At 38.1% G+C, this 68323-nt stretch overlaps 6 protein-coding genes and 3 pseudogenes across 12 annotated transcripts; 2 read left to right on the top strand and 7 right to left on the bottom strand.

Annotated features, from left to right (window-relative positions):
* Positions 1-7: 7 nt before the first annotated feature.
* On the bottom strand, positions 8-1163 carry LOC121780121 (annotated as a pseudogene).
* An 11460-nt stretch (positions 1164-12623) lies between these two features.
* On the bottom strand, positions 12624-14597 carry LOC121778304 (annotated as a pseudogene).
* Positions 14598-20024: 5427 nt separating this feature from the next.
* Positions 20025-24654, bottom strand: LOC121780122 (mitogen-activated protein kinase kinase kinase 1-like). Of its 3 annotated transcripts, none has more exons than XM_042177645.1 (9): positions 23309-24654; positions 22859-22943; positions 22670-22732; positions 22075-22232; positions 21563-21635; positions 21390-21449; positions 21101-21205; positions 20589-20808; positions 20025-20427 (listed from the first exon to the last, which is right to left on the bottom strand). In XM_042177645.1, the coding sequence occupies exons 1-8, from the start codon at positions 24391-24393 to the stop codon at positions 20602-20604; spliced, it is 1836 nt and encodes a 611-aa protein (XP_042033579.1). In that variant the 5' UTR covers positions 24394-24654; the 3' UTR covers positions 20025-20427; positions 20589-20601. The 3 variants fall into 3 exon arrangements, with proteins under 3 accessions (XP_042033579.1, XP_042033578.1, XP_042033577.1); XM_042177644.1 differs by having other exon boundaries at positions 20025-20424; XM_042177643.1 differs by having other exon boundaries at positions 20025-20808.
* Positions 24655-36845: 12191 nt separating this feature from the next.
* LOC121779925 lies at positions 36846-41904 on the top strand. Of its 2 annotated transcripts, none has more exons than XM_042177399.1 (6): positions 36846-37169; positions 37306-37790; positions 37918-38639; positions 38731-38820; positions 40368-41150; positions 41367-41904. In XM_042177399.1, exons 2-6 carry the CDS (start codon positions 37703-37705, stop codon positions 41499-41501), a joined length of 1818 nt encoding a protein of 605 aa, XP_042033333.1. In that variant the 5' UTR covers positions 36846-37169; positions 37306-37702; the 3' UTR covers positions 41502-41904. The 2 variants fall into 2 exon arrangements, with proteins under 2 accessions (XP_042033333.1, XP_042033332.1); XM_042177398.1 differs by having other exon boundaries at positions 37276-37790.
* A 788-nt stretch (positions 41905-42692) lies between these two features.
* LOC121778682 lies at positions 42693-51718 on the bottom strand. Of its 4 annotated transcripts, none has more exons than XM_042176072.1 (20): positions 49955-51718; positions 48623-48708; positions 48296-48380; positions 48024-48211; positions 47824-47907; positions 47312-47689; positions 46892-46952; positions 46541-46637; positions 46277-46383; positions 45961-46209; positions 45581-45822; positions 45277-45507; positions 44936-45157; positions 44783-44836; positions 44637-44702; positions 44394-44534; positions 44256-44309; positions 44021-44080; positions 43459-43857; positions 42693-43335 (listed from the first exon to the last, which is right to left on the bottom strand). In XM_042176072.1, exons 1-20 carry the CDS (start codon positions 51291-51293, stop codon positions 43171-43173), a joined length of 4308 nt encoding a protein of 1435 aa, XP_042032006.1. In that variant the 5' UTR covers positions 51294-51718; the 3' UTR covers positions 42693-43170. The 4 variants fall into 4 exon arrangements, with proteins under 4 accessions (XP_042032006.1, XP_042032007.1, XP_042032009.1 ...); XM_042176073.1 differs by having other exon boundaries at positions 42693-43332; XM_042176075.1 differs by having other exon boundaries at positions 43193-43332; positions 43443-43857.
* Positions 51719-54216: 2498 nt separating this feature from the next.
* LOC121778644 (glycine-rich cell wall structural protein 1.8) lies at positions 54217-55647 on the bottom strand. Its single transcript, XM_042176028.1, has 2 exons — positions 54705-55647; positions 54217-54533 (listed from the first exon to the last, which is right to left on the bottom strand). Exons 1-2 carry the CDS (start codon positions 55600-55602, stop codon positions 54409-54411), a joined length of 1023 nt encoding a protein of 340 aa, XP_042031962.1. The 5' UTR covers positions 55603-55647; the 3' UTR covers positions 54217-54408.
* Positions 55648-57109: 1462 nt separating this feature from the next.
* LOC121778819 lies at positions 57110-59743 on the bottom strand (annotated as a pseudogene).
* Positions 59744-60801: 1058 nt separating this feature from the next.
* On the top strand, positions 60802-65428 carry LOC121778639 (histone acetyltransferase of the MYST family 1-like). The gene is made up of 9 exons (XM_042176023.1): positions 60802-61116; positions 61500-61588; positions 61776-61835; positions 62328-62537; positions 62773-62841; positions 63402-63563; positions 64152-64245; positions 64818-64960; positions 65046-65428. Exons 1-9 carry the CDS (start codon positions 60828-60830, stop codon positions 65247-65249), a joined length of 1320 nt encoding a protein of 439 aa, XP_042031957.1. The 5' UTR covers positions 60802-60827; the 3' UTR covers positions 65250-65428.
* Positions 65429-67055: 1627 nt separating this feature from the next.
* On the bottom strand, positions 67056-67664 carry LOC121780119. The gene has a single exon (XM_042177641.1). The coding sequence runs from the start codon at positions 67662-67664 to the stop codon at positions 67056-67058; it is 609 nt and encodes a 202-aa protein (XP_042033575.1).
* Between the last annotated feature and the right edge of the window lie 659 nt (positions 67665-68323).

Below are 68323 nucleotides of genomic sequence, written 5' to 3'. Positions count from 1 at the left end.
TATCTTTTTATGTACTGATGAAATAAAATACGAGATTGAAATATGAACTCGGACCTTCAGTAAAAACATTTGCGAGTTCGGCATCAACATGAGAAGGAAGAACTCTATTATCTTTAAATGATAGTAATTGTCCGTTCTTTCGAGTCCCAATACTCCTCCTCAACCACTTGACCATTCCAACCCCCGATAAATCCGGGATTATCATCCTTAACCGGATCCATGATCCGGCGAGAGACGCTCGCATTCTGCACTTTAGCGAGTATATGTCTCTCGCGGATCCATGGCCATCTCCCTGGACAGGAGTTCCCGTATTTGGAACCTCCTCCGCCAGGGAGATCCTCGGCCCCTTCGAAGCAGACGTTGAGCGCGCCCTTTTTCCGGTTCATGATCCCTGCGCGCTTTAAAACAGCGCGTAGGGGCACGCCACGCCAGACTGAGGTGGAGACGCCGGCCGCGCCCCAGTTGAAGCCGATGGTCTGCTTGACCATGTTCTGCTCCTTGCGGCGGTTCCCGGCGCAGACGAGGCTGACCGGGAGCTCGCGGCTCGGGAACTCTGTGACTGGTGCATGGTTAACCGGACCGGTTTTTTGACCAGTCCGGTTATCTCCACACACCAGTCATCCCAGGACGCCTTTGGGACGGCGCCGTGGTTGCGGACGTAGTGGAGGGGGACCGGCGTGATGAAGCCGTGGTGCATGAGGCGGGGGAGCGGCGCCTCCGCGTTGAAGGGTGCTTTCGGTGAGCCGGACGAGGGACGGGTTGCGCTCGATCCAGTTGTCGGCCGTGTGCTCGTCTCTCGAGTCCAGGACCGACGGCTCGAGCTCAGCGTTGCCCTTCTTTATGAGGAGGGAGTAGCTCTCGTTGTCGTCGTCATCTTCGTCGCTGGAGAGAATTCCGGTTTGGCATTGCCATTGGTGAGATTGCCGGTTTATTTGTGGGTGGAAAACCGGGCCGGTGTTGGGCGGTCGGACGGGTTTGAGGGGCCGGCCGATGCCGGATAGGCCCGGTTCGAGGTGGGGGAATTGCCGGTTTTCGACGGAGGCCGCCATGAAGGACCGGTGGCGGAGTGATTATGGAGAGGGAGAGTGGTTTAAGAAATTTTTCTCTCCACAATTTGGGAAATTTTTGTTGTTTAAGAAATTGAATTTTTCTTTGTTCGAAAAGTTTGGGACTAGTTGAGTGGTTTATATAGAAGGGGAATTGGTTCTATTCAATGAAATATATTGTCCAAACCTTAGGGTAATGGGGCCCATTTATTCCAGCCATAACTTTTTGTCAAGAGTGACATCACTCAAATTTGATATGCTATTCTTGTTAAAATATCATTTTAAGTCTTAGATTTTTTTTTTAGTCTATCTACGTAAATTATAAATAATATTTATTGGTATATAAAATTTGTAAAAATAAATGCACATTTTCATAGTAGTATGTTGATAGATCAATAAATTCATTAATAGTAGCTAAGGTTTTGCATTGTCTCTCAATATAGATTATACAACATGAGATGTTATATTATCTTTTTTATTTTTTTTGTATTTTTATCTCTCTCAATCGCTCCCTAATCCCTTCTCGATAACACAAACCTTTACTCACAGGTTAAGGATGAAATGTCTTACCAACTGAATCTCTCCCTAATCCCTTCTAGATAATGCAAACCTTTACTCACTGGGTAAGGACTTAAGGTTAATGGTGAAAATCTTACCAACTGAATCTCGTTTTATTAAAAATATTTTTATTTTATTTAATCTTGAATTGAATAATGTCCTAAATGTTGAGAGTGGAGAAACCAACTTGCTAATTGGATGATGAATGGATGTTTCATACAGAGATACAGTAATATTTAGGAAATTGGATATTTGAAATATATGGGGTGGGGTGGGGTGGGGTAGGGTGCAAGTTGAAGTGAAGCTATGGATCAGTGGGGAAGACAGCTGCTAAATTGTGACCATAGTTTTTAGTTACAGCCACATAACAACCAACATTTCATGATATAGATGTTGATAGACTGCCAAATAGCAACAATTTGATCAATTTCAAACCTTTAGATAACATTTTAAAATTAATCCCTTTTTTATATTAATATTCCTAAGAGAGCAGTTTTACCTTTACAGAGAGTTGTTGCTACGTGGTTGGAAATGTACAACATTGTGAGCTTATGGTGCAACTTAACTTAGCCACGCAATTTTTAATTTTTGGTGTCTTACTTTCAAATTTTTTGTTTTCATAGGAAAGGGTTATGTGTAATATAAGTATAAATCAATTATTCTTCTTTGCCATTTTAAGAACTAAGACTTTACATAGTATAATTTCTTAATTCAAATTGATTCGCGAAACCATTAATAGAAGAGACTTGCACACAATAATTAACTCTTATTATAGATCTAATTTAATTATTTACGAAACAATAGATTCCACTCACGCATAGAATATCACTACTTTTGTGTCAAAAAAAGTAGCCATTTGTTTCACTAGTCTCTCATTTTTTGCCCTCTAAGCTGTTTATCTTAATCTGGAAATATATTCGTTCGTGACAATTTTTTTATTATGTCGACACGTGTACATGTATTATATTAATTAAATGTTGGAATCAATTTATCTTAAATATTTATGGAAACTTCGTGCCGCCACGAGAAGTCAAAATCCAGCAAAAGAATTGTGGTAAATCCAGCCTCAGATAAGACCTCCTTTGTTAATGTATATGTTTAAATAAATAATATTGCTTTTTCATAAAGATGGTTGCACTTTAATTTCTTGACTGCCAACCCTTGGTTAATAGTACTAATAATTAATTATATTGGAATAAACGTAATTTTGTAAGTGTGTGTTAATGAATTTGTTGAAGAATATTTCAGATCTGTCGCACACAATGACGTAATTAGAATATTTTATTATTTTAAATTTTCTTCATAATGTCATAATTATCATCATTTTATTGTTTGGAGTTTTTTTTCATGTGTTTATAGATAGTATTGCAGGTGTCTCACGGCGGATCTAAGAAATAAAATTCATGAGATCAAACACAATGAAAAAAGGTTGTTGTCAGCGTTAGAAGGAGGAGGAAGTGTGACGGCCCTTGCTAGCAATGAACAATAACAAAGAATGTAAATGAACCTCAACTTAAGGGATTGTGAAGGTAGCGACGGGTTAGTGGTATCTTCGAATGTTGAATTTAACAAAGTTATCCTGCCCTGATGAGCCTACAATAAATTGATCGACCTTAGACCTCAGTTGAATCGATAAGTAGGTGGTGGTCATTAATTATCTTTTTAATTGCATTTTATTTTTTTGGTAGAAAATTATGACGTAATATAAGTTGCAACAATAAGAAACTGAAAATCGAAAACTATTAAAAAAAGTCTTGGATTGATAAACATCATTAATCTACATATATAAGGGTAATATTGTTCCTTGTTTTCTTGCTAAAATAATGTACTAAAGCATGTATTTCTTTTTTTTTCTTTTAGTTATAATTTATGGTTTCTGTTTTAGAACTTGCTGGACCATTATTAATAATATAAGTTTTCTTGGTGAGAGCAAAATTACTTAGAAAAGCACTGACATCAAATATGGAGTATAATACTTGTGTAAGACTATCTTTATAACATGTCAAATATCACAAAATAGGGTAACATCAAGATCAAATCCATATCTAACTCATTATCATAATTTATTAATATTTTGTTTAATCATACTCTTATTAGAGCATCCACAACCGTGCTCTTGCCAGCGGCACGGTTGTGGGCCCGGCCCCACTTTTTCTGCCTGCTCTCTCTGGCAAGAGCACAACACCCACAGCTGTGCTCTATCGCAAGGACGAGCACAATTAATTTAAAATTCAATTAAACAAAAATATTTCAATAATACTAAAATTCATTAAAAAAACCTAAATAATATTACAAATGACAAATAAAATAAAAATGACATAATTAAAATCCTAAAAATTAAAAATTACATAATTAAAATACTAAAATTAAAAAAACCACTAAGCGTTGCCGAATTTCGCCCACATGTGTTTGATTAGGTCTTCTTGTAGTTGATTGTGGATTCGGGTATCGCGCATTGTGTGCCTTGTCTCGATTCTCTGGCCAACCTTCGTATGCTCGCCTCGGCGTGGGGGAGACCTCGCTGTTGAGCTTCCGGCTTCGTCCTCATCGTAGAAGCTAGCCGCCCTCGGCCCTTCGTCGGCTATAATCATGTTGTGTAAGATAATACACGTGAACATGATGTCGGAGATATTATTCACGTACCATAGCCGAGCCGGGGACTTAACAATGTTGAATCGGGCTTGAAGGACCCCGAAAGCTCTTTCGACGTCTTTCCGTGCGGACTCTTGACGCTGCTCAAAAAGAACCCGTCTCGGGTCGTGCAGGTTGTTGAACGTCTTCACGAAAGTCGACCACCGACGATTTGATCTGGTTCGTTGATGAGGAGGAGCGGGGGTATTCGCCGCGACGTATGCTTCGTAAGCGGCAAGATGTTGTTCGTAGTATTCTTGTTCTTCGCGCTCCGCTTCCGCCATAATATGGGTGAAATCCATTTGAGGTTTTGAGTGAGGGATGAATGTGTTGATAGTTTGTATGAGAATTATGAATGACAGATGAATGAGAGATGATTTGATGTGATAAATGGATGATGAATGTGTGTATTTATAGATGATTTTGGGGAAAAAAATAAAAAAATTCAAAAATTCAGAAAAAACGGGAAAAAAGGCCATATTTTTGGATTTGGAAATAATTTTTTTTTATCATTTTATATAATTTAAAATAATTTTATATCATTTTGGGATTGGGCATAGCCGTTGCCCAATCGTAAGCCGCCACGTCGCCTGCTCGCTGGCACGGCGCTGCTCGATGCATCGAGCAGCGCCGTGCCAGCGGCAGCGGTATGCGTCCTCGCCGCTGGCACGGACGGACGTTGGGCCGCCGTCCACCGTTGTAGATGCTCTTAGATTCTTGAACCGTCGCACGTAATATAACTCATTGTTTAGTTCTCGAAATCTATATATTAACACAATTTAGGACTATAATTTAGTTATTTAAGATGTATGATGTCTTTTTACTCTATTTTCTTGTATTAATTTGTTTGCTGTTTTCCTTCTATAGTGATTAATTTAGATTAAAAAATTATTTTATTGATTCATTAATTTCATTATTTTAGTATTATTTGTCAAAATTTAACTTTGAGTATTTCTTTTGTATTAAAAGACACAATATTAAAACTGATCATGAAATCGTCTCACTTACAACTTTCCCATCAAATTATAGTAACCTCTAAAGAAAACCTTAATCTATTGAGCCAAATCTTGCTTTTAACACAGGATTATTTAAATACACCCATGCACATTCATACATAATACATATGTTATCGAGTCATCATGAATTATAACATAAAAGTTACTTTTATGTTTTCATTTTTATAAGGGGAACATCTTGTGTTGTTGAACCAACAAAGAAATGTACTATTTGCTAAAAGTACATAAATAAATAGATATATGTACCAATTTCGAATATACTATATTATGTACATGCTAGTAGAACTAATATAAATGAAATTCAATTATTCAAAACGGAAACAAAAACGTGACTCCTTGGATTATGAATAAAGATTGATGCACGGACTAAATGATTTTTGCATATTTCTTTTAATTAATTCCATCAGAAAAAAATTATTATTTGCTTTAAACAAATAATCGTATTTTAATGGGATAATTGTCAATAACTTTGTAATATTTCGATTTTGCCTGCGTTTTAAAAGTCATATCACAATTATCCATATAATCTTTCGTTAATATGAATTGTTCTGAAGATGGAGTATATAATACAACCAATTTACAACCACATAGTTTTCAAACCAAATGGAGAAAGGCAAATCCAAATTGACTTGTAATATTCCACGTTTAACGGTACAAAAAAATATTTAATTAAGTTTTGTTAGACACGGAAAAAAATTCATAAATCTAAATAGTTGGACCATAATGTCGCATTTCGTCTTTCCAATTTTTATTTCAACAATGACCAATTAATATTTTCATAAAACGATAAAATACTTCATTCAGCCAAAAAAAATACATTCATAGAAAATATACACTTTCCCTTAATAACTAGGGCTCATTTTCTACTCATTTTTTTAATCACAATTCATTTTTAATAATTACTTACACTATATATACGACTAATTCTCTCCTCATAATACAAGATTATATTATAAAAATGATCGTACGTGTATCAAACAATTTTTTTCTTAAAATAGAGTATAAATTTTATAAATAAGTCATATCAAAACCACAACCATCACAATTAGCCTCATTAATTAAACAAGGGATCATCTAATGGTGGCATTATCGTATACAATTAGACTATTTAATTAGCCCTAATCATTGATTATGGAAATAAAAATATAATTGATTATGTGCTAAATGGTGGGTTTGGTTGGGGTGATACTAATAATAAAGGGGGGGAGAACTTAGATTTGTGTAGAAAAGGGGAAGGTGTGAAAATTGAAATTGAATTTAGATAAATAAAAAAAAGGGGCAAGATGAAAAATTAGGGTTGAGAAGTGGCGCATGGGAATCCCAATAGCCAACAAAATTGGGTGTAAAATGATGAGTAACAAAGGCACATGAAACAATAGGGTAACACAAAATAGAAAGGGGCAGAATTCTCAACCGGGGGCGGCTAATTGAAGCCCATGAGGTCAAGAGACATTGGCCTTTTCGTGAATCATGGAGTCACCTTGGTATTTGTTCACCATTCTCTCTCATATCTCTTGGGGAATACGCGGAAACGTGTATACGGTGTATAATTTGTTTGAACCGACGTAAATTTATTAGACTCAATTCTATTCACCCCATTTTCTCTTACTCTTTCTTTGCGAGTATGCGTATGTGTTGTATACGGTGTACTCTATCCGTCCATAAAAAAATAGTTACACTGGTGAACATCATGAATTTTAATAATTGGTAAAGTGTAAGAGAGAAAGAGATAAAGTGAGTTAAGTAGGAGAGAGGAAGAGAAAATATGGATAAAATTGGAGATTAAAAAAATGAGGAATAAGTTAAGAGTAACTTTCCATAGTTTGAGACTAATTTTTGTGGCATTATTTATTTGAATTGATGCATATATATCAGAGATGCCACAATTCAGTTCATTATTTTCTCTTATCTTCTCGAGGGAGTATGGATACAGTGTATAGTTTGTTTGAACTGAACGTGGATGTATTAGACCATCCACAATTCTTGTCACCATTTTCTATAATCTCATTTCTCACACTCAATAAGTACTTATATGCATCGTATACGGTGTATAATTTGTTTGAACTGAAATATATGCGTTAGATCATTCCACAACTCTTTAGCCATAAGAAAATTGATCGACATACTATTCACATCATATCCTCCTGATAAGCCCTCATGATTCTTGATCAATAAGAAGTTGAGCACTTTAATTGTTCATCTACTTTATTTATTTCTTATTTTCTATTCTATTTTTATTTATAATTTCAATTAAATTAATTTATGAATAAATAAATAAAAACACTTGAATTTAATGCAAACCATGAAAATTAAATAATTGGGCATCAGCCTAAATTTGGTGGTATTAACCGACAAGCTTGCTTGGTAAAGCTTATTATATCAGTGATTGTGCATTGCATAAGTGGTTTCGTAACTAAGTTGATCAAGAATTATACCGAACACAGTGGGAGAATATCCAAAAAAAGAAAAAAAATTAAAATTAAAAATAATGATAGAAGAAAAAATGAATGAAAATGTGAAGAACGAAGTGAGGAATTAATTTTCATATAGAAAATAATTCATATTTTTAGATTATTAAAAAATTAAATCAATCTCACTAAAAATATTTGGGGTTTGCTTTAGTTTCCAATTTTTTCATCGATTAATGTTGTACGTGAGATTATCTACAATTTTCAGCTTACTACTTCTCTCATTTAAGTAACTAAAAAAGGTAGAACTAATAGACTATTCTAGAAACTACTGGCAGAATATTAAATATTTGAATAAAATTATTCAACAACAAAAATTACTTGCAGAAAAAATACTACTACTGTATTTATGTGGGCGTGCGGGTAGTGGAATAAAAATACCAAATACTACGATATACTATAAGAAATTTATTTTTATTTATTTAAAGTGTTAATAATTAAATAGTTGGACCTTGGTTCATATAAAACCAAACTATGTCCTTCCCCCCAATCCTAGACAAGGACAAAACTTTGTCTAGTTGTGAAAGTGAATTTCATCCATAGATACAAAAATATAACACCGTGTGTGTGTGTTCATTTCCAAATCAATCTCTTTTTTCACTTGAAATCTTGCTTTAGTTTTGGTATAATCACATATCTCTTTATGAGGTGTGATCAATTGCTAACTTTATAAGTGCTAACCCTGCTAAATCACCAACACAATATATTAAAAATGTGAACACGATGACATTAAAATATCAACACATAGTTTTGCTGACATTTTAATATACTGTGTTGACATTATGTATTTACATTTTTAATACACTGCGTTGATGATTTAGTAGAGTTAGCCATTTAAAAAGTTAAGCAATTTATATGTATATACATGCATAATTATGAAGATAGACATTATCTAAATCGATGTTTATAAATCTAAATACATATTGCAGTTTAATAAAGTAGAAAGGCAACAAAGGCTTGTAAGAAATTTGCATGAAAGATATTTTGACATGACAACACAAAAACATAATAAACTCATTATTTGTGTATATTGTGTGACAGGTAGGGTCTCATGTATATTTACACAATATAGCATGTAAAGCGTTATGCACGCATAAGATTAAAATATGTGTGTGCGCACACTGTGGAAATGCATGAGCACGCCGTTAAAGTGCCCTAAACATGTCTCTCTTATGATCATTGGCCTTCCTTTCTTACCCCCAACGTGTGAGATATAATTTTTTTTAATCTCGTAGTAAAAATAAATCAAATTTTGATTTGTTGTTATTTTAGACTTCATATACATATATGCAATTCATTTTTTTCCTAGGAATGTGTTGGTATAAGAAAGGGATAAAATTTCCTATATTATTTCATATCTCGTTTGCTTTTACATAAAAAAAGGTTCCAAGTAGACCGTATAAAAATTGGGACAGCATATTTTTTATCTATATAGGTACTACTATATCTTATAAGTATTTAGTTAAGAGAGAGTGTTAGAATTTTATATCATGTAATCCTTCAAAAAAATTTAAAAAAATGTGGCAATCAAATTAAATAGAAAATAGTACACCAAACGAGATTATAAAAAATGTCCAAGAATCTTTTATACTCCAAATAGTATAGTTTAATTATTTGAAAACCTACATCTAAAATATTTTCGTAATCTCTTGCTAGATGCTCTTCCCAAACATACTCCGACTTCAGTGTTTGACATAGCTTAATGATATAGTATATACCTAAATCTTAATTAGTACGTGGATTTAGTTCGCGAAGAAGCGGTAAGACGTTTCTCTTTAACCAATATGTCGGGAATTGAGTTATAACTCGAAAAAATAGGAATATTTCTCTATTTATGTTTATGTGTGTGGAATACGTGTGAGTTATAACTCAAAAAATTAAAAAGAGGAATTAATCAACAAATCTTTACTATACATCATCCATATTTATTAGTGAAATCACCTAACCAATTTTATAAAATGGTGTATATTCCAACAACATTATGTAAGCCCAAATTGTGGAATCAATTCTTAATACACCTATAACAAGAAAAAAAGTCGGCAATAATTTATGAACGAAGGAAAAGGAATATAGCATTATATATCTTTATGACGTCTTAATTATATATAGTGGTCATTGTTATTAAGTCAATATAATCTACACATAATTTCATGAAAGTTAAGTGGCTCTTGCTTACAAAAAAGTCTTTATCTTCGCATCTTTTCGCACTCCACATAAAGTTTGGACCCCAACTCATATATAATATCAATAGAATTTTCTTAATTACTACCGAAATCTAAAACATCGAAAATAAGATATTATCAAATAAAGAAAAATCTAAAAAGGTTCATGCATTAAATTCACACCGTTTATGCATGTTCCCAATCGTATATAATTTTTGTATAATGTATTTCTGTTTGAAATTTATTCATATTCCTTTATTTTCTCATTGGAGTGTTAAAAAATCTTTGGCCCCTTGGATCGATATTTCATTTATTAGATAGCTCTATTTATGAAAAGAAAGACTTGAATCAAGATGGTTCAAGTAATTAGGGCTGTTGATAATATTTGAGTGGGCATGAGGCATGGATCGTGTCTTGTAGCCTTGAAGGGGAGCACTCAGATTGTGGATTGAGTCGCTTGTGCGGACTATAGAACGGTCAAAGCCGCATGGAATTGACAAATCCACGAGTGCCATGTGGCACCACCAATTTGTTTGAAAATATTGAATTTTGATAAAAAAAATTCTATTATAACTGTTTTTGTGATTTAGTTCTGTTTTGGTACGTAGATTCTGTTGGCAATTGAAACTAAAAATAAAATATAACCATCACAAATCAGTGTGAAAGAACTGAAAGCTCGTAATGAGTGTTTGGGTCTAGCTTTTATGTGACACGTGAATGGTATAGTTTGATCCAAATTTGTAGCAAGGCTCGTGAGTGCCCTTGATTTCCATAAGAAAGCGAAAGACAAGTTATAGAGAAAAGGGGTGGAAGTGATGATGAAAACATCAATATTCCATCAATGATTCAAAAAGGGATTTTATTCCACCAATGAAATGTAAGGTTTTTGTTTGGGATGAAAAACCTAGGAATCAATTCACATGGAAAAGGCCCTTTTTCACACCTCACCAAATCAACAAAGATTATGCGACATTGATCTTGTAGGATTGATCAATGAATCTAGATGTAATACTATGTTTTTCAAATTGAAAAATTAAATTCAAAGTATCCACCCAAAAAGGTTGCGTTGGATCAAATCAATGGTGTGTAAGTGATTCCATAGGAATCTAATTGGCCAGATTCCCAAATAAAAAAGAAAGAAAGAAAAAAAAGATTCTCATAGTTATAAATTACTCCTACTAAATAGCTAGCTAGATCTGTCCAATTAATTGCTCTTTCAAATTTTTTTTTAAATTGATAGACTTAATAAACTAACATTATGAAGCTCCCACCAACTAGGGTAGAGAGAGACTAGTAACCCTCCAATGATCTGCATAAAGAATGGTGTAGAAATACAATAATTTTTATATTGAAGAATCTTGATTTAAAATAATGCTATAGAGACATGAAATTTCCTGAAAGGGGTTACGTTGTATGATTTCGAGTTTTTGCATCACAGGATAACTGTCATAGTTAGTAGAAATTAAAGATTAAAAATGGGGGAAAAAATTTATGTACATTGAATGTTTGTATACAGCTCATAAATTATAAACAGGACAGTGAAGATGATTGTAATTAATCAATAATATGTTAAATTATCAATAGTACTATTGAATGATATGTGCATATTTTATGATTTGAGCAAACAACCAAAGGATAGATCTAGTGGATCTTGACTGATAAAAAGTTTTACTGAAACAGTTTGACCTAGGAATAATTTCTTGTTCGATATAAATGCAAATTATGAAATATTGACTGACAATATAGTTTTATTTATCTACACTAATGAAATTATATTTATCATTTCTAAGTTTTAATTATATTTTTATCTATAATTAAAATTTAATGTTTGTATATGATATATATACATATGTTAATACTATAATTTAATCATTTTTGTATAATAGTTTATATTTGATGATAAAAAATTTATATTTAGAGATATATATGATTTATTTTTTTGTAATGTGTAATTAATACAATATTTTATCATATATTAAATTGTAAATATGCAACATTTGGGAATCGGCACGGGATTTTATATAGTGTTGTTTTGTGTGTTAGTGAAGAGAGAATAAAGTAAGAGAGATGAAAAAATAGAGATAGAGTTGTTTCCATTTTAGGAAACGTTTCATTTTTAATGGGACAATCAAAAAAGGAAAACGTTTCATTTTCAATGGGACAGATGGAGTATATTTAATTATCTACAGTATTCGGTCCGACTAGTGGTTCAACCGATTGGACCAATTGAACTATGAACCAGTAGCATCGCCGGTTCGCTTATTGGTCCAGTTTTTAAAACATTGGAATGAAGTTACTAGGCTTTCTTCACCAGAATGGCCCACAAAATAATTAGATGGGATCAAAATTGCATCCCACTATGTATGTGAAGTCCTTTTCTAAGGCCCAAAATATATAGTGAAGTACTCCATCTAGAGTATTATTTTGCTTCGAAAAAAAAGAGGTTGAATGCCAGATATTAATATTTCACTTAATTTTTACTTTTAAAAAATGATTATATGAAAAACGAATGGAAAGGTTAGGATAGGATTTTGATAAATTGACGCTGAAATTAAGAGAGAATTTATAAATTTTAAAGATCATGCTAGATTGATAAAATCACTAACCTAATAAAATCACTATAAATCAGAGATTTGATAATTAACCCAAAAATATATATTGAATCACAAAAAGGGAACAAAAGATAGAAATTTTGAAGATGACAGATATAATAAAATAGCACCAAAAAGAAAATCATGTAGATTAATACTGTTACATGCTTTTCTTTCTATCTTTCTTTTTCATATTTGAGGATTATGTTAAGTGGAAAGGAACTACGATCAGCAAAGCGGCGTTGTACAAAACTAACAAAAACCAACAATAAACTTTTCACTACCCAATAATACATACTAATGCAAAAACAATCTAAATTTCCTTCCAAACCAACCACTTTACCTGCCTTGCCCTCTGAGCCTCCCCGTAATCCGTTGCGCGAATAATCTCGCCCGTTGCCCGGGAGGACGATGGCGCCTGTCGGGTGCTGCAACTCGAGCTCCGCTATCCCACCGCCCGCCGTACGATGGTCCGCTGAACCTCAAGTCGTCCATATCATCATCATCAGTACTGTCATCATCATCGTCCAAATCATCATAATCGTCGTAGTCCCTGTAACTGTGACGGCCCCTCTCAATCACGTAGTCACCAACGACAATCGCCCCAGGCATGGTGGATCGGATCGTGCTGATCACGTCGCTGATGTCCCTCTCGTTCTCGAGCTTTTTCCACTTCTCAGCGTGCAAAGGGTCGACATCCCGGGGGCGGGCCAGAGGGTGCTCTAACTTGACGTGTTTCCTAAGCTCTTTGTAGCGGCCCACGAACGAGCAGCCTTCCTGCACGCAGGCCCTCTTCTTTGAATTGAGATATCTCCGCGCGGGCGCCACCACAGTCCAGCCTTTCACCTGGCCGCGGCAAAGGGGGCACAAAATCCCGGAGAGTTCAGAGGCAGCTGAAGTTGTTTTCCATGTTTTTGAGCTCCAGTCCGGGGTGACCTTCGTGTACTGCTCAAGACAATTGGAGTAGCGCTGGCTAGTAGCGCACATGTAAGGACGACAGCCCTTGTCATACGAGGAACAGAGCAAGAGAACAGCGTTGTGAGGAAACTCCAAGCAGACCGAGCATTCTGCAATCTTCCCACTCCTTCTTTTCGGATGCTTTTTTCCCATTGTGGGCGTCTCCACAGACCTTCGTGCACCTAGATGACAGCTTACGCAGGCCTACTATATGGTGCTGGGAGTCCGATCTCCTCTCCAGCTTCTTCGATTTGGCCATTGTCAATCCAATCTTTGATGAACCCAACACCCTCAACAGATAAACTAGGTACACGAACAATAACGAATCAAACGAGGCAATCAGTAATAAGCTATACAATGCTAAACAAACTACATAGCTACCAGATTTTACATAATTAGAGGAATATGCATAGCCATAACAAAACAGAGCTGTTCATCACATGTTCCACATACCATCTTCAACATTAATTTTAAGAAATTTATAATACTCCAAAACTAACATTTACAGTTTTCTGGTGATAAAATCAAACTAATCCATCTGTAAATCATCAGAAACAGCAGATGAATAGCATTTCACCCCTAACATCATGAAAATTTAAATAAACTGGAAAATTGCAGCAGCATCTGATGTTTTTTGGCTGAATATTGATGAAACTGCTATAATTTACAAAGCATAAACAACAGAACAAATTCAATTAGTGTGATGTTAAATAGAAACTACCTCACTGTAAGTATAAAGCCGCATTGGAAATACCTAACCAAAAAACACCGAAATTCGACGCTCGCAAAAATCAACGCATCTAAATTCGAATTTCATTCCGGATCATACATGTCCAGATTCATTATACATCAAATCCAAATGTATTTCCAACAAAATTGAAGGCGCGAGTTACCTTTGATGTGAATAAATAGAGAGAACCGCGATAGATGCGCGCGGTTATAGGGTGAAGATTGTGGAAATGGGGGTTTCGTCGAGTTTTTATACCGTACAAGTATGGAAGTAAATTGGTTGGAATTTTAGGGTTGCGAGAGAAGACCGGAACACTCTGTCTCTCTCTCTTCCGCCTTTGTCGCTCTTCACACACGATAACCACCTCCTTCAGTAGCGATCATCGTCATTGTGGGTACACAAATCGAATATTACTGGATTCTCAGGGGGGTCATTTTGTTAATATGGGCTTTTGAGTGGGTTTTTTTTGTTAATATTGGATTTTATGGTGTCGAATTTCACGTGTATATATTTACGTTGCTTATGACATTTTTATCGGTTAATCACATATGGATCCAAATTTAATTATACGTGTTGAGAAAGGATCTTTTATTCATATTAATCGTATCACACAAGAATGAATGTTACAGGCTTAAATAGGAAGAGCCAATATTTACATATGGTAAGATATTCTATGATTTACCCTAGCTATAATTCCGGAAAGAATACTTCTAATTGATTCCACAATCTTTGTGTATCTCCCTTGATTTTAGCTTGATTCTTCCAACACTCCCCCTCAAGTTAAACAATGGGACTTCCCATTTTTAACTTGCCCAATACCTCGGCGAAACTCCTTGCATCCACGGCCTTTGTTAAAATATCTGCTAACTGATCTTTTGAACGAACAAACGGAAGGTCTATCACCTTTGATTCTATATTCTCCTTGATAAAATGTCGGTCTCCACATGCTTTGTTCGATCATGTGTACCGGATTTTCAGATATGCTGATTGCCGCTTTATTATCACAAAAGAGTTTGCATGGCCCCTTTGACATTAGGCCAAGTTCGGTCAACAACTTCTTTAACCATAGGATTTCTGTCACTCCACTTTTGATCCCACGAAATTCTGCTTCTGCACTTGAGAGTGCTACTACCTTTTGCTTCTTACTTCGTCAAGTCACCAAGTTGCCTCCAACAAAGGTAAAATATCCTGCAGTCGACTTTCGATCATTCGGGTTCCCAGCCCAGTCCGCATCGGTGAACCCATGTACCTCTAAATTCCCATGGTTTTCGAACAAGATCCCATGTCCTGGTGTCCCCTTCAAATAGCGCACAATCCTCAAGGCTGCTTCCCAGTGATCGGCTTGAGGCTTATGCATGAACTGACTCACTACTCCCACAACATATGCAATATCGGGTCTAGTGTGAGAAAGATAGATAAGTTTACCCACCAGACGTTGATATCTTGTTTGGTGGGTGAGTTCGGCCCCTTCAGTCAGTCGAAGGCCATGATTCTGCATCATTGGAGTCTCTGCCGGCTTGCAATCCAGCATTCCCACTTCGGCCAGGAGATCCAACACATACTTCCTTTGGCTTATGAATATTCCTTTCTTGGACCGCATTACTTCGATACCTAGGAAATATTTCAATAGGCCCAGGTCTTTCATTTCAAATTCGGCGAACAAATTCTCTCTCAATTGCCTTATTTCTTCCTCATCATCCCCGGTGAGAATCATATCATCCACATAGATTATCAAGCATGTGAGTTTCCCGTCCTTCTTCTTCAGAAACAGAGTGTGATCTGAGTTACTCTGTTTGTACCCATATTTCTTCATTACTTCTGTAAATCTTCCAAACCATGCCCTGGGTGACTGTTTTAACCCATATAAGGTCTTCTTGAGTCTACATACCTTTCCTGCCTTGAACTCCCCCTCAAACCCTGGCGGAGCTTCCATATAAATGGGTCGAGTAAGCTCTCCATGCAAGAAGGCGTTAGTAACGTCAAATTGATGTAGTGGCCAATTCTTTGTTGCGGCGATGGAGAACAACACTCGAATAGTACTCATCTTGGCTACTGGTGAAAACGTTTCTGCATAGTCAACTCCGTAGGTCTGAGTGTACCCTTTCGCTACTAGCCTTGCTTTGTAGCGATCAATTGATCCATCTAGCTTCCTTTTGATTGTGAACACCCATCGGCACCCCACTAGTCTTGATCCTTCGGGCCTTATACACACCTCCCATGTCTTGCTTTTCATTAGTGCACTCATTTCCACGAGCATTGCCTCTCTCCAATGTGGGATTTCCATAGCTTCTTCTGCCGTTCTGGGGATTTCTTCTTCATCATACAGGGCTGTCATAAATGCCCTTGCCATTTCTGTCATGTTTGCGGTTGCCAAGTTCGCCATTGAATATCTGCTCTTCTTTGATATCCGTTCTGGACTGTACCTCTTAGGTGGAATGCCCCTTGTGCTTCGATTAGGAAGTATGTACTGTCCAGTATCCCCGTCAACAGCAGCACTTTCCACTTGTTCTGCGACAGAGTCATTAGGAATATTTGCACTATTGACTCCAGTTTCAGTAATTACCTCAGATATCACTGGAGGAGGATCGTTAGGGCCCGGCGGTCGAGGAGGCTCCACTGTCGACGAGACAGGATCGGCGGCAGTGCTAACCATCTCTGTTGGTTCCACAACAGATTCGCTTGGTGATGACACAAACCAATTTAGGGGTCCACTTGTTCTAGGTATAATTTCACACCTCTCCCCCTGACCACTAAGATTGGTATAGTAGTATTCACTCTCCAAAAAATTGCAATTCATGGTTGTTATTATCTTTCTAGATGACGGATCGAAACACCTATAACCTTTTTGATCTATCCCGTACCCCAAAAAGACACATTTAATGGCGCAAGCGGAAAATTTCGTTCTCTCGTGTTTTGGGACATGGACATAAACCGAACATCCAAATATTCTAAGGGGTAGGGTAAGAGATTCGGGTATCTTGGCTAGTGATGACAACAACTGTAAAGGGGTTTTCATTTTCAAAATTTTTGTAGGAAGACGATTTACCAAATAAACAGAAGTTGCAACTGCTTCAGGCCATAAAAATTTCGGAACATTAGAATCAAAAAACAAAGCACGAGTTATTTCCATAATGATTATGTTCTTTCTCTCAGCTACTCCATTTTGTTCGGGGGTATATGGGCATGAGGTTTGATGAACTAACCCGTTATCAACAAAAAATTTTGACATGTCATGATTTACAAACTCCCTCCCATTATCAGATCTAAGAATTTGAATGGTTGTTTGAAATTGGGTTTGAATGAGTTTGTAAAAAAGGACAAATTTTTCATAAACTTCAGATTTGTTTTTCAAAAAATAAACCCATGTCATTCTCGAACAATCATCCACAAATAGCAAAAAATATCGAAAACCATGATCACCAGTAACGGGCGCAGGGCCCCAAACATCAGCATGTACTAAGGAAAAAAGACTTGCAACACGAGTTTCAGAAGATTTAAAAGATTGTCTATGGCTTTTTGCCAAAACACACGATTCGTAATCAAAATCCTTGAGATGGGAAAATTTAGGAAAAAGCAGTTTAAAGTAACCGAGAGATGGATGACCTAAGCGTCTGTGCCACAACCAAGCGTCTCGAGTCGCAGATCCGTGAGCCAGCATTGCGGCACTGCCTTGGTGAGCCATCTCGTCAACATAGTAGAGGCCTTGACGCTCAGTGCCACGCCCAATTATCCTCCTCGTCCTGATATCCTGTAATACACAAAAATCAGGATGCATTAGTAATGTGCAATTCAATTCCTTCGTCATGTGGCTAATAGACATCAATTTATGTGATAGTTTCGGAACATAGAGACAATTAGACAGCCTCAACGTCGGTGAAATCTCAATTGTCCCACTCCCCTCTACTGAAGTTAATTCCCCATCTGCGGTTGTATTTGACTTTTCATAGTACCACAGAAATTCACAAAATCATTTTTATCATGTGTCATAGTGTCGGTGGCCCCACAGTCGAAAATCTACTGATTATTCCTCTCCCTAGACGTATTTGTAACCGCACATGCAACAGGCCACTTATGCAATATTTCAAAACTATTAGGGCTCACATATAAATCATCATCAATTTTGGGGTTCTTTTTCGGAATAGGCAAAGCACAGGGGGCATCATGCAAAAAACGGGGTAAATTCCGTAATTTCTGAAAATTGCATGGACTTGAATTAAAAGAGTAAGTTGGGCTGGGTTTGTTAAACCCTAGCCCGATACCTCCGTCGTTCTCTCCCCCTTCGACCCGTCCGGCAAAGGCTGCCTGCCCGACGTCGTCCCCTCGCCTGCCGCCGCCGTCGCGCGAGCCTCCACCGTCGGCTGTTCGTCCGCGAACACTGGTATCTGTTCCGCCTCCTTCCTCCATTCCAATGGCCAATTTTGCTTTTCCTTTTTGGTTTTCCTCCCACCACTCCGGGAAGCCGATTAACTTGAAGCATGTTTCTCGAGTATGTTTGTTCATGCCGCAATTCGAGCACCATAACTTGGTTTTGTCGAGTTTGGGGGCCGTGCGGCGGTTGTTGGTGGCGGCTGGGTTCTGTCCTTGACGGGGTGTTGCCGGTTGGGGTGGGAATCGGACGTTTCGGGCTGCAAATCCGAGTCCCACGCCATTCGTTGCGCCGGTTGGTTCGGGGTTTGCTGCCGGCATAATCTTCAGCCGGGTAGCCTCCCTTTTGATCCATCCGTACGCGACATCCACTGGTGGCGCCGGGACTTCTTTCAGAATGTCTCTCCGGGTTCCCTCGAATTGAGGGTTCAATCCAGCCAAGAACTTGTACAATCGTCGGGTATTGATAATGGTTCGGTATTCACCGATTCCTTTGTCACAGCAAGTAATTGTCTTGGTTTGGCATCGATCGATTTCAATCCATACTCCGTGAAGAGTCCTCCAGTAGGTCTCCAGATCCATCTCTCCCTGGACGATTCGGCTGGCCTTGTCCTCCAAATCGTATATCATATACGAGTCCGACGTGTTCTGATATGTCACCGCGAGGCTATCCCAAATTGCCTTTGCGCTTTGGTGATGCGCAAAGTCTGTAACGATCTCGATCTCCATGTTGTCCACAATCCAGGAGAAGACCACTAGATCGGTCTCTTCCCATTCTAGATATCCTTTGTCCGTCGATTTTGGTGGTTCTGGCACTCCGGTGATGTGCCGTAGTGCTCTTCTACTCCCGATAGCGACTCGCATGAGTCGAGCCCATAATGGATAATTCCTCCCATTCAGCTTGAATGCTACCACAACATTCTTGCTGGCTTTAATCTTCTGATCATCGTATTTGACATCTTTTTCTTCTGTCATTTTCAGGTCCGGTGGTGATCCTCCGCCTTCTGGCCGAGATAAGGTACACGGCTCTGATACCATGTTGAGAAAGGATCTTTTATTCATATTAATCGTATCACACAAGAATGAATGTTACAGGCTTAAATAGGAAGAGCCAATATTTACGTATGGTAAGATATTCTATGATTTACCCTAGCTATAATTCCGGAAAAAATACTTCTAATTGATTCCACAATCTTTGTGCATCTCCCTTGATTTTAGCTTGATTCTTCCAACAATACGTATAACTTTATAGTATAATTATTCAATTTTTGCTATATTAATTTAAATTCAAAAATCTATTATGCATATTTTATTATTCATTGCTTATTAGTCCAACTTCAATTGTCCAATATCTACAACAAAAAATAAAGGTAAACAGACAACGAAAATGGAAAAAAAAAAAAAAAAAAAAGGAACCAAGTGTTACGTGTTAACAATCACCCAACAAGAACGTGATGATCAAAATGTTACTCAACTAAAATTACAAAATTGTGCAAACAATTTCAACCAGTATGATTTATCATATACCAATAAAATTTATTACACCATTTTGTACAAATAATAGGTGGAACACCATATACAATGAACTAACTAGCCTATGGGGTTTTGGGCTTGAACAACCCCAGCTCTAATAAATTGAAATATATCAATAACACTATCCTTAACAAAGAAAAAGAGAATTTATAGTGCTACTCACTCACTCACCTCCATGGATTCTTGGGAGAAAAAATAACTGTGAACTCTCAATAACTGATCTGCAAACTCTCCAATGCCCCTATTCTAACTACAAGATGCAATGCTACAGTTTCAATCCCCAAAGACCAGCTGCAACGGGGCGAGAACTATGAGAAATACGAAGCCATCCAGACTATATCAGATAATAAAATGCAGTTCACATGTGCTGCTGGGGAAGAAAAGGAAAAGGGGCATTAGTCATATATGGCAATAGATTATCTAGAAATGCATAGCACCATCATCTCCTTTTCTTTTGAATGCATGAAGTTGGGTGTTTCTAGTGACAATATGACAAGAGAGATGTCGGCTATTTTTAGGTTCTATGTTTACCTGAACTCTCATATTAGCCAGTGAAAGGATTAGAAGATGCAAATCCCAATGGTACTGGCAGTGGTCGCTTCACAAAGGGATGATTCAAGAGCTCGGCAGCTGTTGACCGCACATTTGGGTCAGCTTGTAGACATTTAAGTAAGAAATCTCGTGCATCGCTGGAAAGAGAATCGGGAATAGGTGGTCTCTCGCCCTTTCCTATCCTATACATCGCTGGCATCTGTAGTTTCAAGGAACAGTCAATCTCGGGAAAACCGTGTTTACTTAACAGAGTTTAGAGAGAGATAGCCACCCAACAAACTTCATTTGACTAGTTTGCTTAAGAGAGTATTTTGACAACTTTATTCTACCAAGAAATCAATCCATGTTGTATTATATGGGACAACGGTTTTTAAGGTAGATTATTAGTAACAATCTAAAAGGTGACTTTATGGGTTAGAACAATATTAAATCAGGTATCCATATCCCCACATTGAAAAACCCCGGGTTAGCATCTAAAAGGAGGAACTTACACATTCCATATCCCCATATGGAAAACGCCGGGTTAGCATCTCCAATACAGTGCACCCCAGGCTCCATATATCTGCCGCAAGGCCATAGCCCTGGCTCCTAACTACCTGCAGGCAGCCATGTAGTTTGATAACTATAAATCGTAGGACCAAAAATGTTTCATTACTATGTCGCTCTACATTGATAAGGGAGAACATATTAAAATTAAAAAGGCTAAGCATGGATATGTTAAATTAAGTAGCAAGGCAGGGGTGACAAATAATAGTTCAATGATCAGTTCATAGTTCAAACCTCAGGAGCCATCCAGAATGCCGTCCCCTTGCAAGATTTGACATCATTCAACTTAGTTGCCTGCACAATGAATCATAGATATGTCAGTTACAATGAGAAACACTGTATCATATGTTTCATATGCTGAGAAATGTCTCAATTAAAAGGAGAGAGAAGGGAAAACAAGACAGAACCTTTGCAAGACCAAAATCTGCAAGTTTCACCAACCCATTAGTGTGCACCAGTATATTTGCACACTTGATGTCTCTGTACCAAAACACGTAATGAGAGTACTGGAATGAGGACTACAAAATTAGACGCCACATGCTTTCTTAAGCACCTTAAGAGTTCATTAGTAGTACAAAATCAATGTTGTATTGAATTCAAAATCAGTAACCTAGAAACCACATCTCTTTGGGAAGATAATTAGTAATGCAGAAAGTACAACTGTACAACACAGGAATAATAAAATTACGAGAGAGTTGCATGAAATTAGATCCAAACCTCTAAAAAGCATTGAGAGCGTAAAAAGGGCCCCGGAATTAAAAGAACCAAGATAAAATCATATCAAAGTACAAGCTAGAATGCACTGAAAACATGAATGCTTTACAATTGTAAAACATGTAAAAACACAAGAAAACATTTCGACGAAAAATCATACAATTGGAAAAAACAGAAATGTAAAATAAGAAAGATGGGTGATTACCTGTGCACTACCCCTTGGTCATGCAGATATTTTAAACCATGAAGAATCTGTCTTGTATAAGCAGAGACTACGGAGTCTCGGAGGGTATATTTCTGGTAAAGGCTCAAAAGGGAGCCTTTGACAACAAGCTCAAGAAAGATGTAGAGATGTGAATCATCCTACAAAATGAAGAAAATAAAATAAGTATAGAGATGCAAGAACTTCTTTGCAATGTCAGAAGGAAGGGATCAATATATTTCCACAGCAGCTTCCAAAAGAAAATTACATGAAGAATCTCAGAAGTAAATGGATTTTTTTTAAAGGAAAACAAAAAATATGAGGGTGTTAATAGTTTTTAAATCTTCTTAAATATATTACTGGTGAGTAGAAATGAAACTTTTGGTACCTATTTCTTTAGGTTATATAAGGACAATAGGCCACTTGACAGCTCAAAATGTGTGTGTGCGTGCATGTGTACTTTAGATATGAGTATATAAAAAAAGCGCAGGGGCATATGAAATCCATTATCCATAGACTATAGTAGTGCAGAAACTGTACATCATGATGTTAATAGTAATCATACTAACAAACTTTAGACAAAAAGCCAAGAGTTTACCTTCTCTGTGCCATAATACTGGACAATATTTTCATGTTTAAACTTCCTCAGAAGTGCAATTTCCTGGACAGACACAAAAGATTGCAAAATGATTATAAGAAAAAGGTTCCACATATATCAAGACCAGCCAATTATTACACTCAAGGACTACATTGTTCATGACCAATATCATTACAAGTGCAACTAAACCTGTTCAAGTTGGGCGACACGCTGCTTTCCTTCTCCCCCTTGATCAAGCAAAGATACTTCCTTGATAGCAAAAAAGAATCCATCACTGCAGCAAAGCATGTCAAGACCAAAGCATAAGCCACATATAATATGCCGTCATGTTAATTGCTAGTAAAAGGATATCTACTATGCTACTAAATACTCATAAGAGACATTGATCAAGCTCCAGTCAGCAACCGGGGTGGGGTCCCCTAGAATCATGATTTTTAAAAAGAAAATTCCACCTGACCTTACACAATCATGTAAATACCCAAAGTATAGTGTTCAAGAAAGCCACTAACTCACTCTATCCAATTTACAAATAATGGCAGCCCAAATACATGAACATATGGCTTCGTGCTCAGATGAATACTACAATTATTTTTGCAGTGATAACTATGAAAGTAAAGAGGAAAAGCAATTAACACATACTCAGCAATTCCCTCATACACAGATCCAAATGATCCACTGCCCAAGAGATCACCCTTCTGCCAAGATGAAATAGCACGTCTAAATCTCCCATTCGGCGAAACACTTGATACAGGGTCTGTTGTAGTACTTGAGGAATCATCATCATTCGAGCTTGCTGTGAATGAGCACGGTGCTGAGAGAACAAAGTTTTCTTCCCTTGCCATTCTCCTTCTTCTTTTATCCTCCTCGCCAGCATCCTCAGTCCTATCCGAACGACCTTGCTCATCCAAGACCTGCAGTCTTCCATCGTCTGGTCCAAAATTTCGGAAGATATCCCAAGTCGAGCAATCTTGGTCAATCACAGGTAATGACATAAAAGGCGGTGGCGCCAGCAGGCCGAGAAATGGCGGCCTCACACCCTTAATGCCACTTCCACGGAATTCGTTCGATCTAGTACTCAAATTATCATTTGAAATTCCATCATTTACCCTCACAGTATCAACCATTGCACTACCAAAAACATTAGCCTTATCCCTAAAATCACGAATTCCCTCGGAATTCTCACTAATTACTTCACCGCTGTTACCAGAACATCTAATTAAGCTATCACTTACTCCAATTCCCCTATTTGGCAAGCCAGCAACCTCAACATCACCAGAAACTTCAACAGCTCCATCACTAACCTTCTCGATTGGCTGGCTGAAACGGACTGGAGCAGAAGATGATCTAACTTTCATCACTTCATACTCATCAGGCGAAATAGAGAAATCATCAACCCCGGAGAAACCTAGGTTTTTGCACATAATCTCGATCTCGCCGTCGACACCTTCAACCCTAAAGCTCCGCCTCCCGCCGTACAAATCGAGCGAGCGCGTGCGCAAGGACTCCTCCGACGCGGTGTAGTACGACGACGAGGAGGAAGAAGGGGCCGAGCCGGAGGACGGCGAGTAACAGTAGTCGATGTTCTTCCTCGCGTTGTGGCGCTCGAGCCTCGGCTTCGAGCCGGCGGCGCGGCGGCTCGAGCTGGAGCTGCCGCTGGAGACGGAGTCGGAGTCGCTTCTGCGGCCCTCGGAGCTGCTAGCGAAGATTTTCTGAAGGCGATGCATTGTGATCGCACGGAGCAAAATCCATCAATCGGAAGCTGGTGAGCCGGTGAAACTGGTAAATTAGTTCTCCGATTCCATTATCTTTTGCTTTATGCAGTTTTGGATTGATTTGTTTGAAGGTTTATACGGAATCACACCCTTTTTAGCGGGGGAAAAGGGTTGAAGACGACAGACAAACGTTGAGAGCTGAAAGATATTTGGAGCAGAGAGAAAGCGAGAAGCTGAGAGAGAAGTGGGAACGCGGTGCCAGGTGGAAATTGAATTAAATTATAATTTGGCTACTAACTTTTCTAAATTATATTTAGTCTTTTTTGTTTTTATTGCGAACTTTCCTTTTTGAAGCCATGTAAAAGTTACCAACTTTATCCATTTAATAATGACGATAAGTTACATAATGTGGTAATTTCTATACTTTTACTATCATCTTACTTTGAAGAGTAACTCAATCTTTCACTCATTTTTAAAGAAGTGACTTACTCACTTTGCATATACTTCAAAAGAATAAAATATACAGCAAAATGTCATCCATATTTGACTCAGGCCGGTTTTAAGAAATTTGGAAAAAAGTAGGTGAAAAAAATAGTAGAATGTAGACCTCACATTTATATATTAGTTTTATAATAGAATATGAGTGTAATAAGTTAGTGGAAAGTGAGGTCCATTTATCAAAAATGAAAAAAAAAACAAACAAATAAACAAAGTGGACAACATTTCACGGACGGACCGAAATGGCAAAACTGGACAACATTTCACGGATGGAGGGAGTAGTACTATAAATTTTTTAAAATTAAATTGGTGTTAGATTGTCAAGTTAATTATGTTATCGGAGAAAGGTAAAAAATTCATAAGACAAAACTAATATTACTTGGTATTATCCCGATCTCGAAATTAGACAAAACTAATACTACTACTATTTGATATTATCTCGATCTCGAAAGTTCATACTTTTTAGACACGGTCTAAAAAGCGAATAGTAGTTCATGATTTTCGGAGACAAAGGAGAGGAAGTATCTAATATTCGATATTCTTTTGATATTTAAAGAGGATCAATAATAATTTTTCAACTACTCTCGTGCTAACTCAAACCCCCAGCTTATTGATTGGAGGTAAAATATTCCGTTAATTGAGTTGCACTTCATCATCACCTAATACTTAATATTCGATATTCATGCACACATTAGACCTGAACTCGTACTCATTACATGTAACTGTTAGTACCATATACAAATAATTCGTGATATCTCCATCCGATTTGACTCCCTGCTAAGAGACTACTTCTCTTAACGAAGATTACTCGATTGATCACGTACGAAACACACACAATTCCGGCACCCCACGAATAGGGTCGGCGGTTACTCTCTCTCGACTGGCACGGAGGCTCCCTCCGTCAGCAGTTAAACTAGGGTTTGTTCTATTACGCAAGTAATTTGGGCAAATAATTCTTCATTAATTGAAAGACGGAATTAATGAATGTCCAATATATAATCTAAGGACTCTAGGGTTAGTTCGACCTAATCCTATTCATCGGGAAAGAACCAACAAAGAAAACCCGACGGAGCTTATAATTCGCTCAAATTAAATAATACGTTCAGCACAAAAATAAAATAATAAAAACATAAGAAAACAAAGGTACGACTCTAAATAAGGAAATAAACTAAACTGCACTTTCTTGACGACGACGATCGCATATTTGGCGACGTGGTCGTGTAGACGCTCTGGTGGCTTCAGCCCCTTTTTCGGACGGAGCTTCCTTCCTTCCACCACTACCTCGTTCATCCTATCTTCCACGTGTTCCCCCGGATCCTCCTCACTTGGTGGCGTCGGCTCCATTGGTGCCTCCAACGATACCTCTTCACTTCGTGCTTCCTCCTCTTGGTCAGCCGGTGTGCTAGGTGTGCTCGTAACAACTCCCCCTCCCTTAGAAACCTTCATATACTCAAGGGGAAGATCAGGAAATCGCTTACGGATCAGCGACATCAGCTCCCAAGAAGGTGACTCACTGCCATCGGACCATCTCACCAGAACGTGTTCTACTGCCTCCCCATTATACCACAAGATTTGAGAGGCCAAGATCGCCACCGGGTGACCAATCGGTCGGTCTCCCTTGAATTTGGAAGGTAGAGGCACTGTCTCGTCACCCTTCACAAATACCCAAAGCAAACTTACATGGAAGACATTATGGATTCTACTCCCCTCTGGCAGGCGTAGCTTGTATGCTACCGGTCCAATACATTGCAAGATCTCAAAGGGACCATAGAACCTCTTTGCTAATTTAGCAGAGATTGGTCTCACCGAATGCTAACGGTAAGAGCGTCTGCTGCACGATATGTAATCCCCTTCTTATACTCAATACGGAATTTATACCTCATTAGCTTCCTTACATAAAGTTGTTGATCCAGCATCTGCACTACCTGTTGAAGTAATTCTTTCAAGCTTTTCTGGTCGCTGCGAATCACAAATTCCATGCCCAATAGATATTGTCGCCATTTCTGCACAGCCTCCACAATCGCGAATAGCTCCTTATGATATGTAGACACCACCCTGCGTCGCGGCCCCAACTTGCGACTGAAAAAAGCTATCGGGTGGCTGTCTTGAATGAGCATCGCCCTAATTCCTACATCTGACGCATCCGTTTCCACACAAAAAGTCTTGTTGAAATCCAGCAAGCTCAATACTGGTGCGGTAGCCATAGCGGCCTTCAAGGCCGAGAACGATGCGCCTGCTACAGGTGGCTAGGCAAAAGAGTCCTTCTTCAGTAAATCCGTCAGAGGCACCGCGATTACTGCATAGTTAGCCACGAATCGGCGGTAGTAACCTGTAAGCCCCAAAAAACTGCGCAACTGCTTTACATTCTTTGGTGTAGGCCAAGCGGTCATCGCCTCTATCTTCGCCGGGTCGGCCTTGAGAAGACCTTCAGTAATCAGATGACCGAGATACTCCATAGTCGTGCTGCAAAAAGAGCACTTCGCCAACTTCACGAAAAATTGATGAGTGTGCAGCAGGGACAATACCTCCGTTAGGTGTTCGCAGTGGGTCTCCGGAGTGGGGCTGTACACCAAAATGTCATCGAAAAATACAATCACGCATCGTCGGAGAAGTGGCGGGAAGATATTATTCATTGCGGTCTGGAACGTCGACGGTGCATTTGTGAGACCGAACGGCATCACCAAGAACTCGAAATGGCCATCATGAGTACGGAAGACCGTCTTAAAAATGTCTGCCTCGTGCATCCTGATCTGGTGATATCCCTAGCGCATATCCAATTTTGTAAAGAATATCGATTTGCCATATTCATCGAATAACTCATCTACCGTGGGGATTGGGAAAAGATCAAGCATCGTTGCCAAGTTCAACGCCCGATAGTCAATGCAGAAGCGAAAAGAGCCGTCTTTTTTTCGAATTAGCAATACCGGGGATGAAAACAGACACTAATAATCCCTTGCTCCAACATCTCCTGCACTCGTTCTATCTCATTCTTTTGAAAGTATGGGTAGCGATATGGTCGTACGTTTACCGGTTGTGTGTTGGGCAACAGATGGATCTTGTGGTCAAAAGCTTGGCACGGCGGCATACCAATCGGCAGATTGAAAATGCGGTTGTGCGCCTGCAACACATGGAGAACCGGCGCCGGCAAATCTTGGGGAAATTCGGTCTCGGCCGATAAGAGAGACCCCACTCTGTCGTCGTTGTCCAAAGGTACAATCTCGTAGAACTCATGAGCCGGTGAATACGAGGCCAGCAGCACCAATGACTGGAGCGAGATTTGTTTCAGGCCCGGTATGATCCCTCGCAGCACAATCTGTTTCTCGTCCTTTTGAAATTCCAAGGTCTTTTCCACAAAATCTGCATTCACCCGGCCTATTGACTCCAGCCATGACATTCCTAAAATGATGTCCGGTCCATGGATGTCCAAAATGTGGAGGTCAACCAGAAAACAAATCCCCTGCATATTGAGCTTGGTACGGCGGGACACGTGAGAGCACACCAACGATGCGTCGTTTCCAACATACACGCGAAATGGCTGTATCGGAGTCAGGGATAACTATAGTAGCTCCACCACCTGCGGATAAAGAAAATCGTGCGAGCTACCGGTATCGATAAGGATGTGGACCTCCATGGATCCAATCTCTCCCACTACTTGAAACGGTTTTGATCTTTTGTTGTCTGTCAAAGCGTGCAGATGAGAAATGTCTACCGTAATGACTTGGTCATCAAACTGATGTGTCCCCTGGTTACCATCCGTCTCATCCTCACCATCTTCTCCTACATAGCACAATAATTTTACCGCACATACGTTTCCCGGGGAATATTTTTCCGGGCAGTGCCAGCACAACCCCTTCCGTGATTGCTCCGATTTCTCTGCATTGGAAACTCGGATTGGAGCTATCCTGACGCGGTCCTGGTCGCGGGTAAATGGACCTCCTGCCGCTGCCGGCGGCTGGCTGCCCGACGGACCCCCTCCCGACTGCTGTGGCTGGTGCGAGACGCGGTTTGGCCACTGGAGCATGTTGGACGACACTGCGTGCTGCGTTTGATGATCCTGATTTGCTTCCAATCATAATGCAAGTGCCATCGCCTCGGCCAATGTCTGCGGCTGTTGTAGCTCCACCTGTTCCTGAAGTGGCTGTTTCAGTCCTTCGATAAATATTGGAATTAATGCATAGTCTGAGAGGCCTTCCACCCGTTTCAAGTATTTTTCGAAAGTTTCATGATATTCCCCCACGGTTCTGGTCTTCATTAGCTTGGCCAAGGGGCCTATATAGTTACAAAAACTCTGCGGGTCGAATCTGTGGTGAACATCATCCAAGAATTCTGGCCACGTGGCGAATCGATTGTTGCTGCGATAATTGAAGACCCATTCCGCCGTAGGGGGGTCGAACAACATTACCACATAGTGTAGGCGGTCTTCTTCCGGAATTAATTTGTGATCAAAGTAATATTCCACTCGAGAAATCCAGTTCGTTGCGTCCGAACCATCAAAGTGAGGAGCTCTCATCTTAACCCCATGATATGTATCCCTCTCCAGGTAGTGATAAGGTTGTGCCCTATTTGCTGGTGGGTCCCAACAGGATGAATGGCGTTGGTTACGGCTGCCTCATCGCAGCGCTGCGGGGAGATCCCAGCTTGAAGCCCGACGTGGTTGGGTATACGCCGGCCTCTCTCCCGGGCTGTAGTCCCTCTGAAACTCCCTGTCACGATGGTAATCGTTGCGCCTGGTATATCCGCCCCTACGGCCGCCACGATTATTTCCCCGGTCACGAAACCCTAACTGTTGACGTCTAGGGTTCCCATCGCGAGCACGCGTCTGTGGTTCGCGATACTCTGCATACTCCCAATCGTCCGAATCATAATCATCCTATGGGGAAACACCGTCCAACCGTGTAGGGTTCTCCAAAGTCTCCATACGAACCTCCATCTGATCAAAGCGGGCCATAATCCGCTCTAAACCTTGCGATAACGGGTCGGGGGCTTGATCACTGCCCACCGGCCGTTTACCGCTCTGAACTTCCCCTCGTGGTGGGGGGCACGGCTGATTGCCCGAATCCCAGCGTCCGATCGTCAGATTGCGACGAGAGGACCCGATTTGTAACTCCTGCGCGTTGCCTCCAATGAGCACCGGCGGCTCGTTCCCGTTGTCAAATTCGTCCATTAGTTCAAGGATGAAAGCACCAGATGTTAAGAGACTACTTCTCTCAACAAAGATTACTCGATTGATCACGTATTAAACACACACAATGCCTTGATTTAATGATTCAAGACCTATCATTTAGTTGTAGTTAGTAATTTAAGTGTTAGTTAGTAATATAACTCACCCCAAATCACCTTAAATCAACTATTTCAATAAAAATTAGTACTTCGTATATAACTTATTATAAACAACACTATTTATTAGGCAAATTTGAAAATTAAATTAAAAATTATATATTTTGTTTTTAATGCATCAAAATTTCTCATTTGTGCGCCAACTTAACATTATATTTGCTTGGAAAAAATTATTGTAGGACATAAAAATATTTGAAATTTTATAATTTAGTATTCAAATTTTAAAGAGTGTGGAACAAATCAAAATCAGTTCAAACACCGTGACGCTGCAAACAATTAAAATCGAATAACAATTTAAAAGTAAACAAACTTAAAATCTAAAATAAAATCACACTTACACAAGACCTATATTACGTAAATACAGTATGTAAGATATTTTCCTTCAAAGTGCATGATACTTATAGTAACACCAAATCGGACTTTGAGCTGGGTCAATTTTGGGTGCCGATCGGGCATGAGTTGGCCCGGGCCGGGCCGGGCGCTGAGCTCTTGCTTCAAAATTTATTTGATTACCCATGTGATTATTGTGCAATTTTTTTTAAAAAGAAATGGTTAATGATGATTTTTCGCAGACATACTAGGCTGACTTGAACCTCCGACTTATTAAACATGTTACAAATTAATCAATGTCATTGTCAACCACTTTATATCTTATTAGATACTTAGAAAAGTTTGTTTATAAAGAGTAGAAAATTATGTTTCAAAATTGTTCTTAAATTTGAAGCTATTTTAGATAAGCATGCTTGACTATTATGGATTGGTTGTCCGAAAATTTTGATTTTGACTGAAGTATGGTCACACCAAACTTGAGAAAGATGTAGTATAAAATATGATAACTGAAAAAAATAAACATCGAACAAATATAAAATCGATGAAAGCGACATGGTTAAAAAATTGATTATATACACATAAAATATTTATATTTAGAAGATACTATATTGAAGCTTACATATGGAGGATATTTATGGTTTTAATACTTTAATTAGCTCTATTATGAAAGCATAGAGAAACAGCTTCGAAGCAGCACATTCGTTTACTTGTTTTTATATATGATCCAATTTGTACACTAATTTCTTTTGTTTGAATAATAAACTCTTGCATGTTGTGGGATATACTAAGAAAGAAGAACTTAACCTTTAATTCATGATCAATGATTTATCTGCGTAAGAAATAAATAATAAATCCTTCAGAAAAATAACTAAATATTGAACGATAAATCCTTTGGAGAAAACAATAAATAGAGTTATTAAATTATTCTTTTCCTTGACTAGTTATTTTTTGGAAGAAGGCATTTGACTAGTTTATTGATGAGGTTCTATCCATAGCCTCCTTTTCACACAAAAATTATCTTCTAAAATAATTATACGAAATAATTATGAATATACTGGTTTATCCTATAGTCACATTTCTCAAAATTTAAAAACCTAATAAATGGAGTAGTTTATACATGTTAATGACTTTATATCTTGAGTGATTTCTCAGTCGTAGACTGATTCATGGTTTAATCGACCAAGTTTTTCGATTCATAATATTGGACCGAACGATGAGCCGATTCACAGTTGAACCGATCCGAGTCAAGTGATTTGTTCCGATTTTTAAAGCACTACTAATATTCTTGAAGAGTCTCTCAAATTAATTTAGTGAAACTTTTTAACTCCATGTTATCGGGCCAAAGGCCCGACTTTATTGGGCCGTGGGTTAGGCCGATTGAGTGGGCCGTCATTTCTTTTAGACGAAAGGTTACTCACATAACTCAGTTTGCCTATTTATATATAATAAAATACCAATACTCATCCAAATTAAATAAACCTAACAATTGATTTATCATTCCAATTTTGTTCCAATTTATATAAATCTACAAGAAAAGAAAAGTCCAAATTCGGGTTTTCATCTTCTTTTTCAACTTGTTTCCCGATATACTTGTTGAATATTTGTGCATTCTATTTTCTATTACTTCAATTAAACCATGTTTCAATTATTTTATAGAAACGTAAATGAGGCTGAATTAATTGTTTAATTTGACCAATTAGATCAAGTGTTTATCCTCAATGAAATAGATTGATCTTTTTTTAAAATTGTAACTACATGGACAATATTTTCATTATTTATATGGTTGGGTTATAGTAAGTGAAACTAGTGCTATGAATAGAATATTCTAAGGCGAATAGTCAGACACGTCTCATATTTAATAGTCAATTTGTATTATTGTTTTTTCTTTCCAAAAATGCAATATAATTTGAAGATTGTGATCAATATACTTGAACCCAAAGATTTTTGTCTCTACAATCACTCGTTATTTGGGAGCTAATGCAGAAAAAATTATTGGAGGAAGGCAGGAATCATTTTCAAAAAAATGAGTTTGGATCTCAAAAGGATATTTGTCTTACTATGAATGGATGATATGCACTATTGTAAAATAATTCTAAAAATTATGTCAATAATTTAACAATTTTCAAAAAGAGATTATTCAAAAAAATAGTTGTGCTTTGTCCCAACTTGCACGCTTACTCCTATATCTAGGTTAATAACACATAACACGATTTTACATTAAATCGTCGACTTAATTAATCAATATTAAAATTACATTAAACTATGCCAATTTATTGTCATAAATTTGACGTGGTTATACATTTATAAAATGCTTTAAACGTGACGTTACACTTGCAATTAATTGATATTTTTAGCAATTAATTCAGATAACTTAAAACGGATAATTTTGAAATGAATAAATGAGATTTTTGCAGATTAGCCTATTATTTACCTTCACAACGAGTTTCGTCAAAAAATCAAATATTGAGAAGATTTCAATATTCCTTTATGCCAATTTTGGGAAGTAATTGTCGATTCTAGAAAGCAATTTGCTTGGTACTTTTCATGGATCTGTGTTATTTCTTGTATCTTTCTTTTTTCTATGAAACAAATTTAAGTTTATACAAATACAACAAACTCAAAGTGCAAGCCACACTCATTTCAACTTTTTTTTCTCAATTTCCTTGTTTGCTCTTTTGATATAAGAAAAAATGTTCAAATAAAAAAGATAACAAACTAAAAATATGAAATAATTCAAAATATAAATATTAGAAATAAAAATAGTAATAAAGTAAACGTTCTATTTAATACTATTACTACTATAAAAACAATAAAACTAAACAGTAGAATGAAAGTCATATATAGTTATTATGATTGTTAATCTATTTTTTCACTATTATTCTATTTGGTAAACGATAATTTGTTACTATCAGAGATAATGATATTCTATCGGTTGACAAAAAAATATCCCACTTTTAGATATCACTCCCTCGAAAAAATCTTCTCATTATCAACTTTTACTTATCCAAGTACTGACATAAACACCATTTTTGAACCCATTGTAAACCATTTACTTCTCACAAGTCACAACACTAAGAGCATGCACAACGGTGAGCAGGACGGTGTCCGTCTGTCCGTGCCAGCGGCACGAAGACGCTGTCGGCCGCTGCGCTCGCGCCACCGTTGTGCAGGACGGTGTCCGTCTGTCCGTGCCAGCGGCACGAAGACGCTGTCGGCCGCTGCGCTCGCGCCGCTGGCACGGCGCTGCTCGATGCATCGAGCACGTCCGTGCCAGCGAGCAGGCGATGTGGCAGCATGCGATTGGCCTACGGCATATCCGTTGGAAAATCATTTTTTTAATTTTTTTTTAAAAATCGAAAATAATACCAAAAAATAAAAAAAAATTCCCACTCCCAAAAAAATGGCCGTTTTTTTGCCCATTTTTTTGTATTTTTTTGATTTTTTTCCCCTCAAAATCATCTATAAATACACACATTCATCATCCATTTTCCACATCAAATCATCTCTCATTCATATTTTTCATACAACCTATCTACACATTCATCTCTCACTCAAAACCTCAAATGGATTTCACCCATCTCATTGCGGAAGCGGAGCGGGAAGAACAAGAATACTATGAACAACATCATGCTGCTTATGAAGCATATGTCGCAGCGAATATCCCCGCCCCTCCTCCTCATCAACCAACTAGATCAACTCGCCGCTACATCCATCGTGACCGGGAGGGAGCCCACGAAAGGCTCGTTGCTGACTATTTTGCCGACCCACCGCGGTTTCCGGAAGATTACTTTAGGCGCCGTTTTCGCATGTCAAAGCGCTTGTTTATGCGTATTGTCAACACATTGTCCGCCCGTGTTGAATTCTTCCACACAGGTCCAGATGCAGCCGGTCTGCAAAGTATCTCGACGTTGCAGAAGTGTACGTGTGCCATCCGACAACTCGCTACTGGGCAAACGGCCGACCTCTTCAACGAGTATTTGCATGTCGGTGAGTCCACTAGAATCCTTTGTCTTAAAAATTCTTGCGAGGGCATTCGTACAGCTTTCGGTGATGAATTCCTTTGGGCACCCACCACCGATGATTGCCAACGGTTGCTTCGTCTTCATGAATCAGTCCATGGCTTTCCCGGAATGCTTGGCAGCATTGACTGCATGCATTTGAAGTGGAAGAATTGCCCGACTGCTTGGAGGGGGCAACACTTAAGCGGCCACAAAGGCGGCGACCCAACACTTATCCTTGAAGCGGTCGCCGACTACCGCCTATGAATTTGGCATGCATATTTCGGCATTGCCGAATCCAACAACGACTTGAACGTGCTCTATTCTTCACCCCTTTTCAATGATGTGTTGAATGGTGTAGCACCGGTGATCGACTTCACCGTCAACTGAAATGTATACCACATGGGTTACTATCTCGCCGATGGTATCTACCCAAGGTGGTCGACTTTCGTGAAGACGCTCAGCAACCCGCAAGACCCGAGACGGGTTCTTTTTGCGCAGCGTCAAGAGTCTGCGCGGAAAGACGTCGAAAGAGCCTTTGGGGTCCTTCAAGCCCGATTCAACATTGTGAAGGCCCCGGCTCGGCTGTGGTACGTGAATAATATCGTTGACATCATGTACACAACATGATTATAGCCGATGAAGGACCGAGGGCGGCTGGCTTCTACGACGAGGATGAAGCCGGAAGCTCAAGCGCGAGGTCTCCCCCACGCCGAGGTGTGCATACGACGGTGGGTGAGAGGATCGAAACAAGGCACACATGTGGGCGAACCCACGTTGAGCTACAAGAAGACCTAATCAAACACATGTGAGCGAAATTCGGCAACGAGTAGTGGGTTTTATTTTATTTTATGATTTTAATTATGTAATTTTTAATTTTTAATGTATTTTGTAATATTATTCCGGGTATGTGTAATGTATTTTAATTTTGTGGAAATATTTTTATTTAAATTGAATAATGGAATGGTGGGACTCTTGTGCTCGTCCTTGTGGAAGAGCACAACTGTGGGTGTTGTGCTCTTGCCTAAGAGCAGGCAGAAAAAGTGGGGCCGAGCCCACAACCGTGCTCGTTGGCAAGAGCACAGTTGTGGGTGCTCTAAGCACACATTTGAGAAAAAAATGCTTATGACTATTCATCATAGATGTGCTTTTATATATATAAATTAAGACATAGGGGTGGATTTTGATTTTGTAGAATTTTTTAATCATTTTAAGTTATGTATTATAAATAGGGATATTGACTTCTAATATCATGAAATTATTTAATAAAAAATTTTCACGAACTTTGAATTTGGTTTATGGTAGTTGTTGGGTAACCATATTTGGCTTTTAAGGACTTTATAATCACGTCACTATCATTTTTCAGTAGTAACCATATCGTATGTAATGTATAAACAAATGAAATGTAGCCGGATTTTATCTTCGGTGGAAAAAATTCAACAATTGTTTGAGTTCGTGATATCATATGTTAGTTTAAAGTCCGTGGGAAAAATATTACTGCATTTTGGAAAGTTTCGTGATAGTAAGGACTAACTAAATACAAGAATTTTAAGGATAAAAGATACACGACTAGTCTTCATAGTTACTTTTTAATATAGTTAGCTTATTGGACAAGGCCGAAACCTAGACGCTTAGGTTTAGGGCTAAAATTTCATTCGAACGCAACTAAGATTATGGGTTAATGTCAATCCTTATTATGTTTGCCTTCTTATTGGATCGACCTGATAAGCAGACAATGATATTGGGTTGGATTCCGGTCGGATAAATATAATTATAATATTTATTTTATTATTTTTTTTGAGTTACAGTTATGTTTTTATTTTCTCATTTTACATATGAAGCATTTATTATTTGTGTAACAACCATAACCGATATCACAACGTTATCGAGTCATACCTCCTCCACAACAAGTCTGAATCAGTTTGTGTCATTATCGCGTGGTTGTCGTGTGTTGTCATTATTTATCCCGAGGTGTCGGGCCATACCTCCTCCGCAACACGTTTGAACCAGTTCGTGTAATTATTGTGCGGTTGTCGCGTATTGTCAAGTTTGTCCAGTTATTGTGTTTTTATCCGGTCATGTTAGCACGAATAAGATTATATCGCTAACGCATTCGTGTCATAAGTCGGGCCTATGTTTGAGTTTGTTTGGATTGAGTCGTCGATAATGACTTTATCAGCTCAATTTTCCATTTTATCCGTAATCCGAATAAATTAACCCGATACTTTTAAAAGCTGAATATTGACATCCCTACAAGGTCTACACTATTTCATGAGACGAAGAGAGTATATGCTTTAGTTTCTCTTGTCCACAAAATCGGAAAAAAATCAAATTAAAAGAGACATTTATTTGTGTAACCTAAGATTAGCCTCTCTACATTCACATTTAAATCCATTGTTGATGAAATACACATCTTAATTTCGCCGCCTGCATTTTTCCTGCTGCCAAACCGTAAACTGCAAAAACGCTCAACAACTGCGAATTCACAATCTTTCCATTTTCTCCGTGCCCAAAATTCGACCTTATATACTGTTTTGTGGTGAAGTTTTTCACTACTCGTAGTGTGGCGATTGTTGGAGGGGATAGGGTTTTGTACGATCCCTTTTTAGGAGAATTTTTGGTGAGGTAGGGTTACTTCTCTCTCTCTCTCAATTGATTTTTCGTATTTGGATATTTATGCGAATGAATTAGGTTTTTTTCCTGGTTTCTGAGTGTATTTATCAATTGACAGAACCTAGTTTTGGGGGAATTTGTCATTTAGGGTTTGCCTTTTTGATTCGCCGCATATCACATTCTGTTCGCGGTTATCAGTTTATGGTTTTGTGACATTTCAAGCGAGGGAAGATCGTGTATTGGGGATATAATCGTGGAATTCGGGGGGTTGGAACGGAAATTGTTTAGAATGGAGTGAAGTAGGAAGAATTTTGATTGTAGATTGAATATTACGTAAGGATTGTGGGACAGTTAAGCAGGACGGTTGCATTCCTGGGGGTTGGGGAGAGTTTGGTTTCCAGGAGTTAATACACCGTCTAAAGGCACTGTTTGTGGGTCTATTAAGCACGTTACATTCAAAAGGATTTATTTTGGGGATAATCAGTACTGTGTTGTGGCATTAGAATTTATTCTTTCTAAGAATAACTGGATCATGTCTGGTGCTGATGGAAAGAACTGAGCCAGCATTAGTTCCAGAATGGTTGAGATGTACAGGAAATATTGCCGGAGGTGGCACAGCACTCCATATCTCAGGTAAAGTTACTTTGATGATCTTTCACACATTCACTGCACTTTTTTTATTTACTGATCATTTGTTCTGCCTAGAGGTTTGGATTGTTATAATCTGGTTTTGATTGTTAATTTCTACTTTTCTTGTCAGATACTTCTTCACCGCGAAGTAGGCCTTTTAGGAGCAATAGTGAGAAGGAAAGCTCACATTACCTTCAGAGGAGTTCTTCGTCGAATTCTAGGCGTAGCTCAGGTAGTAATGGCTCTGCGAAGCATCCGTATAGTAGTTTCTCAAGGAGCCACTGGGACAGAAACCGTGACAGGGAGAAAGAGAAGTCTATTTCTGAGGACTTCTGGGAGCATGGCTCTTCTGACCCTTTGGTGGGTATATTAACTAGTAAAGTTGAGAGAAATGCTTTGAGGCGTTCTCAGTCATTGGTTTCAAGAAAGACTGGTGAGCCTTCACCTCAAAGAGTAGATAACAAGGACTCACCTATTCCTGGGAATGGTGTCCTTTCGCGGGGGAGCAAGCTAAACGTAATTCAGAAGTCTGTGTTTGAAAAGGATTTTCCATCGCTGGGGACTGAAGATAAGCAAGGTGTAGCAGGAATTAGGAGAATCTCATCTCCTGGTTTGAGTTCTGCTGTTCAAAGTTTGCCCATGGGCAGCTCAGGGTTTCTTGGTGGTGAGAAATGGACATCTGCTTTAGCAGAGGTGCCTGCTGCTGTTGTAAATAACGGCACATGTCACTCTCCTGCTCAACAGAATGTTTCTACATTTTCAAATTCATCTTGTGGGGTTTCTAGTACTGTTGGTCTTAATATGGCTGAGGCACTGTCACAGCCTGCAACACGTGTTAATGCTAATCCCCAGGTAATTAGTGAATGTTCCTTATATGTTCATATATTTATATCTTTGCTAGTGATTACATTGTAACTTATAGTCTCTTCAATAAATATTGCAGCTACCAGATAAGAGTCAGAGACTTGAGGAGTTGGCCATCAAGCAATCGAGACAATTAATTCCTGTGACACCTTCAATGCCTAAACCATTGGTAAAAGGAGTGATTATACTACATGTTTTAGATTATCTGATTATATGATGACATCTTGCAAAATTCTCATTCACCTTGAATGTCATAGCAGTTCTGCTATGACATTTTAATTTTAAGCCCTTACTCTTACTCTCTTGTTTACAAAATAAAAGCATGAGGTGCTACTTTATTTATAGCCAAGGGAAAACATGTTTTGTCAGATCCTATAGACAACAGGATAGCATGCAGTTTGTCTCTATTAATTTATATGCCTAGCATGTGTTTTTTCTCAGCATGACTGTATCCGCTGTTTCAGACTTTAGCAATGATAAATCCATCTAGGCACTCCTGTCTTGAGCACACAGCCTTACATTTTTTCTTCTCAGTGGAGTAGTTAGAGGCATGGGGTCTTATTTAAAAAAATGTAGTTGAATGGTATAAGTATCTGAAACAGATAATTGGCCTCTATAAGGAGTTGGTGCTTACACTCACTTCTAAAAGTTTGTGAGTGTTCTATGACAGTTGAGTTTCCTTTTTCTTCCTCCTGAATTAATGCAACATCAAGGTACTAAAACTGTTACCAGTTCTCACAGCTCACTCCAGTAATACCCTGTCATATGACTACAAACAAATGTGCCCCTCATCAAATTCTTTCATGCCATTCCTTTTCTGGTAGAGCCCATCCAATTCTCCTTCAGTTTTAGTGATGACCTTGTTTTTCGTACTCTTGTGTTGCCACTTGCCAGATTCTTAAAAGATGGTTGTTGGTAGTACAACACAAGCAGGCCAATTTTGTAAAAATCTGATTGAATCAGTTATTATTTTCTCTTTAACCATCAAATTCACTGCGTAATTTGTTATGTATTTGAGTGTGCTGTGGAATTGGTAAACATCTGCTGACGAATTAGTTCTACCCTGAGAATGTGAACTAACTGAGTGTAGTAACTAGTAGTAACTACTAGTCTGATCAAGTTTGGGCAATATGTAGTTGAGACACAATGTGATTATGAGTCTCTGTCAGGAAAGCATTGCTACTTATGATTCCGCTCCTCTTTTCTTCTATTTATAGGAGATTCCTATGGCCATATCTTTTCTAGACCATTAGAACTACCAAACCTAAAAGAGTTTGCCCCTCAATGCGTGCAGTATGTTGTTTCCAGGATTTAGGGTTCAGGGTTATTGCGGCAAACTTTGTCATGCTCTGTGCTTGCCCAACTAATGTGTTGATGCTGAACATCCCATATCTCTTCTCCATTTTTGCAAATCTATACTTCTGCATTCATATTTACAACTAGTTCAGACTGAGTTGCTTAAATATGGAACTATATCAAATGATGGTCAAAGTTAATCTGTTCTGTATACTGATGGGCTGTCATGAATCATGATCATTGATTATGTTGGGCTAGTTTTTCTCAATTCACAGTAAATGCAACCTATGTAAATGGTCATTATATCACTTCTTGGCTTATATGTTTGCTACAATACGATGTGTTGGATGGCAAGTGGTGTTCTTGTCTTTGACTTGGAGTATGAGGATTGTATGTGTTAAAATCGGCTACCCTTTTCAGGTTCCTGGCACTGCAGATAAATCAAAGCAATCAAAGATTGCTCTGAGAACCAATGAGATGACATTGGCTCCCAAGGCTGTTCATGCACAGCCCAATTCTTCTCATTCTGTTAATCAATCTCGTGCTGGACAAACCAGGTCTGATTCTACAAGCAACTCTCATGTTGGAAAGTTTCTGGTTCTTAAACCCAGCCGTGAAAGTATCGTCGTTGGACAAAAGGATGTAAATAGTGCACCTGGTAATGGCAATGGAAAAGTAGCTAAAGATGGACAGCTTGCTATGGGTTCATGTACTGCTACTGCATCAATTAGTGCAAGCAATGCGAGGGTTTCTGTTCTTGAAAACAAGTCTGCTGCCCTATCACTAGGTTCAAGATCCCCCGTGGACAAGAAATCGCCCCAATCTCTGGCACAAAGCAGAAGTGAATTCTTTAATCTGATGAGGCGGAAAACCTCAGTCCGTGCTCCTGCCATTCAATCGGATTCAAGTTCGGATATTCTCTCTCCCACTGCAGAGACAACTCTAGAAAATTGTAAAGAAGGCCATGCTTCTGACACTCCTTGTGTTTTGGAGAATGGAAACCAGATGGTGTGTAATGGTGATAGATATGACATTACTGAGAAGACAGGATGTCTTCCGGATGTCGGAGACAGTAGCTTGTCTTGTCATGGATCAATTTACCCTGATGCAGAGGAGGCTGCTTTCCTTCGTTCACTTGGCTGGGAGGAAAATGGTGAAGATGAAGGATTAACTGAGGAAGAGATTAATGCTTTTTATCAGGAGGTGAGTCTGCCCAGTATTCATTTGTTACTACTAGTTTGATGTATCACAATATTAGTAGTGTTTCTTAGGGAATAATAGTGCATCCGCCATAAACTCCGACACAATCCAAGTTGAAGAAAGCAATATAACATGTATACATTTGCTAAGATGGCCATTTGTTTTGTTAGCTCATCACCATCTACGTCTTAATTAACCTCTGTTACGTATTCTATGCAGTACATGAAGCAGAGGCCATCCATGGAGGCGTGCCAAAGCTCTCAGCCGAAGCAGCCTACACCGTCAAAACTTCCCAATGCTATTTCAGATGCAATATCTGACTCCAGCTCCTCTGAGTCAGAGTCCGAAACTTGATTGCCGGGACCATGCTGAAAGTTATGTGGAGAACTCAATTTTGTTTGCTTTTGTTCTAGAGGAGACCTAAGGTTTTTGCTTGATAAGGATTTTTGGCTGTGGATATCGGCAGAATGAGAGGCCGTATAATAAATAGTTGGCACCTGATATTGGCAGAAACGGCATCTTGTTGACCGGTCTACTTCTGAAAGACAGGATAGGGGATGCACTCTTGCATTTTGCATTGACAGTAGTTGGTAGGACTTCTTTATGGTATTTTCTTTCTAGAGGTTGGGTAAAGAAGTTACCATGTTTTGATTAATTTTACGCCAATAGAAAGGAAATGAAAAGTGGGTTACATATTTATTCTTTTGTTTGTAGTTTTGCCACTTTATTTTACTGATTCTCTCTCACTTTTCCTGCACATTAATATGGCCTCTAGATCAAATTTTATAAATGAGAATTAGGTCCTTTGAAACATCAGGAATGCATACATTTATGTTTCTACATTCTCATTTTCTTTCTAATACTGGCTGTTTTCTTCTTGATTCTTCATTCTGCTACGGCTGCACATCTTGGTTTTTGAGCAACGTGTAACGCTGCGAGCCTTATCCTCCACGCGGTGGAAGCTGTTCGCAGTTCTGTCTATTCGTCCGAGAGATCAAGCTCTTAACTTTTGCTGACAGTTCTTGCTTCTGGAAGGAACACAACGAAGATTGTTTTTTGTTAAGTATTTATCTTCTTGTGCTGTAATATCCAATTCAATTGAAGAGTTTATGATCATTCGTTGGAAATATTTATCACATAAATTACAAGGAGTATAATATGATGACAAAGTTCGCAGGTTCTTATTTGCAAAAAGACATTAGTAAAATAAATTCAAATTCATAACGTCCAACATAAGCTCATCAATTCTATCGACGAGCTGTATTTTAAGTATGGCCAACGAAATTTGGACTATTATCTAATTTTAAAAAGTAAAAATTTACATATATAATGAACAAAAACCAAAATTTAGACATAATGCATAAATAAGCAATTAGATATAGTTTATCTTAACAACTTAACAAGCACTGTATAAATGATTATCTGTAACATGTGACTACCAAATATGAAAAAGATAGCAGACCATTTGAAGATCATACTACATAAGAAAGATATAATTATAAATACATCAAATCAAAATAAATATGAACTGTTTGGACAGAAACCTTGGATGAATCGAATTTGGACTAAATTGCATTGATTCTTTAATCATGATACCACTACTATATACACAACTTTACAAGATACTACAAGAAACATAGGCAGATGGTTTTGTACAATTATTACAAGCAGCAGAGCTCCATTGCCCCCTTTCCAACTAGGAAATGTATAATTTAGTTTTAAAAGGTAGAGAAAAAATAAAGAAATAAGATGGCCAGAGAAATTGAGCCGCTGGACATACATACATTGGGAAAAATACACCCAATCCCACTTTACAGTATACTCTGACATGCATGTACAACAATGGTTCCGATCTATCATCATCTGCGCTGGTGAAATCGGCCCTTTCGGCATTATACAGGGCCATACGGTTTGCCTTGTGTAACATCAAATGTCCCAGGGAGAAGATGATATGCATCGGGACTGAGCCGATGCAACGTCTCAGATCTAAAACGAGAGTGTCAGGCGAAACAAGTCTAACCTTTTATGTTCCATCTGGTTCTCGTGCTCGGGCATCTGAGACGGTCTCCTTGTCATTGGATAGGCATCGTATTGGAACGTAAACGAATCCTTTAGGTAGCCGCTGATTCTTCATGGATGCTTGGTCTGATGTCATTATGAGCTCTTTTTCGAAGGTTTCAGTGTGCTGCTATACCAACATTTAAGAAGAAGGCACATCCTATTAATTTGAAAAGTAGAATAATGTGACATATATCACGATATACATGATACGACAAGAATATGAATTATGGAAACCTGGTCATGGACGTACTTTTCTACTTCTCGTTCGTTTTTCAGTGTCATTGGAGGGATTCCTCGGTTTGGCGGAAGGTCTCTGGGGGATTTTCTTCCCAGCAAAAGACTGTCTCTCTGGTGGTTTCAGAGAATTGACATTCTGCGATGTTGAACTGTCCTCTGTTCTCTGATCGTTATCCACAGACATGGGGATTTTAACACGCCTCTTACCAGCGACTGTGCTGTCGACCGATATGTCATCTGATCTTTGAATCATTTCACTGCTTGATCTGTAACCATCAGTGTAACCTTTGACGGAGGTCGTTGCAGATTCTGAACTAACTTCAGGTTGGTAAAATGGGTGACGAGCCAAATTAGACAAAACGGAGTCTCGACTTGAAGCAAGAATATCATGAGAGCAAAGAACCAATTCACGCTGCAAAGTAGAAGGTTAGTATTTGATTAGTATATATAACGATAGGAGCAAGAAAGAGGAGAAGTTGCTAACAGCAGCATAACAATGAGAAAACATAGGAAGTGATTCTATTAATATAGAATCAGCAATTGATCTATAAAAATCCCAAGGGCAGTAAGCTTACTTTCAATTTCTCCCTTTTTATAATTCTCTCGCACAAAAGGCGCAATCTCTCCAATTCAACCTACAGGAATCATAACAGAAAGACCAAACATCAGATCTTGATAAATTTAGCTGAAGAATTTGCATAAGAACATTTCTTATTTATGGGTTCAACTAACAAAGAACTATATAAAACAGTTGAATGAGGTACAATGAGCAGATTAAACCACCCAAATATTGCACCAGCTATCACTTACCCTGACTTGCTTAAGGCTCTTGAACTCTTCCACACCATGTTTCTGAGTATCAGCCTGACATATACAAACCTCAAAGTTATATTGCATGAAAACCACCTCCACACAAAATGTTACAAGGCAGAAGGAAAGTAGTAAAACCTTTGCTTTTTGTTCAACACTGTGCTTTTCACAGTAAGCCTTATGCTGCAACTTGTCACCATTAGTCCTCACAGTCATGTAGAAACCAGCACTTCTAGCACAAGTAGGATGAAATGTGGTTTGACAGTGACCGTAACTACACTGCAGATAAGCAAAATAACAGAGAAAAATGACTTATGCATGGAAGACAATTTCAAAGTAGGAAACATGACGGACAGATAAAAATAAATCTGATGTCTTCACCTTAAGGCAAACACCCTGTTTTCGACGGCAGACAGTGCAAGTATCACATCCCCTAGAGACATTATCCTGGAAAACAAATAGAGCTGCTTTAAACTAAAGAAGAACAAAGACCAATGGGGAAGGCAAGTATAGTGACAGCTAGTTACCATGCCCACAATAGGGCTGACTTGTCCCCTTTTGTATGTTGACTCTAACACCCACTACATCAAAATCAAAATAAGAAAACTTTAGCTTTGAGAAGGATGGCAGGGATACAATTCCAGATAGAAATAAATGGCAGATTAGAAAGAATCAATTACTTCAGCACATAAGGCATGTATCCATTGGCCACCAATTGACTTTCTAAAAGCACCTGAAGTGCCTCCACATAGACCACATTCGGCAACATAGTAGGGCTTCTCCCAAGAATTTGTTGCCAGAGCTCCAGAACCCCGAGAAGAAAATAAGTCCTCACACAATTCACAGTGCCATGGCCCAGTGGCACTTCTTTCACTACGGTAGCAATCCATGTGAACTGTAGTCTGCATTCCAAAAAGAATTGGCGCAAGAGCAGTAATATATATCTGATTGTCCATGAAACATGCAGAAATGTAAGATCAGAACTTTGAAGAGAATTTCAAAAGAATATTATGGCAAGAACCTTGCAACTTGAACAAACTAAGACAGGATTCAAGGCAGTCTCTGGACGTCTGCATACGTCACATGTCCTAGGATGGTCTTTCGAGAACTCAGAAGTTGACCGGGCAGAATCCGAGTTCACATCAGATGAAGACCTCACAACAGCAGCCCTTGAAGTAGTCTCTTTTGCTCGAGGATTGAGCTTGGAGTAGAACCCAGGTCTTACATCAGATGAACCATTCTTATGAAGATCCTGGGAGAAAACACATATGAAAAAAGTTCGAAGCAATAGATCCAAAATCAAGGAAATTTTAGAACAAGTGTACCTCATGTTGATCTTCTAGTGTGTCCTTCCTAAGTGATGATATTCTAGAGGAAGCTGCAGCTGCAGCAGTTGCAGCAGCCAGTACAGCTTGAGCTTCTTTATGCCGACGTTCTTTCCTTCCCTGCTTTTTGGCTTCTCTAAGCTCAAGATTATACTGACTAACCAGAACAGCATCCCATTTTTGTTTTCCTGCAGCATCTAACTCCTGTGGAAGACTCCTAACAACCTTTGAAATCAAATCATCTGCCAGATTGATACAGCAAGGAAAATATTCAGTACCCACTTAAAATGGTATAACTCTAATCAACCACACAATGTACACTAAAATGCCACAGAAAAAAGAAAATATAAAAAAAATGCTAACAGGTTTAGAGTAGAGACCACTTATTCGTTTTCTCATAGTAGCATTGCAAATAAGCTGTTGTTGATAATATATAAGCGCTCCTTCCACTTCATCTCCAGGAGATAGTTTTAATATACCCAGGTTTCTTGCCTTGGGCAATTGATCAATATTCAAACCCTCACAACTAGAAGTCTGGTCAGAAGATTTAGCTGGAAGGTTATCAATATTGCAACCAAAACCTGAACTGGAAGATACTTTCATCTGCGAAACTTCACGATCTCTCAAAACTGCCAAGAAACTAATCAATCCCTGAATTTGACAGGCAAAAAAAAGGAGAAGCTGACAGGAACCTACCTGCAGACTGGTCGAATACAACTTTTTCAAGCATGTCACTCTTGGTCTGCATCAATTTACAGTAGATAAATGGATGGATGTATGAAGCATGGTTTACTTCCCCATTTCTACATAACAAAATGCAAGAAAGAGGTCAGTGTCGAAGAAACCCGATCTTAGACAAGACAACTAAAAGGAGAACTAACTAGAATCTAGATAAGACCCCTTATTGCATCCATAAGTCATTGAGAGGGTAAATAAAAGGAATCTCAAATAAAAGATTACCTGAAAACGAGTGAACAGGCATCCATCGCCTGAGATTGTTTGGTTTCCCCAACCGGACCATCTTCAGAGAGACACTGCAGTAGAGCTCTGAGCTCGTCTGCCAATGACAGAATAAAATCAGAAGCACATACATACCAAAAAAACAAGGTAGGAGCAAACAAGGAACTCCAGGACCCAAGATGAAAACAATTAAGTAAAATAATGCAAGATGCCAATGAGTGAAACAACAGCAGTAGCTTGTATTGTGTTGAGTAAAAAGTTCTCTATAACATCTATACATTCTTTTGCAGAGCTAGTTTCACAGGTCTAGAACCTCAGTATCCTCAAGTAAAACAATTTAAGAAAACAAACCTTCAATTTTAATAGAATTATTTGCTGAATTATCTTGCTGTTGCTGAGGATCGGGCAAAACCTGCATACCAGAAAGTAAAACTTTTAAATCCCTCATTAAAGCCAAGGAAAACAGACAACGGCAAGAATCAGAGTTAAATCAACAGTCAATTTTACATAAGAACAATGAGAATTTCATTTCACGAAATTAAAGGTTAAACAGTAAAATCAGAATTCTAAACATGTATCACAACAAAAAATAAGAACTACATTCTTCCACCATACCAGCTAAGAACTGGCAATATAATATTTGTAGTTTATACAAGGATATATGTACAGAGAGATTTTACAGAGATAGTAAATTACTCAAGTATATAACAGAAATTGACCTTCCGTACATTTATACTTCCAAAAAAAGCAGACTGAAAATAGTATCAATACCGTTTTGGACTCATCCGGCCAGGAGTCACTTGGCACGTCATTGGAGTGTTCTCCAACAAGAAGAGATAGACAGGCATCGCCCTCAGTTGTTTCATTGTGAGTCTTGTCAGTTGAAAGGCATGAGTTATCGTCTTTCATAGTCCACACACTGCTTTTGGTTCTTCTCCGAGGTGGCACAGATTTAACTGGAACAGCATCAGAGATATCAGACTCCTCTATTGAAACATCACCAACACCTTCAGCTACATCTAGCATGGGCTTTGATCCTAAAGATGATCTAATCATCACTTGCAAAGTCTTTTGTAGGTTCCCAACATGAACATGGGTCTTCAACCATTTAAGTAATTTATATTGTAACTCAGGAACCATGTGATTTTCCTGCATAAACAAAATTGGGATAATGAGAAGATAAGTAACCAGGAAGTAGAACCAGCAAGTTCAACCAAAAGTAATTGGTCTGGAACAAGAAATATCTTAACTGACTCTGCTCAGTACATTAATCAAAGCATTACCGTGAGTACTGTGTTTAAAGAATCAGCAGAAACACCAATCTCTGAGGCGAGATCTCCAGCGTTGACTTTCCCTAGATCAATCAACTGTGAAAACAAAATATAAAAACTAGGATAAGTAACACAAAGAATCTGCCAAAAGAAAAGGAAACCAAATCAAGTAAAATATAAATATCTGGCTGTTCTTGGTAATCTTTCAATACCTTCTTCAAAACCATAGAGAAATTGGGAGGACCGCAAGTATCGACGACCGCATTGCCATTCCTATCTGCTGAACGAAGAGCAGTACGCAGTGCAACTCCATTTTCTGGATGATTGTCAGAACTTATACTATCTACCAAGTCCTCCCCATCCAGAACAACGTCATTCAGCTTGCGAAGATCCAAATCAGCTATTCCAAAGTACATAACCAACTTATAACCATTTTTTGGTTAATGATATCACTCATGCTTTCTAACATAAAAAGTAATTTCACCTGTCAACGGAATGTCCCCAATATCTTGACAGCCACTGTCAGACTGGACTTCAGAATGCTTTGAACAAAAAGCACGCAATTCAACCTAAAAGATATGGCATACATCAATATCAGTGCAAAAATTGTAGAAGACTGAATATTATAACATGAAGAACCTCGAAGGGTAATAAGGCAAGAAATGCACATGCATGTACATACTCATAACATCCCAAATGTATGTAAAACCACTCATGATTATTAGGACAACAGTTCCACTGAAGTTAATAATAATAGTGTGGACTAACTGTTGGTCCATAACTAATAACATAAGACCAAAAAGAAAAACACCTCATCAGATCTAATCTTGCCCCATATCTCCATTCTGTGTTTTGCTTCCCTTGCGCAAATAGGATGGAACGATGTTCTGCACGATCCTAATAAACACCAAAGGAAACAAATCTAATCAGCATACCAACACCTGGATACAGACAAAAGGAATCATAATCATCAATTTCAAGAAGACAGATATCTCATGATATAAGATGGCTCTATTTAAAATGTTCTTATATACCAGAAAGATGAAACAAAAAAAACCCTACAACATCCTTTACAGAAGTACCATCTATGCAAGACCATACAGCACAGAGGTAGCCTATTCCAATATTACAGCTATTCAGGTCAGAACCTATTACTAAACTAATTCAATTTAATCCCACAAGTATAACGAAAACCATGTACAAGTTGGACTACTCTTCCGGTGTAAATTAATAGCTCTTGGTTGGACAAATTTCCGTCAAATGTACCAATAAACTTAAACTGTTAGTCCAGAAATCTTTTCTATGGAGAATGGGTTAGAAACACTTAAGCTCTCTACAGAGTGGTCTTAAAGTGGGTATAGAAATTTCTGATGTAGTTTTCTCAGTTCAATAAGGGGGACAAAATCTAATTCAAGAGTATAGGGTCTACTGCCAGCAATTAAGTAGCTTCCAGTTATTTACTAGTCGAAGGTGTCATCCCCAATTGAATATATTGAGGAATAATAGAGTGTAGGCAGCTGCATCAATATGTTTCCATAATAGAAGAAATACCTATTGTTCTCCTGTTAATAGCATTCGATATAGTACGAGTAAACAAATCTTAAGTCAGTTAACAATATTGTGGGAAATTAATTTTTGTCGTGAAATCTTGAAAAAATCTTGGAGAATATTAGCTGACCATCTTGATATTTTAAACCACCCCACTTGACAGGGCTCATCAGCATTGAAAAGATCATTATTCAAAATGTGACCAGAAAAAGAATATCATACAAAATTGCTGATATTAAGCAGTAGCATAAATATTCAGAGGTGCTGGCCATCATTGTCATTGCACATATGCATGAATTTCCATATTGAAAGTTCAAATGCCCCATTCCATACATTTAAATTTGAACACCAAGGCTTTTATTATTTATGTTTACTCCAGGCTACAAGTTCTAATACCTATAAAGAAAAGTATAGAACATGAACAGCTTCCTGGGAATCAAATACTCATAAGATGATAAAACCAACAGTTAATAAGTGATAAGGATTAATATACGAACTTATAAAACCGCAGCAGATCACAAATAGCACAGATTCTTCATCCTGACACCTTAAAAAAATGTAGGGGCCTCTAACATAAGAAAGCAACAAAACATACCATTGCTGCATCGGACACAGGTACCGTGCTTAACCTTGCACAAATAACAAATTATCTTCCTTCTTGTGTCCTTCAATTCGTCCATATTCATGATAGACTCCGTTGTACCAATGTTATCAAGATAAACCTCAGGCATCCACAGGCAACAAAATAAATGAGCAAACTTCGACTTAGACTCGTCATTCTCGTTTCCAAGTCCTCTTTCAAGCACAGGCTTCAGGGCACCGCCTTGCTTTGGACAGAGTAAACATGGTTTCTCTACACTCACGTCCACAATATTCCTCCATTTACACCATGAGCATAACCACAAATTATCTACATCTTCTTGAACTCCATAACACTTTTGATGCACCACCATCCCACAAGAAGAACACTTGATCAACTTATTCAAGAGGTCGCCAATGTCACCATAACTACAATAATGGCACACAGACTCTAAACCTTCAACTGCACGTGCTACAAGGAGCTTATCCAGCCCAGCATCTTTACCAAAAAGCTTTCGTTTCTTGGAGGGCCGCTCTGATGCCAAATAAATCCTGTTCCTTGAACCTAAAAGCCATTCTACACCACTACAAGAAGTAGTAACTTCCTTGCTATTCAGTCTTTCGCCGGTACCATTTTCTTCAATAATTTCCAATTCCTTTCTTCTTTCTACTTCATCATCATCAACAATATCCATAGAACAAGGCCCATTCTCTTCTTTCTCAATCTTCACGCCAGGGTTCAACTCAACACTATTTTCCAAGTTCAAGCTGTCCTCACAGGCTCTTGAAAGCATCCCATTGATCATTCCATATCGGTTACACAAACTTTCATCATTATTCAAAGCTGGGACTAAGAAACACTTCTCACTGCTCGAACACCCAAGATCCGAAACCCTCTGAAGCCTCTCGACATCCTCAGCAGTCAATTCACGAAAATATTCCTCGTTCTTCGCCCAAAAGTTGTTTCCCCGAGACCTCCCCGAGGCTGAGGACTTGTGCTCTGAGCTCGAGTGCAACTTCTTGTGCCGTTTCCTACTATCCGACTGCCTACTCAACAAATGCGACACCCCACTAGGTAAACTGTTCCCACTAGAAACCAACGCGGTGGGCACTTGAGAGTCCTCTGAATCAAAAGGGGAACGAAACGACAACGCCTTGAAAGCTTGAGTGTACAAACCAAGCTCAACTCTACAAGCCGGGGGCAATTTCGTAAATTCCAAAGAATACGAGGGCTTTTCCGTAAATTCCCGCTTCAAATTAGGGCTGCCGCAATTCGAACCAATTACCTTCGCCTGGGCGGCGCCCCTACCACCGGCCATGCCCTTCCTCCGCCTCTGGCATCTGCCGCCAGTCATCGCGTTCCACTACCGCCACCCTTGCAACATACCATTCCCAACAACAACAAGCCCTAAAATCCTATTTCACCCTAAATAAAAACGATATCCAAAAAATTCAAACCCCGTCCTACGAAATACAGGCTCTAAGAGAGAGAAAAGGAGAAGAAGCGCGGAGGGGGAAGAGAGATTAAACGCATCTGCTTCGTTCTCGGTTGCGGCTAGGGTTAGGGTTCCTATTCGGTTTTGGGGCTAAAAAACAATTTGGGGCTATTTTTTAATTATTTTGGGGTCAGTTTCGTTATTTGGAATTGGATCGGTTTCGAAATAATCCTTTTTTCCGCTTTCTAGAGAGAGAAAGAGTCGCGTTTTTTTAGAGGCAGAGTCGGTTTTAGATAGTAGAGAAAATAGTGCGTGCGTGTGTGTGTGAGAGAGAAAGAGAGCAAGTGAGAGAAATGGAGAGTGCGAGTAAAGTGTACCCGCTTCCAAATTTAAAGGACGCGTCGTTTGGGAATCATTGACTGCTTTCGGTGTATTGAGCCAAGCCAATAACATTAATGTTTTCGATAAATTTATATATGAAGGGTGACGTGGTATATTCGGATTGGGTTTGGTATTTGACTTGGATTTTGTGTACATTTGCACTTGGAGGCAGGGAACCGAAATTAATGGCTGGTTACTTTCTTGCAAAGTGGTCCTATTGGAATTTATATTTGCATACAGGGGCCTGTGGAACTTTTAGAATTAGTAGATGGACACCTAGTTTTCTGAGTGATTGCATTTCTTGCATGGTATATATTGTTTTTTTTAAAAGGAAGAAGCTGAGATTCTTTAGTTGAGAGAATCTTTGGCATTTTTTTAGTGAAATGGGAGCCGGGGATGGCTCCGCAATGGGGTAGAGGCAGCAAAGCAAAGGCGGACGTCCTTGGCACGGCCCCGATGTCTGCAATGCCCGTTTTGGGCGGGACTCAACGTAATGGGAGTGGGTGGTTTAATTTTGTTTAAATTTATAACGTATAATACAATCTCAATCCTTATTCAATTTATCAACAATTTCTAACAAAAATCGTCTCTCTAAAAACTGAATCTGAGACCCGACAAGAAAACCAACCGCGGTCAAGTTATAAAAATGTTCACGAATGTCATACCTAATCGAAGAAGTTCGGTCAAATATAATGTAATTATATTTATTTATTGTATTTCGATTTTACAACTAAAATAGTGAATATTGTAAATTAATGTGAGAGGTGTGGTGGGAGGAGGCACCTCATTGTGAAAGTTGTGGCCTAACGTATAAAATGAAGGGAATGATGACGTTGTGGGAGGTACCCACTGTGGATGCTTATAAAATACCGATTGTAAGGCCTCGTTTGGACGCCCAGGTGAGGGCTGAATCATGGTCCTACTGTAGGACAATCCAAATGAGGTGGCCCCGATTTCGGCCCTGGGGGAGGCGGACAACCCAGTTGAAGGCTGATCCTCAGCGGTACCGCGATACTATGGTGGCGCTCGTGTTGTGATTAGTTAAATTTTTTTAAGGTTATTATTCATTTTTTCTGAATTTGTTTAGATTTCTAGATTTTTTTTTGTTCTCTTATTAAAATTTTTTTGTTCGGGTTACATTTAATAAAAAAAATTATATTTTATTATGTTTGATTTTTCGATTATGTTAGAATTTTTTTGTTTTAAGACTTTTGGCTTGTATATACGATTTTTCTTTAATTTTTTAAAATTTGATTTGATTTAGCAAATAAATTGAACCGAAGACTAAATTTCATGCCTCCAAGTAAAATAATAAGAGTGACTTTGGTAGGTGTGTCCCGTGTGAGTTTTGGTAAATCATGATTTTATCAACTAGTATTTGATTCTATTTTGCGAAACTGCTTAACCCGATTTGGCGCTCAACTTGATGAATAATCTACCAATTTAGTTATAATGGAGCATATGATTTAGCATATTTTTTTTCGCTCCAAAGAGTATGAACAATGAGTTTGGCACGGGTTTAATAAATAGGAGAAATGTAAGAGAGAGAGGATAGTGAAAATAATGTTAGTGGATAATGAGGTCCACAGTATTAATGGTAATGATATAAGTGGTTAATTTCCGTGGGATTTGCAAACTGTGACCATTACTTAATGAGGCTCAAACGGATTGGAAACTTTGATCATAAATTGTTGCAATCATGAAGGGGAAATTTTCAGTGTTTAGTAAGACTCATAGGTGATCCAGATGTGATTTGATTGGTTTAAACAAAGAATGTGTGAGCAAACAAATTTGATATTAGGTCTCTTGTTATCTTATTGTTACTGGGTTATTAAAGGGATAAATTTGTAAATTTATCATTCAGATTCAAGTAATTTATGTTGGATGACTAGTCCAGCCCAACTGACCAACCACACTAAGCATTGTTTACCATTTTTTATTTATATTATTGTATTGGCATTGAAAGGGTTGTAACACACATATTTTAATTATTTTTCATTAATAGTTAAGCTATGCGTTATTGTATTTCCCCTGTCCATTAGTTTTACTTTGTCATTTTTATTTGTCTATCAAGATCTCATTTTCATTTTCACTTTTTTTTGGCACTAAACTCATATTTTATTAACTTTATCTCAATTACATTTTATTATAAAACTAATACTTCGTATAAAAGTAAGAACCTCATTCTTTTAACCTTTACAATTTACTTTCTATTACATTTTTTAAAATTCGTGTCCGATCAAACTTGGCCTTGTATTAGTGGATGGAGTGAGTAGTAAAGTAAAAGTCATGTTTTATAAGGAAAATTTACACTGAGAATTTAAATTTTGACCAATCATTTGCAAAATTTTCTCCAAAAGGAACAATATAATTATGACATTCTCACTATATTCAGTTGTTCATGTACACCATACTAAGATTAAAGAAAAAATAATTGTGCAATAATATGACTAAACTATGATTTAAGAAACGATTTGATTCATTAATATTTAACACAACAGAATACATCTTCAAAGGTACAACACTGTATCATACATTTGATATGCAGCAGATACCATGCAATCACATTTTCTTCCAATTTTTAAAATGAACATTAATAACCATAGTTTCACATTTTTAGATAATCCGTGATGACTTGATCCAAAACACACTTCTATGGGGCATAGCCACCGTGGCCGCCGCCTTCGCCGCTACCAGAGCCTCCACCATATCCACCCGCATGCTCGCCACCACTGGCATAACCTCCTCCAGCACCACCACCGCCCCCATGCCCACCACCTCCCACAACCGGCCCTTCTCCGCCCGCATAACCACCACCCGCCCCGGACCCACCTCCATGCCCACCCCCTCCCGCAGCCGACCCTGCTCCACCAGCATATCCACCGCCCCCTCCAGTTCCACCTCCTTCACCACCGCCTCCGTATGCTCCTCCACCACCCGCACCCGCACCTCCCCCGTTACCATATCCTCCCGCACCCCCTCCAGCCGCCCCACCGGCATATCCTCCGCCCCCACCAGCCCCCCCTCCTTCACCACCCCCATAACCCCCTCCATGAGCCCCTCCACCACCACCACCAGCACCTCCCCCGGTACCATACCCTCCTCCGCCTGCCCCACCGGCATATCCCCCGCCCCCGCCAGCCCCCCCTCCTTCACCACCCCCAATACCCCCACCATGAGCACCTCCGGCCCCACCACCAGCACCCCCACCGCTCCCATAACCACCGGCCCCCGCTCCTCCAGCAGCCCCTCCTCCACCTCCTCCCCCGTGGCCACTCCCACCACCGTACCCTCCATCCGCAGAATATCCACCTCCAACACCACCTCCTTCGCCACCACCATACCCACCCGCATGCCCCCCACCGGCACTACCACCCCCTCCTCCCCCTCCACCACCACCACCCCCTCCCCCTCCTCCTCCCCCGCCTCCACCTCCATTCACACCACCACCCGAACCCCCACCTCCTCCCTGACCACCCCCACTCCCATACCCAACCCCATGCTCACCACCACCAGCATATCCACCACCTCCACCACCACCATTGCCCGCCCCACCGCCTCCACCGCCCCCACCATGCTCCCCACCGCCACCGCCATAACCAGCCCCACCTCCAACACCACTCCCTCCACCGCTAGCATAGCCGCCATGCTCTGCCACGGCCCCACCAGATCCTCCCCCTCCACCATGCCCTCCGCCACCAGCACCGCCATAACCACTCGGCTCGTAGCTAGTAAGCGTCCTAGCAGCAGAGCATATGGCTACACCCAACCACACAAAGAAAACAACATTAAAAACTCTGTTTGAAGCCATTTTGAATGAAATGAAAACGGTTGATGATAACTGCATGGAATTGTAGGCTATTTATAGGCGCTACAAAGCACACAATTGGATCAAAAGTGCGATTTCAAACAGTTGAACTTTGATATCTAAGAAAAGAGAAACGCGCTTTGTCCCACTAAGTGGTCCATTTTAGTAGCACATGCATCTATCTCCATAGTGTGCTTCTGCTGTATCCCACATTTTCATAGCCAAATAATGCCTCATATCCTATCAAGATTTTGAAATATTATATGATGCTAATTCTGAGAATTTGCCAGTTTTGATATACTTAGCAACATTGTCCATCTATAGTTGATACAATTGGATTGGGTATTTTTATCTTTCCCAAAAATTCATGCAATCTCAAGTTGTCAAAACAACTAATTAATCAAAGGATTTAGAATGTCCTCAAACTTTAGTACTCCATATTTTCTTAGTGCATTAAGTTATAATCCCAAGTTTCATTTGAATATGAGCAGAGAATTTATTCATTTTTAGATTCAACTCACACACATTTACATTTATGCACCACGGAGAAAACGTCTTACCAACTGAATTACGCTTATGCTTCATTATATATAGTATTATTTTGGTGTCACGTGCCCAGCTTTCATTATTTTTGTATATTACTATCTTTTAACTTCTTGGAATTCAGTTCAATTTTAAAGCATGGGATTTCAAATTCAAGTTATTAGTAAATGATTACACCATTTCTCTAAGCCTCACCATAGTAATAAATGCAAATTAGAGCTTATTATATTACAAAATAGTTTTATATATAGTAAGTGTCCTTTGATTAATGTAAGTATAGAATAGTGAAACATATGATTTTTGACTTGTTGATAGAATTTCAATTTTCAATGTATAATGTTGGATTACTTAGTTGTGCACCAATAACAGTATAGGCTTCATTAAAAATTAAAATACAAGAAATAATGGAAGTTTAGGACCGAATTTGCTGATGGATAAGATCTTTTGCTAAATTCTTTTTTATTGTTTAAGAGTCATATAGGAAACATAATAAGGTGGAGATTATCCTAAAATACAAAATACAAGAGGAGCTTTTTTATAAACTTAAATATTTTTTTAAAGAAGATATGATTTTCTATTTATTCAGATGACCGTGGTGGCTAGAATTCTCAAACTCCTAATCTATTAATTAGAGGCGAGGAACATATACATAAATTTATTTTGGTAGGAGCTATATATTTAACTCTTGATAGTAATTGCCATTATAGAATACACAAAAACTCCCAAAACTCAAATATGTTGTATGTATTGGTGGGTCATGATTAAAAGCTTATTACCATAAACGTCCACAAGAAAATACATTTAAATAAACAAGATTAACCAAAATTGGACTTAGTGCAAAGTGCAAACAATATCATGATATACGGCCACTTTTATTATCACTTATATATCATGATGGAAATCCAACTCACTTTCTATCTTCTTTTTTCTTTTCAACACAAAACTTATACAGTTTAATATTTTCTTACCAAAAAATAGCACAAGAACAGTCACACAACTCATGTGTTCACAATCACAAAATTTAAGAAATTGTGAAGTTGCAAAAATAGTTAAAGTTACTCTCACAAGATGTTTATAGAGAGTTCAATTACACCACCAAAAAAGCCTCGTGTTTTCTCGACTGCTTCGTGCCTTATCGTCATCTGGTGCTGTCATCGACAAGATCAGCTAGTACAGAGCTTCCCACGATTCAAACAACGTATCGGTAGGTGATATAACGTCCAGCAGTTTCACTCGGTCGTATGATCTTCACAACCTGCCCTCGCTTCAGCCCATAGTATCACGAAAAAAGAATTTGGGGCGTGAGATTTCAAGAATATAGAGCTAAAAAGAGATCCACAGATAGTGCTGGTCCAAAAGCAATAGTGCAACCCAAATGCAGCATAAATCGACACTGACTATTCAGAAAAAGCCAACTTCAACAAAAACGGCACATGAAATGGTGAAAATGTACTCGACACGATAGAAGTCAAGCAGTGTACAAGAGAGAATAACTACTTCTGTGCTAAAGTAGCACTATTATAGCAACTCTGAGTGTAATACATGATGAATTTAGATTTCCGTTAACGCAAATATGCGATGCTACAGAAATCACTTAGCTGTGCATATTTAGATGGCATTGATTATTGGAAAATGGAAACTAACCTGTGTTTCTTTCACAGTGTACCTCTCCAGCAACGTCTTCTTTTCTTCAGCCGTAAGCAGCTGATGCTCGGGAACTAGAACATGTTCTTTTATGTTAACTAACAACTCAGCTTCCTGCACTATTGCAGCAAGAAAACATGAATTCCCTCGAAATACAACCGTAAATGAGGCTCACTTGTATGTAACTTTCAAAAACACCGCAAAAATATTAGAAGCATAAAATGCCGGATATCAATAATACATAGTGATGAAAGCGATGCCTTATAAAATTTAAGAGTTCTTGAGACCATATAGCATGTTAAACAGAAAGGGAATCTATGTCCTAATAAGATAAAATTTATTAGTAGTGAAGAAATGTAGGAAATAAATGAAATGAGAGCCTCAACAATAACCTGGAAGACTTCTAAGTGAAATTTAGTCGATATTTCACTAACGCAGGTCCGTGCAAATGGAGTTAAATTTTGCTGGACCACTAAGATTGCCCGATGAACACCTTCTTCTTTCATTCGATTAGTTTAGGTCTTCATTGTCTTCACACCAACTTTCTGTTCATCGGGAAAGAAAATGTATATCTGGAAATAAGAAGACAAGAAAAAAAATGGTTATTAGGTGCTGCATCGGGGATTTTCAACAATTCAAAAAAATGCTCACAAAAAGTATTATAGTTTGACTAATTTAAAAACGATATATATATATAGAAAGATCTGAACTTTGTACTATTGTTTAGAACAAAATATCTCTGTAATTATAAAACTTCATACTTTATTGATAGGCAGCTACGTAAAAGGAAATGCATCGAGCATTTCCAATGGATATCAGAGGAAGATAAAATTGAATAAAAAATGTAATTGGTACTACTACTTTCTTACTATGGGACAAACATCTATGAAAATAAAAGTTAAAACAGTGGCTGTTCTTAGCTAGATTGATCGTGTAACCTAGAAGACATCGTAAATAAACAAGTTTTAAGCATACAAACCAATGCAATTAAAACAAAATAAGAAACTGATGCATCAGCCTCAATTCTAAACATAAGCTCTTCCACTCGAATCCATAATCAGCGATGATATCTCACAAACGAGATACCTTAATTCATCACCTCAATGGCATTATTCTTTTCCGACATTGTTCCACCAAACACAACACCAGCTACATAATCATACATCTTGTATGCAGACAAAAAAGATAAAATATTTTCCCTGATTTCAGAGAATACCCGTTTTCAAGGCCACACATTGCAAACATATACTACATGAACAGAACCACACCTGTTCAGAGCTATTACGGAAGCCTTTATTAATAACGAGGTCCTCTCTCTTCATATTCTCGCCATGTTTCTGAACGAACTCATACTTTGTCATTTCAATCTCAAAGTCTCCCACCATGTAACCTCTATCCTTCAACATCTGCATCACTGTCTTCCGGATTCTGAAAAGCCTGGTAATTTCCTCTTCCGACAAAACCATCTTTCCTAGTTTAGCCAAAGAAACAAAAAAAATGAACAAAACTTAAAGACAATGTAAGACATTTTGACAACTACTACTTCCTACTCTAGCAATACACACACACACACACACACACATTATATCCAGTTAATCACCTAAAAATACAATCTTTAACAAGATAACTGTTTCCATCCACTGTCAATAGCTACAAAAAGAAAACTAATTGCCAAAACTCCAGTGTAATCAAGTAATGCTATTTTTTCACTCAAGGGCTTAGCAGCTACAGATGATCAGCAAAGAATACATAATCAAAATTTAATCATATCAATTTCTCTATCTCCACACAGCAACCAGCATTGAATTAATCCTTCACTCCGCCTAAATGTGGAACCCTTACCGATTTCAGCTAAGATCAATGTATAAGCAGAAAAATACGATCTTTAAATTGGATGATGAGATTATAACTAGAAAAATAACCTGAGCTTAACAACTTTTTTAGCTGTGTAGAATGTGCGCAAAAGAGCGGGAGCGGCACAAAAAGGGTCGAGAGAGGCTGAATTTATATACAGAGACAGCACCGCACACAACACAACTAATATAAATATAAAACCGCCCCTCTACTTCGTTATATTACATCACGACCATATATTTTGCCACACACTTTCCAAACGGCATCCTAATACCAAATTGATTAGTTTCCAAAACAAAATCTATCTATATTAAACTCGACATTATTATATGGTGCGATTTTTCTAGATTAATGGTTTTGTTTTATTTTTAATTTTGCAAATTGAGTTTTTCTGGATCTAATTTCGGGTTAAGCGTAAGCATGTCGGCTTGATTATTAATTATATTTTGTAAATTAATACTCATTAGATTACTATGTACAGTTTGATTGTTTATATTTATTAATATTGTCAAATTACTTACTTTAAGTTGTGAATTTTTGTAATCGAGCTTTTTATTAGTCCAGACTTCAGATCATAATGTACACGTCACTTATATATAATCTTTCCGTCAAAAAAGTATATATTCATTCTTTTTTAGTCCGTCCCCAAGTATATGCATTTTCTTATATAAAAAACTATTTTCAGGTAAAATTCACTAATAATACTTTAATTATTTTTCTCTTTTACCAATCTCTTACTTTAGCAATTATGCATTAAAATTCGTATCCAACCAAAAATGCATATTCTTGTGCAATGAAAGGAATATTTAAAATATGAAAATGGTACTCCGTAGTACTCTAGAGTATTAATCTATAACCAATTTGTATCTTGCCCGCAGGGGCAACGCAGTTGGTTTCAGAGGGACAGAGTTGCAAGAAGTATAACCAAACTGTATCGAAGTACTTCCTCTGTCCACCATTAAAGGTCTCATTTTTACTTTTACTATATTTGGTAAGTGAATCTTACTCACATTTTATTATAAAATCAATATATATAGATGAGCTTACCTTTCACTAACTTTTCTAAGCATTTTACTTTCTTAAGCATGGACGGAGGGAATACAAAATACTTAAAAAGAGGGGATGAAGTAAGAATAGTAAGAAGTTAAGGGGTGAGATTGAAATACACAAAACTCAACTGCTTTAATACATTTCCCAACCTGCAATTTTGGGTAACCGGAAAAATGGTTTCAATTGACAACACAAATTCCACCACCGCCAACGGCCACGGCGCCGCCGCAGCGGCCGTCGATGATATGTCCACCGATCCTCCGGCTCCGGAGTCCAACGGTTCTCAGCCGGAGTTCGACGCATATCGGAGGAGGAAATCGACGATTCTGCCCTTGGAGGTCGGTACGCGCGTCAATTGCCGGTGGCGTGACGGAAAGTACCATCCTGTGAAGGTTATCGAGCGCCGCAAGCATTTCTCCGGCGGATCCAACTATTATGAGTACTATGTTCACTATACTGAATGTAAGATTTTGTAAATATAATTAAAAAATTTATTGCTATGCTAAGAATTTCAAATTAACCAGCAAATTTTCGCTGAGGAATTATGTTTCAGATATATTGTTTGCTGCTGACTTATTGTGGCATTTGCTGATGGTTATTTGTATGCACAGTGTTGAATTACTGGAATTGAACTTGATGAGCAATCTATGCAATTTCAATTCCTGTATTTTTAGCTTATTCATTTCTTTTTTCAGGAATTCACATTCCTCATTGTATCACGCTGATTACATTGATCTTTCAAAAACAAGAGATTCTTTTTGTTGTTGCTCAAGCTTTGGCTGAAACTTAATGTCTGTATGATTTGGTCTTATTTATGCTGTGCACTTCTTCATTTTGTTGGGCAGTCAACCGCAGGCTTGATGAATGGGTACACCTTGATCAACTTGATCTCGGCTCTGTAGAAACTGATGTGGATGACAAAGTTGAGGACAAGGTAATATACTGCTCATACCTTTTGCTTTCCACGCTTAAGATAACTGTAGATGAAAAACTCAAGCTTTAGTTCAAATTCAGATTCATAGGGATCAGAACTCTCTTCTTTTAAGGAGGTTGTAGTACTGACGTAGTCTATGACACTGAAATTTCTTCATCGAGAATGTACTCACCTGAAAATATCTCAGGTAACAGGCTTGAAAATGACGCGCCATCAGAAGCGCAAGATCGATGAAACACATATAGAGGTATTTTCAAATACTTTTTGTTAGTGACTTAGCAATGTATGTATAACAGTTTTGTGGTTATTTTGTTTTCCATATATATTGTCATTCATCATAGACCTTTTGGTTCCTTATCATGGACCATTGTTACTTTTACTGTGTTTGAATATACGCATCTTGACAAACAGTTGTACAATCAGTGTGGGTTTAGATTATGCTTGTATGGATCCGCGGGCATCATTTCTTGGTGCGATTCTTGTTGGTTTACTTCTTCTCTACTATGGCAGAAAGCTAAGTAATTTTTATTTCTCAGTGGTGTCCTAGGAAATGGCTAAAAATGATAGTCCAATCAAGTTTATGTCAACTAACTGCTTTGGTATATGCTGGGACAAGTTCACTCATTCAAATGAGTTAGAATATCATATCCTCTAACAGATTGAAGCTTTTCACACATTGTTTCCTCGAGTTACCTCATTTTTTGTTTGGATTCCTAAGAGCTTGTGGTTGACATTATAGGGCCACGAGGAGCTTGATGCTGCTAGCTTGAGAGAACATGAAGAGTTTACCAAAGTGAAAAATATTGCAACAATTGAACTTGGAAAATATGAAATTGAGACTTGGTACTTTTCCCCATTTCCACCTGAATACAATGAATGTACAAAGCTATTTTTCTGTGAATTTTGCCTGAATTTCATGAAGCGCAAAGAACAGCTTCAAAGGCATATGGTAAGCTTCCTTTCTCAGCTGTTCATTTATCCTTGTTCACTTGTTTATTTTAGTTTGGATTAACTCCAATGATCCAGTAGAAAGTCCTTTAGTTTTGCAATTATGCCAGCTACTTGATCATTTGGTTGTGTTTCTGATAAATGTTCTAAATACTAGACTGTAAAAGGAGATACTTCTGTTATTTCTTAAATAAATCTTTTCCTGTAGTTACTATATTTCATATTTGTACCTGCAGAAGAAATGTGATCTTAAGCATCCCCCTGGTGATGAAATATATCGGGACAAGACTTTGTCAATGTTTGAGGTAAGTATTGCATAACTCTAGAACTCAACTCTGAAGCATGAAGAAACAATTATCAACTATGAAAAGCCCTATTATTAAGCGCATGAAAAGTTTTTGGCATGAATAGAGAAATTGTTGCTCTTAAATTCAGTGTCTTAAAAACTCTCTCATAATTTCTTCCCTTTATTGTGTTCAGACTTTCTATGCAACAAGATGAAACATCATACGAATAAATTTCCCTTAAAATGGGATGCCCTTATTAAGATTAAAAAAGGATTTTTGTTCCAAATGTTCCTCTATATATTTCTTTTCTAAGGACCTTTATTTTGAATGGTCTTATTTGGAAATCAAATGGAGATTTGAACGAGGCGGTTACCGGTATAGCCCTCATCCTTTACGTGAATGTGGTTTACATGGAAATTTTATTTTTCAATAATTTAAGCTTGGCTCGCACCGTTCTCATAGATGTACATAGTATGTGCAGTTGTCTTACATTTTCTGTTTGTCCAAATTTCCGGATTCCAAAGTTGGTAGAGTTGTTAATAAGAAAACCAGAATCTAATTTTGAATTGCTATAACAGGTTGATGGCAAAAAGAACAAAATTTACGGGCAAAACCTTTGTTATCTGGCCAAGTTGTTTCTTGATCACAAGACCCTGTACTATGATGTAGACCTATTTTTATTTTATGTGCTATGTGAATGTGATGATCGGGGATGCCACATGGTGGGCTACTTCTCCAAGGTAAATTTCCTCCTAAGAAAATTACAAAGTTAACCTTGCTCATTTGTATCATCCATAATCATTGTTCACGATAGATGAGTTCTGATTGAGTAAAGGGATAGACGATAAATACTCGTTCTACTGAAATGCAATATTTGATGGTAAAATGGCAAGTCTACCATGTTAGGCAACTTCTACTTCATTCTTCAATTTGATAAATCCTAACTCTAGGATGTGGACATAGACCACATAATCGGCCCATTGTTTGATTCTAGATAACTATCTAAAGAATATAAAGAAAGGTGCGACTATCTAAACAATAATGAGAAGTTAACTGAATCAATTAATCACAGAAACACGATACAAGAAGATTCATAAGATCTTCGCTTTTAATTGAGAAACCACATTCACTTGTATCATCATAGGTTTTTTTCCACTAGCCATTTAGGGTCACCGTCTTTGTCACATAATAGCATTCCTGTAAATTGACCTCTTCACGTACTTACATGTAGTATACCTAATGGCTTATTCTAAAGGATATGATTTTGCATGTTTTTGTCAGAAATGATATTTAACATCCATATAATGCTTTCATTACTTGATGTACAGGAGAAGCAATCAGAGGAGTCTTACAATTTAGCTTGTATTCTCACTCTCCCTCCTTATCAAAGAAAAGGCTATGGGAAGTTCCTGATTGCATTTTGTAAGCTCGTTATTCATCTTCATGCTTAATTTCTATAGACTTTAATCACTTCAATGAATATGGTGAAGTAAGTGAAACATAAATGCAAATAAATGAAATTGAATCCTGTTTTCTTGTAAATTTTTAGACCAACTATTATGCTTTATTATGTCTTATATGCACTCAAACCTGCTGATCATTCAGTGTGAGTTATGAACATTTCATTGTGTTTTCTTGATTAAGGAGTTCTAAAAGTAGAAGCTTTTTACGCACAAAAAGTTAGTCAACTTAAGATCCTATCGCATTAAACACAAAACACAACTTTCTTAATCTATATGCCCAAATCAAGCAGGCCCATTATATTGGACGGAGGAAGTATAATGTAAGACTGAATTGCACATACGTTTGTATATGCAGAAAGTAATTGCCTCTTGTTCGTCTTAGAATTCCGAGAACATTTCTGTCAGACATGAAAAGTTGTTTCGAGGAAAAGTTTACACATTTGTATTTTCCTTTTGTTTAACTTCTCTAACTTATGCTGATTAGATTCATCAGTAGGGATTTGCTTAACTAACTGCAAAATTCTGGTGCAGCTTATGAACTTTCAAAGAAGGAAGCCAAAGTTGGAACACCGGAACGACCCCTCTCAGACCTGGGCTTATTGAGTTATCGAGGATACTGGACACGGGTTCTTCTAGATATACTGAAAAAACACAAAGGCAATATCTCCATTAAGGTTGCAACCATTTAGCTATCGTCTGTTGATCTCTACATCAATTCTTCCCTTTGTCCTTACTTCCTCCTTCTCGTTGCTTATCCAGGAGCTCAGTGACATGACGGCCATCAAGGCAGAGGATATCTTGACTACCCTTCAGAGCTTAGAGTTGATCCAGTACCGGAAGGGGCAGCACGTGATATGCGCAGACCCAAAGGTCCTAGACCGCCATCTCAAAGCTGCAGGCCGAGGCGGTCCTGATGTCGAAGGCAGTAAGTTGATCTGGACCCCTTATAAAGAGCAGAACTGATCTCATCTCAAATCTAGTGGAACCAATCTCCATTTCCCCCCTTTTGTATATACAACTCCACCTTCGTTTTAACCTACTCGCTATTTCTCACTCGAATTCATCAAATCTCCTATGTAACAATGTATGAGTGTGTGTATGTATCTTATTTAAACTTTAGACCTTAAACTTAGATGCTGATATATTTGTCCCTTTTTTTTCTTTTTTTTTTCTTTTTCTATTTGGGTCGTCCCACAACACTACGGACTTATTTTCTTTACACGCAACCCAGTTGTTTTAATGAGTCACTTATAATGGGACGGGTGAAGTATTTCCGATGCAGTCTCGTGTTTTCGTGTTATGTCAGCGGTCAAATGTTTTCTCCTAACCATCTCCATCTTAAAAGCTGTGTAGTTTGGACCTTTAGAAGACTAGGACTCGATTCGATTTGCGTTGTTTACACTTCATAAGATTGAAGTGGACACTTTATTAAAAAAACTTGTAACATAATTATCAATTTCAGAAATTGCGGAACAAATAAAATCTAATTTACATCAAATGTAAAGTCAAGCTACGTGACAGCCGTGGGTGGAAACAGAAAACAACCTTTACCTTAATTTGAAATTTAATTTCAATTGAATATATTCCCTCCGTCCTAGACAATTTGTCCAATTTTTCCATTTCGGTCCGTCCCACATAATTTGTCCCATTTCACTTTTACCATTTTTGGTAGTGGATCGCATATTCCACTAACTCATTCCTACTCGCATTTTATTATAAAACTAATATATAAAAGTCGGACCCACGTTTCACTAACTTTTTCAACTCACTTTTCATTACATTTCTTAAAACCCGTGCCCGGTCAAAGTGAGACGAATTATCCGGGATGGAGGGAGTATTCTTTTGTGTTTTCACCACATTTTGAACACGGAGTTGCTGACTGCTAAATTGGACGAGCTATATATTGTTTGGTAGATTAGAATACAATTCTTGGTTGAAAAACATTATGCCTCGTGATGATGATGGTATATGCTAGTTAAAGAGTGAATTTTGACCTAACTTTGATATAATCATTTTAACCTTTAATTTAATTAAATTTGGCTCACTACTTTGTTCGAACATATCTGAAAGCACAGTTATTAATGGCAGAAATAAATTCGTATTGACAAATGAAGAGAGATCGAAATTGAATTGAGAATAAAAGAACTAAAACCATCAACAAATTTCTCTGTTTGCGGCGAACTATACACACATAAATTAGCAGTAGGCTTAATTATTTTTTTATATGATTAATTTTATTTAATTCTACGGTATTGCAAATTGTTATTTTATTCATTTTATTTATTTAGAGTTATAGAGAAAATAGACGAAAGCTTATTTAAAAATTAACAACGTCAATAATAAAATCTCTCAAGTATTAGAATCAAATAAACATTTAAAACAAAACAAATAGTAACGTGAACATATAAGACTCATGCTTATTGGATTACTTGATTAAAAAATAAACACCAAAACAAAAGAAAATACAAAAAAAAAGAGAATAAAAGTACTCAATATTCTGCAAAAATGTGGGACAACCTTAATTTGAACCCAAACATCATACCCTGACTATCATTGTCAAAAACCATTCAGTTAAAATAAAGCAAGAAAAGAAGAAAGAACAAAAGAATAAAGAAAAAATTCCAGAATTTTATTTACATTAAAAATTTTATGCTAAATTATTCGATCCGTTATACATTGATCGATTGTATGCATCTAAATTTCCAAATTAAATTATGGACTACAATTAAATATATATAAATTGAACCTTTAAATTTAAATTCTATCTCCTTACTGCATAAACCTCGTACCGTCGTCAACCGCGGCTGACGCCGGTCGAAATTCCTTAGCTGGCAAACGGATGGGTTGAATACTCATGCTTTTCACCCCATCAAATCTCCTCTTCCACAAATTCACCTCGGCCGCGGCCCTCTTCACCACCGGCAGCGGCGGATCCATCTTGCTAATATCCAACGCCGCCGCTGCCGCCTTAACACTACACAATTCTTGATCAAAGCTGACCCTCGCCGCCGGTCTCCTCGATTTTCTCCGGCAGCTCTGGCTCACACTTTTCCGGCCGCCGGCTGCGGCGGCGGCGGCGGCGGCGGGAAGGAGGGTTTTGGTGGAAAAGTGTGTGTTTTTTCTTGGCTTGTTGGGGTGTTTGTGGTGGTGGTGGGAGATGATGGTGGCGGAGGAGGGGTAGCCGGAGACGCGGCTGTTGCGCTTGACTTGGCCCATGCAGCTGACTATGGGGGAGGTGGGATCGGCGGCGGCGGCGGTGGAGGAGATAGGGATGGTGGTGAGCTTGACGTCTTTGATGGATAGGCGGCAAAACATGGGGAGGAAGATGCTTTTTTGATCGTGGAAAATGGTTTCTTCGTTGTAATTTGCAATTCCCATTTGTTTTGATTGTGTTTATTCTGTAAATCAAGAATTGTGGAGAGGAAGAGGAAGAGAAAGAGAGAGGTGGAGTTGCTAAATCGGAGGAGAGCGGAGGGAATTATGTGAAAAATGGGAGATTTGTGTAGCTAAATATGTATGCGTGATATCATTCTCATACGTACATTACTTATATATATACATAAAGTGATTAATTGTCAACTCATCATTTAATTGATAACTACAACTAATTTAAGACTATATGATTTTAGAAATCTTGTGGTCTAAAATTTGCTACGTGTAATTTTCATTTTTATTAATTAAATAAAAAAAGATAAAAAAACTACCAAATTAGGGCTTTGTTTGAAAATGTTTATATAGTGTTTTGAAAATATCAACCCAATGCTTTGAGAATGTCAACACAATACTTTGAGAATGTTAATACAATGCTTTGACAATATTAACACATTGCTTATATTGACATTCTACATGTATTATATTGCCATATTTTATATACTATGTTGACATTTGTTGCTATAAGAAAAAAATTGAACATTTTTTAATTTTTTTTCAAATTTTGACATCGGAATATATGCAAGTGAGATCTCGTTAGAATCCTTATGAAATTATCTTTAATTTGATATATGTTGTGCGAAAACATAATTTAAATCGAGAAAATT

The sequence above is a fragment of the Salvia splendens genome, chromosome 19 (assembly GCF_004379255.2).
Source record: "Salvia splendens isolate huo1 chromosome 19, SspV2, whole genome shotgun sequence".
In the NCBI taxonomy this organism is placed as follows: Eukaryota; Viridiplantae; Streptophyta; class Magnoliopsida; order Lamiales; family Lamiaceae; genus Salvia; species Salvia splendens.
This window is presented reverse-complemented; position numbering and strand designations above follow the sequence as displayed.

Excerpts from the sequence above, each read along its gene's own strand:
- LOC121780122 (XM_042177643.1), bottom strand. The coding sequence starts at position 24,393 with ATGCATCGCCTTCAGAAAATCTTCGCTAGCAGCTCCGAGGGCCGCAGA. Across the intron at positions 21,636-22,074 it reads GACCAAGGGGTAGTGCACAG|AGACATCAAGTGTGCAAATA; the intron begins GTAATCACCCAT and ends GTTTTGGTACAG. Across the intron at positions 20,809-21,100 it reads CATATGGGGATATGGAATGT|ATGCCAGCGATGTATAGGAT; the intron begins GTAAGTTCCTCC and ends TTGAAACTACAG.
- LOC121779925 (XM_042177399.1), top strand. The coding sequence starts at position 37,703 with ATGGAAAGAACTGAGCCAGCATTAGTTCCAGAATGGTTGAGATGTACA. Across the intron at positions 38,821-40,367 it reads CTTCAATGCCTAAACCATTG|GTTCCTGGCACTGCAGATAA; the intron begins GTAAAAGGAGTG and ends TACCCTTTTCAG. Across the intron at positions 41,151-41,366 it reads TTAATGCTTTTTATCAGGAG|TACATGAAGCAGAGGCCATC; the intron begins GTGAGTCTGCCC and ends TATTCTATGCAG.
- LOC121778682 (XM_042176072.1), bottom strand. The coding sequence starts at position 51,293 with ATGACTGGCGGCAGATGCCAGAGGCGGAGGAAGGGCATGGCCGGTGGT. Across the intron at positions 47,690-47,823 it reads CTTTAAACACAGTACTCACG|GAAAATCACATGGTTCCTGA; the intron begins GTAATGCTTTGA and ends TTGTTTATGCAG. Across the intron at positions 45,158-45,276 it reads TAGTTTGTTCAAGTTGCAAG|ACTACAGTTCACATGGATTG; the intron begins GTTCTTGCCATA and ends TTTGGAATGCAG.
- LOC121778644 (XM_042176028.1), bottom strand. The coding sequence starts at position 55,602 with ATGCAGTTATCATCAACCGTTTTCATTTCATTCAAAATGGCTTCAAAC. Across the intron at positions 54,534-54,704 it reads AGGATATGGTAACGGGGGAG|GTGGTGGGCATGGGGGCGGT; the intron begins GTGCGGGTGCGG and ends CGGTTGTGGGAG.
- LOC121778639 (XM_042176023.1), top strand. The coding sequence starts at position 60,828 with ATGGTTTCAATTGACAACACAAATTCCACCACCGCCAACGGCCACGGC. Across the intron at positions 61,117-61,499 it reads CTATGTTCACTATACTGAAT|TCAACCGCAGGCTTGATGAA; the intron begins GTAAGATTTTGT and ends TTTGTTGGGCAG. Across the intron at positions 64,961-65,045 it reads AAGGCAATATCTCCATTAAG|GAGCTCAGTGACATGACGGC; the intron begins GTTGCAACCATT and ends TTGCTTATCCAG.
- LOC121780119 (XM_042177641.1), bottom strand. The coding sequence starts at position 67,664 with ATGGGAATTGCAAATTACAACGAAGAAACCATTTTCCACGATCAAAAA.